At 43.9% G+C, this 60948-nt stretch overlaps 2 protein-coding genes across 3 annotated transcripts; both read right to left on the bottom strand.

Annotated features, from left to right (window-relative positions):
• Positions 1-1422: 1422 nt before the first annotated feature.
• Positions 1423-5518, bottom strand: LOC121607981 (ras association domain-containing protein 10-like). Of its 2 annotated transcripts, none has more exons than XM_041939066.1 (2): positions 5278-5518; positions 1423-5173 (listed from the first exon to the last, which is right to left on the bottom strand). In XM_041939066.1, exon 2 carries the CDS (start codon positions 5106-5108, stop codon positions 3660-3662), a length of 1449 nt encoding a protein of 482 aa, XP_041795000.1. In that variant the 5' UTR covers positions 5109-5173; positions 5278-5518; the 3' UTR covers positions 1423-3659. The 2 variants fall into 2 exon arrangements, with proteins under 2 accessions (XP_041795000.1, XP_041795001.1); XM_041939067.1 differs by having other exon boundaries at positions 5293-5518.
• Positions 5519-8779: 3261 nt separating this feature from the next.
• tead1a (TEA domain family member 1a) lies at positions 8780-51769 on the bottom strand. The gene is made up of 12 exons (XM_041938845.1): positions 51618-51769; positions 34614-35128; positions 27134-27198; positions 24735-24797; positions 22246-22377; positions 21809-21858; positions 20567-20628; positions 19773-19900; positions 17998-18171; positions 14499-14639; positions 14155-14307; positions 8780-13998 (listed from the first exon to the last, which is right to left on the bottom strand). The coding sequence occupies exons 2-12, from the start codon at positions 34816-34818 to the stop codon at positions 13885-13887; spliced, it is 1287 nt and encodes a 428-aa protein (XP_041794779.1). The 5' UTR covers positions 34819-35128; positions 51618-51769; the 3' UTR covers positions 8780-13884.
• Between the last annotated feature and the right edge of the window lie 9179 nt (positions 51770-60948).

Raw genomic sequence — 60948 nt, 5'->3', positions numbered from 1 at the left:
TTTGAATGGCATGTATTTCCTTCAGGACTTCAACTTCAGCGAACACTTCCAATTCCATGTATCATTTGCACTTTGGCAACTTCAGCTGAATGACTGAACTTCAGCGCTTCCATTTTCTTTCAGTTATTGTTTGTCACTTCAGCTTTTACCTCAGCTTCTTTTCACTGTTTTGCCTGTTTCTAATGTTCGAACTGCAGGATTTCAGCTGTGAGCAAACATTCAGACTTTTCTCGTTCTTACTGCGTCTGTCAGGAGAACACTTGCCCTCCTGTTTTCCTGCTTCCACACACACTTTTCAGGCATTCCCCTACCGATGCTCATAATGCTCCCGGCCTGTTGGGTAAACACCTTTTTCTCTGTACTCATCAGAGCATTTCCCCTGTGGATGTAGGTATAAAGCTTATTCTGTAGACACAGGCTCTGTAGATAATGCTCTACAGGCCAAACTCCGCTCAGAACACCAGGGTGTGGCACAATCATCAGAGAGGAGACGCATCACCGAACAAGGAAGACTGGCCTGAAATTATAACCTTTGTGAGGAGAAATGTCTGGAATTCACATGGTTGATCTGAGGAGACAATGGCTGTAGTAGGCTTGTCTTTTCATTGATGTAGACAGGTAGAGAAGCGATTTATCACCAGGCTTTGCAAATTTAAGTCTATCCCATGTAAATAGTTGGAATCAGCCTGACAAACAATTCAGATATGCAAGTGTCTAATTGTAAAGTGTGAACTCTTCCTAACCCCAATACAATGGAGGTAAATGGAGCATCACAATTACTCTGGATAATCCACAGGGCTCTCTGTACAACCCCTGAAAACTGTCCACAGTGAGCTCTGTGGATTATCCAGACTCACCTGGACGAAAAGGGACGCTGCTGTTATATCCCTTGAAAACTCCTTTATCATTGGCAGGAGCCAAAAACTAAAGCAGTCTGGATAGTTAGACAGCAGTATTGGTACATGTGATAATATGTTTTTAGTTATTTGGGTGAACAGAGCCTTTAAGGCACCACCTGAGGAACATGTGAAGGTATGTGTTTCTGAACGGTAACCTGAGCTGTGTAGCTTCGCTCCGTGCATTCTGGTCTCTGTTTCATCCTGCCATAATTAATGCAGGAGTTCATGCAAGAGCGATCAGGAAGCAGCGATTAAACACAGCTATGCATAACGAGGAAGACGGGATAACAGGAGCAGCAATAGGCACTGTATAAAACACTGACACACACACACACACACACACACACACACACACACACACACACAGAGGTTTGTATTGCAAATTGCAATACAAACCTGTGTGGAAAAGGTGTTCAGCTTCTTAACTGAGGTGTGAAAACCCTGAGCTGCTCACACACATCTTCTCAGACGTGTCTGTCGTGCTGAATAAAACCACACTACGAGACAGGTAAGTTTTGCCGTTTATTTCAACACTAACAGTCATGTGTAGTAATGTGCTGACTGGCGTCATGACGCAGCCACAGTGCGCCTGAGCACTCCTGCGGTGGCCTCAGAGTTGTTGATGTCGGGCCCTCTATCTAGACAAAGCAGGTTGAATGTCATGGACCGAGAAGTCCAAACTGTCCCTGATCAAGCGACATAAAGTAGCTACACATAGGTCGTTTTGGTATTTGGATACAGCTAACAGCTAACTCCACAGAAACAACGTCATCAGCTTCTTCTAGCTGTTACACGGTTATTAATTCTCACTGTTTTACAGTTACCAAGTAAGATTTTACATCACAACAGCCTGACAAACATACACAGTGATTTAATTGAAGGATGAGCTCAAAATAATGTGTTCTGGTAGAGTCGGTGTAGTTTTCTGTTGCTTATTGTCTGTGCAGTTCCTGGAAGAGCACAGCTAACGGTGCTTATTCTGCAGCAACTATTTCCAGGATGTAAAAAGTGAACAGAGGCTTAAAATAGGTCTCCTTAACGTCACAGTGTTCAGAGATGCAGGGACTGTGGGATTACTGAATGGGGTCATTTGTATCTATCCATATTCTATATCTATATATCTATATCCATATAAATCTACATATAGATATAGATACATATATAAGAACTTGTTTCTTAACTTGAGCCTTGATATAATGATAAGGCTTTTCTTGCAGCCTGCATTAGAACAGCAAAACTGCCAGAACAATAATCAAAACCGTGATTTAAAGGGACCAAGTTTACACATGAAGTTCAGGTTCCTCATCATGAGGAGTTCTACTAAGCATGAGAACAGTTGTATCATATCTGCTGTTGCTCTGGAGGGAGCGCTCAATTTTTTAATATAACCCCGGTGATGTCAGGAAATGAAAATCAGCATATCTCTGTCTGTGGTGCTTCTGTTTCAACCAGCCTTTTTAAAAATCCCTCTAGTGAATCCTGCACGTTTATGCAAGTGAAATATTAAATTTGAACAAATGCCCAAAATGTATTTTGAGCCGATCTTTCTGCAGCTACTTCACCTGGAAGATGCCACGCCGACTTGACTTTTTACCTGCTTTAAGGTCAAAATATAAATCTGAGGAATTGTGAGACGATGAACAAGTTAGGAAAGAACATCAAAAAATTGATTCCGCTCCACTAACTTCTGTTTATTTTTTAGGAGATTTATCTTTCTTCTTTTCTTTCTTCAAGCCTCTTTCATCATTTAAATCAAACAATCTGAGCTGGTAAAAAAAATCACTTTGCCTGCTTGAAATGCTCCCAGCCTGTGATGTACAGTATGTAACTACTGATGAGGGGTCGTGAGTTGACTTTGTATTGTTTTAAAGCCAAAAAGGTTGGAGTCAAATCTTTCATTTTTGAATCCGACCTATGAAAGCTGACCAGTACAGGACACAACGTGGTGGAAGACCTGGCTGTAAAATACTGTTGAATAAACAGGACTCTTGTGCTTTAGAGACACTGACAATGAGGACAACATCAAGTGATCTACTCTGCATAGCAGGCAGGATGGAGATCAGTGCTTCAACGCCAATTCACAAAGACTTTCATTTCTCCAGACACTGATAAAATTCAGAGTGGATCGTCATTTTAAATCTTATTTTGAAGAAGGATGAAGTGAACTGATCCCACCTCTGTTGTGCATTTGCTTGACTAAAAGAGCTTCCATAGCGTGGTTGCAGCTGACCTAACTGTCCTTCGCTGTGCATTAAGGTACGCTTGATGATGACCTTTTAAAGGACGCCTGCCTGCTTATGCTTACAGAGTGTCTACGAAATGTCACTCAGCCTTACCTTTCAGAGGCTTTGGCAAAAGGACCGCATCCTGGCAAAAGCAAGCTGGTATTAACTCTTTGTAAACCTGCGATCAAGTATACCTTAAAGTTAGTGTCTCCTTGAAGACTACATATTATAAGCGGCTTATCATAATACTCCTCTAGGCTATTTCACATAGTAAGTGGTACTTGTTGACTCTCCGGGAGGTCAAAGGTCAGCTATGGAGCAGCATGGCCTATCAAACCTCTCTAAGCATGCTGTCCCTCCTAGCTTATTGTGCAGCTACATATAGGAATTATTGCTATAGAATTACAGTGTCCGTACTGAGGTGCATTTTTTGGAGGGACGTACGTCCCCCAGTATTGCCAACACTGATTCCTTGCCCCTGAGTTTGTGGCTTTAAATTGCATAAAAGTCCAACATGCTTCCAGACAAAGTGAGTCTATACGAGAGACTCGCACACAGGTGGGTTGTCAGAGTCCTGGCTGTGCATGGAGCTCAGGCCCGTGTCTGAGTCCTCATCGTTTGTGTTGCAGGCCTTGGACAGACCCCTGGCCTGCTCCACCCAGCCGCTGCTCTTCTCTGATGATGCCGGCTCAGCCTCAGTGCTCACCGCACTCAGCTCTGCCTTACCATCATCGGTCACCGTCAGCTTGCTGTTCACCTGCTCTATCTCCATGCTCTCAACTTTGGCCAGTAGGTCCAGAAGTTCGCTCTCCTTGGTCTCCCAGAGTGCCAGACTCAGGTTCAAGTCCCCCCTGATGGCGTCCAGGTCTGTCTTCAGCCGCAGGCCGATGTACAGACTTGTGTCCAGCTGCGTCTTGATCCTCTCCTCCTCCAGCGCCAGCTCGTTCTCAGACAAACTTTCCACATCTGGTTCCACAGCTGGAGCGGCGGACGCGGCCAGGCAAATCTCCTCTGCGACGCAGTCTGAGTCCTTCGCAGCCTCCGCTCCTCTCTCCTCCCGCCGTCGTTTCATCCACCGCCGGTTCAGCTCCTCCTGGATCTCCCCGGTGATGCTCTCCACGAGCGCCTCGCGCTCCGTCAGCTCCTCCTGGAGCCGCACCACCTCTTCACACCGGCGCGCGTACTCCTCGAACTGCGCGAGCGCCTCCACCGTGCACCGCGCGTCCTGCCGCTCCGCTTTGCGCTTACAGTCCGAGGAAGCGGGGGGCTCCGTGGAGGAGTCCACCATGTATGTGTCCTGCACATAGTTCACCCCGTGTCTCTTGATGCGGTCGAAGTGCACTTTGGCCTCGCACCGCTCGATCTCCCGGTCCAGCTCCTTGATCCTCTGGATCTGCTGGCGGATGGTGTGGTCCTGGGAGATCACCAAGTGAACCAGCGTCTCCATCTTCTCCACGGAGCCCTTGTCCTTCGAAACAGTCTGTTCTTTCTTTTTGTTCATCTTATCCAGCTTCCTGAAAGCCTTCCTGACTATGCGCCTCTGTTTCTCCTGGGACAGGTTAGCGGCGGCAGCCGCGGCGGTCCAGCAGCTCCTGGCGGTGCCTTTGAGCCCCCCGCCGGGACCGCCACTCTCCCGGCTCTGGACCACACGGGCCTCGGCGCTGCGGGGTCCGTTGTTGGGCAGCGACGCGTCGTTCTTCACCAGGACGAAGCGGACATTCTCCTGCTCGTCCCCCCAGGCGCTCCACAGCCGGAGGATTTTGGTTTTGTTGGGTAGAATCCTCTCGAAGCCCCTCCATTTCTCCACCACGCAGTAGGACTGCGGGGAGCTGGACAGCATCGCCGCAGAGGCTCCCTGCTGCAGGTTCTGGTCCTCCAGCAGGACTTTCACCACGTCGGCGCAGGTGGTGCGCTTCGTCAGACCGGAGACCAGCTTCTCCTCCCGACAGACCCACACGGAGATCTTCCCCTCCTCCGGCTCCATCTCCGGCTCCGCTCTGACAGAGCAAAGTTTGGTCAGCGTGTCCTCTGCGTGTCACTCTTTGGCAACTCAGAGAGCAAAGAAGAAGAAAGAAGTCTTTAGATTTCTGACTACATTTGAAGCTGGTTTCAAATTTAATCAGGCATATAAGAGCGAAAATGAAGCGACACACTCATCCAAAACTAACTCTCTGCGCTCCCGTCGCTGCGTATCAGTCCCCGCTTTAAACGCGATCACAAGTCCGAACATATAACCCTTCAATGATCGCCAGGGTTGTCTTCCGAAAAATGAACGTTATATCCATTCATATTTTCCCAGTGGTCCGACCTGCCCGCCGGGACCTCATCCCTCTCTGCCCGGCTGATTGAGCTGAGCCCTGCGCGCTTTTCCGGAGCGGAGAGGAGCGTCCTGGACTCCAGACAGGCTGCTCTGCTGTGAGGGGGGTGAAACAGGAGGGTGCTGGAACGGCTGAGACACGCCTCTCTCTCTCTCTCTCTCTCTCTCTCTCTCTCTCTCTCTCTCTCTCTCCCTCGCACACACACACTCAGCTCTCCTGAAAGCTGGACTGAGACAGTGCAGCAAACATGGAGCAGTCTGATGAGTTTTACAGTGACAGTGTTCAGTCCATTCACACACTTGAACATCATTTTTCTATGCAGATATGTGTGACAGCGCCATACTGTGCCTTCAAGGTTAATGAGCAACCAAACTGTGGAAATAAACTATTTTTATTTACTGAAACATTGTACTGAAGCAGAGTTTTGAGGGTACTTGTACTTCAGTATTTACATTTTATTCACTTTTGTACTTCAACTCTACGACACTTCATGTACTCTTTACTCTGTCTAGATATAACAAGTTTTCATACTAAACTTAGAATCAACTTATAACATGATGCATGTATAGTAAGAAATCTCCACCTGTAATATGAAATGCTGCGTATACTGCTTTATTGATAACTGGTGAAAGGAGCCACTCTGTGTAGTGATATTTAAGTGCATGTTCATGATAATACTTGTGTAATTTTACTTAAAGGAAAAAATTTAATGCAGAACTTCTACTTGTAATTAGGTATTTTTACACTGATGCTTTAAGCACTTATAAACTTGATTTAACATCTTCACCATGTATCTATAACATGAAATATTAGTTAGATTTGGCCATGCAGCATGAACAAACAACCATCATCTGATCCAAATTCTGGATATTGCTGCAGGCAGCAAAAAGAGCTCAGACAACAAAGAAATGCACGTATCTCCCATGCGATTTGTAACACTGGCAGAGGATTGTGTGTTGACTTGGGACGCCATTGCTCACGCAGTAAAAAGCTGATACAGACAGCGCTGTCGGTTTTAGGGCCTGTAACTGAGCGACTGAGGAGAGCATTCTCCAATGCTTGGCTCTGTACTCTGTGGTCGTATGTGAGTGCATTTTTTATAATGTCCCACACAAACTAACAGTAATGAGTTCAGGTTTCAAGCCAAGAAGAGCCACAGACTGAAGCTGACGAAGCTTTTACTCAGCGGCGTCACACTGCAGCATGCATTGTGATACAGCTTCATCTTCATAATCCCCACACAGCTGAATGTCTCAGTATGATAAAGCTCAGCTGGAGCAGAGGGAAATCCATCTATTACACCCTGCCGGCTTCTCATATATTGTCTGACCCCATAATCTGCTCTTTCAACTCTTTCAGGCCAGAATATGGTCGATGGAACTCATAAAAGGATTTATCTGCATTAAGAGTGTTTTGGTGTGTGTGAGTATTACGTTAATGGCGAGTGTTCATCCCCCAGCAGCCACCATTAGTCCGTTTGTAGCTCGGAGTGGTGCATCAGGCCAGGTTTGTTGGTAAACTACCGGCTCAGAAAACGTGTGCACACACATTCAGAACATGCATTACAGGCACACCAGATTTGGATAAAGAGGATTGTCAGCGCTACGTCTGGGATGCGAGATAACAGAATGTTTTTCTTATCTTTGATCTCATTTCCTGTGAGGTCATCACGCCTGTCTGACCTGCAGATCTTATTATTGGTTGTAAAAGGTTTGGTGCTTCCCGTGTTACTGCGATGCATGTGACCACAAGGCAAGTGTGACTAATCCTGACACGAAAAAGAAAATCACAGGTCTGGTGCTGGTTGGAAATAAAAGTGTTGGGCGAGCTGAGGGTTAGATAGTATCTTTGATGGGTAAAACACCAAGAAACAGCAGTAGAAGTCATTCAGATGCTGGTCAAATAAAGGCAATGTGAGTAGAATCCAGAATTAAGAGGGAGGTTGGCAAAAAGCAAAAATGTTAAAAAAGAAAAAAAAAGATTAGCATTGGAGTTTTTGGGTGTTGGTGAAACCACTTAGTGTTATGCAAAATGTACTGAGAGGTGGTAATAAATGCATTATTGTAAGAGCAGGTGAATATGACTGACTGGGGCTGTTTATGCACCCACAGGGGTGAAAGTGATGTTTAAAGTTACCACGCCACAGCTGTGTGGAGCTCTGGGTTGAACTGTTTGAGAACGGCTCCCTCTGCTGTCCGTAAAGGAAATTACACAAAGTCACAGTTTCATTCATCATGAAGCGCTCAGTGAGGCTCAGTTACAGTTTCTATGTCATCATTGAACTAATCATTATCATTAAACTAAAATTGTGACTCTCATGCTGAATTTCTCAACTGAATTTCTTGTTGCTTCCACACAGATGACCAAGTGACAGATTACGCTGCATCTCTGAGAAACTGCAGGCAACAAGCCTGATTCCACAAAAGCTGGAATGCTGTGCAAAATGTGAACAGAATGCAGTCATTTTCAAATGAATTGTGTTTACTGGCAACAGTTTGACAAAGTGTTCCTGAGCCTGTAGTAACATCCTGTATACAGTCACAGGGAGTCCTGGCTGCATATATTACAAACAAACAATAACAAAATACCTTGAATGCTGCATTTTCGTGGATCTCACCTCTCCGAACTCTTTCATTGTGCAACCATCGGTGGCCAGTGTTGAAGCCCCCCTGAACAGTTCATTACAGTTGCTGTCAGTCTCTGCGTTGTCCTTCACAGTGTGGCGTGTCATGAGACGTGCATGCTGAGTCTGGTCGAACCCTGTTCTCATACACTGCAGTCAGACCGCTCCAAGTGAGTTTGTTGTACTGAGACAACTGTTGTCACTGTACTGTCACACGTGTTTTCTGTTTTACACGACTCTCGCGTAGAAGATCCATACAGCTCATAGAGAGGTGAGCAACGATAGTGAGAAACGTCTGTGCAAACTGTTGAATCTGGTGTTTGTATGACTATAGGATATTTGACTATTGATTATTATTGGATGCAATCGTCAATGGCAAATACTTTTACAATGTTCAATCATTGTTCCTTGACTGACTTGACTTAAGCAATGATAAAAGGACATTGCATTGTTGGCAGTGATGAAGTACATACACAGTTAGCACACACTGGCTTTTGAAGTGTTCTGAACTGAATGTCAGAGAATTTATCAGCAGGTTGGACTTTGCAGTGGCTCTTCGTAATGGCTCAATTATAATCAAGTGACCTAATTGTAGAACATTGGTCATGTGGTAGCCATTTTTCAGAGTGATGTTTTATATTTAATTCAGACTCTGGAAAGTCTACTTAATGTGGGCAAATGAGTAAAGACAAAACCCCAGAGCAGTTTGGAACTGACCATTTATTTAAACTGAATAGCATATGCTTACAAAGTCTCTACAAAGCTAGAAAATATCTAACATACTTTTAGCCATGAGGGGGGGGAAAAGTTACAAAGCAAAGATCAGACCCTGTGCAGTACCAATAGACACAACATCACTAGCTTTTGGATTTTCCTAAATGTACTCTCTTCTTTGCAAAATAGGATAAACATTAGAATATCAAAGATATACACAACATCTGTAATAAACGTTATTGTCACCTTTATACAAAGCACCTTATCAAAAACCCTCAGCGCACACGCAGATGTGCTGCACGTGCACCGGAGTGAGAAGATTCAAGGCCATTTTGGAACTGATTACAGACAGGATTTCTGTGCCACATGTGGTTCTGAAAAGAAGATAAATATCCAACTTGCACATACAAGACGACACTAACAACACAGACGACGATGATTCACAAACTCGCTGGCGTCGCGTATACACTGCTGTTTGTGTGACTTTGTGAGTGTGAGCACATTTCCCAGCTGATCGTAGTGAGTGGATGTTTAACAGTAGAGCTCTGCAGTCGAGCCCTCGCTAAGTTTAACTGACATTTAGGGCGTTTTAAGAGGCTTTCTCGTACAGGGCTCCTCCGGTCTGCCAGCCGAGGCCATGAGAGGTGTCAGCATTTGATCACATCAAATTAAAATGTCTTTAAAGACGCCAAGCATGTTAAAGCACGCTTTTCTAAACCAGGTTCAAAAATATGAACTTTTTTTAATCCTATTTTCCAGAACTGTTCATTGTTCTTATTTTTCCAGCGTAGCCGTGAGCTACAGATGTCTCAGGCTGATAGTGCTTTTCCTTGGAACTATTTTTTTTGGCAGAAGCTTGTAAATTACTCTAGCTTGTAATAAATCCCTTTTCCTCTGTATTTCATGTCACATGATGACTGTCTTTGGTAAGGAGGGTGTAGATGTGTCCAGACAGAGTCATTATTGCAAAATCAGCCCCTCTGAGGCTGCGAGTTAGGTTACCGTGTACATGTTACATGTTGGTGCTCTGCTGTGAAGGTCCAGCAGTTTGCCTGCAAACAAAAAAACTACTGCAGAGTGAGGCAAAACTCTGGGAAAGTGGAAGCAGGGGAGTTTTCAAAGGGGTTTTCCTGACTGAATGATTCACCGGTGAGTTGTAAAGGTTGCGTTTTGTTGGACAGGTGGCTGTAACCCCGAGACACCCACAGGAGTCTTTAGATCTGAGTCAGACATTTCTCATTACTCGTTAAGACTAAATCTTTAACAGCAGGCTGCTTCGGACTGAAGATGGCTCGTTTCAGTTGTGGTAAGATGGTAACAGCTGCCCTGAACGCAGAGTACATCTGCAGTGTTTTTTCTGCAGGTTGCTGGGTAGGCTGGACACCACAGAGCGCCCCAGCTGGTCCCACAGGAAACACATCCTGTGAGTCTCAGCACTTTTCCTTCACACGTAAGATGTGACAGATCTCAGCCTCATTCGTTAACATGCACGTCGTTTTGGTGTCTGTTTAAGTCTTGGTCAGCCTACGTGACAATCTTAGCACCACCAGCCCCCAAAAGGAGGTCTGGGGTCTCTCTGAGAAGCAGGTTATCTGGCAAACTTTGCTACTATTTGTTGAATAAAGACCAGATGTTGATGCATTTTTGTCCATACGGGTTGCTCATTGTAGGGTAGTTTTTACCTTATTTTCATGTGAGTTTTGAAGAAAGAGTTTAACATTTTGGAAAATACAATGTTTGGCTTTCCTGTCAAGAGTCTGAAGGAGCTACAGCCAGCAGCTTGTTAGCTTGAACTGGCAGTAATACTAAGAAAGACCAGCTACCAGCACCTCTATAGCTCACTTAACACAGTGACGTGTTACTTGTTTCATCCATACCAAAAGCAAAGCGTAGAAATGACATTACAGAGCAGTAAAATGCAGATAACTTTTGGTAAACCACAACTTGTCATTTTAACATTTTGGTTTTTGTGTGGATTAAAAAAAATCCATACAACATGTTAATCAGAGAGTTTGAGAGGTGCTGGTAGGTGGACTTTTTGTTAACTTTGGACAGAGTAAGAGTAGCTGTTTTCTGTTTCCAGAAACTTTCGTTTCGTTTTCGACCAATCAGGACTTCCTCCTACTGCATGAACATGCCTTCAATAATACTGGATTAATTCTACGGTCAATAATGGCCCAGATCTTCAGTTATTTAACAGCAGGGATGTAAAGATACGCGAATTTGAATTGTTTTTTTTGTTTTTTTTGTAGTTGTAACAAGTTCAGTTGCATTTTATAAAGAGACACCAGACAATACCAAGTGTGCAAGCTGTTTCAACATGAATTTGTCACACATACGTGTAATACACAAATGCACATACATGTAGATGCCACCATAAAATACCAACAAGAATGTGTCTCATTTCCATCCTGCAGGATATAAAAACAGTTTGAATTCTTCAGGATGGGTCAGTGCTGACTGTCTAGAAATTACAACAGGACACTATGAAATCTGGATGATTAGCCCTCAGACACTGAAAACCGGAGCACATGATACCAAATACTGCGTTCCTCAAATTCACTAAAATTCCTGTCTATACACCACCCACAACACCAAATTATTAGGACTGACATGAAACAGATTAGAAATGTCCACTGCTGTTCCCAACCAAAGGCACTTCATGCTGCTGAGCATGACACAGAGGGACCGCCCATCACCTGCTACAGCACACCTCGTCAGCAGTTTTTGGTTTTTGACTACAAATGACTTTAATTATGACATACTATCATTAATTGGAAGAAACCAGTCCTGGACAGACAAAGGGAACTGTATCTTCAAGAATATTAATGTCCTCTAGAGTTACAAACGAGCACTGAGCTGTCCTGACATGGTCAGCTCTCCAAATGAAAACAGCTGTCAAGGCTTCTGGTCAGGGCAGTCTTCAGTTGACACATGGACGTAATAACATTTCAGGCTTGAACACATGTCAGTGTGGACATGTTAAAGCTCAAATTAGCTGGTGAAAGAACACTGAACTGAGACAGTTTTAATTTGCAAAGTGAAACCTGAACAGAAAAATCAAAGGTTTGTTTAGTCGCTTCTTTCCCTTGTGCACCATGAATGGCGTGTTTTTAAAGATTCACAGTGCTTCCCAATGGGCTCACCACAATATATTTCATATTTGAAGTCATAATCCTTAAGATTTTCATGTAGTCAAACCCTGTGTTTTTTTTCTTTACTTGTTATGGTCTGCATTTGTGTCAACAATAGCCATTAAATACATTTAAATTCTCTGATTACCTCGATATGGTAATCTGCCATCCACATGTTTGTAGTGTCACTGTTCACTCTCCCACAGCCGCATCAGAGCTGTATTAAGTTGCTGCTAATGCCAACCCAACATTTTCTGCTGCTCCTGCTTCACATTAAAAACATTCAACTGATGAAACACTGGATGGCTTTTATTGTGACACACTCACAGGAAGCGTGAGGGTTAGCTCTGACACTGATCAGCCAGTACTGAAAATCTTAAGGATTATAGCTTTCACATGCTTACTCATTTATTTATTCAATCTTGATGAAGAGTCACTTGTTGCACAAAAAGGTACCTGAATTTTTCAATTTCACTTATACTTTCTTATTACATAAATTTTAGATAGTGTTCCTGGAATTAAAATATAGTCTATGTGCTACTATCAATAAACAATTTCCCAAAGTTTAGAAGCTATTATTTTTGAAAGAAAACATACAAAAAGGTAAAAATTTGATTTCTTTTCTTTGGGACAAACCTCTTTTTTGTGCAAGAATGCAGCTCACACAATTTGCAGTGGCTATCTGTACAAAACACCTCTATATTGTACTATATGATAATGCAGTAGTGTTATTTCCTTCTCTGCTTATTGGTGATACACAGGGTCTGACCTTCAGTGTCCATCAGTATCTTGGCAGATAACACACACACACTTCTGTCACAGGGGGGTGAAACTTGTGAGATTTTTGTTTTTCTCCCTGGGTGGACTTTCCCAATAGCACACGACATGAACACCGCTTTCATTTCCATCATCGGAGCAGCTCCATACAAATTTACTGGGAGACAAACCAGTTAGCAGGAGTCATGACCAGTGTGGGAGTCATTTTAAAACAGTGGTAATTTCACTATTTTGGGCATAGACATGAAACTAATTACTTTTTCAAACTAAATAATGCAATTACATTTACTGAAATTTAAATGGGCTCATTCTCATTATCTTTGTCTTACATGCCAATAGTGGACACTGCAGGGGACAGCAGACAAACGCAGCCTCTTCCCCTGACTGTCCAGTTTATAATCTAATGGTGGTGCAATGTGAGCTTGCTTTCATCTTAGTGATTGTAATATTTCTAATTAACCACTGTAGCAAAGCTCTGTTAACACGTACATCCAGCACTGTGTGGATCTTTAAATCCCACAGTCTAATCAAGACAGTGCCACTGTAGCTTCAAGGGAGGAAACGCTATACATTGCTGCCCTCTGGTGGTCAGGAGTATTAATAATTTATAATAAATCATTACACTGATAAAGGGTACAATGACAAAATATTATAACGCAAAGGTTACTTTACATACTTTTATTTGCAGTAACTGATGAAGTAATTCAATTACTTTTGAGAGAAGTAACTAGTAACTGTAAGTAATCAGTCATTTTCAGTAACTTGCACAACACCGGTCATGACATCTCCTGGTGATAACGGTGTCAGGAAAACTGCTGTTGGGAAAACCACCCATGTCGATTCTGATGTGTTTCTATGGTTGCAATGCCAGTGTGCTTTTGACAGCTAATGAGAATCTGATATTCGTGTTGGAGTCAGTATTACAGTCCGTGGTGAATTGCTCCTACTGGGGAGGATTTTACAGCATACTTGTCATATTTGATGTTAATTAAAAATGATCCAATTACTGCTGTGATGTTTCGTGAGCAGCAGTGAAAATGCAGCTTTTTTCATGTCGAGTTGCTTAGCTGAAAGACACTTTTGTAGAATTCAGGTTCGAGACATTTTACCTCCAATGTCAGCATTAATCACTAAGCAAAGGCCATATGTGTGTGTGTGTGTGTGTGTGTGTGTGTGTGTGTAGAAGTGTGTGCGTTATTCCTTGATGAGTCGATAGATGTGGTGCTGTGCTCCATGCTCGTTGTTGGACACCTCGAATACACACGCCATACACAGCAAGGTCTCCTGAGTGTCTCTGTTGCTCACAACCTGGGCACACACACACACACACGCACACAGTTACAGAGATGAGAGAAAGGATAAAAAGTTTAGGTGTTAAATATGTATCTATATATAAGAGATAATAGAAAGAGGAATTTCTTCATGCTATAACACTCGCTCAGACACGCTGACTGACGTCCTCACCAGCAGAATAGTGAAGTTCTCCAGCACACTGTTCATCATGTATTTCTCAGGCAGGTGCTTGAGCTTGTGGATGAAGTTGATCATGTATTCACACATGGGCGAGCGACTGATTCTGTAGACGAAGCGCCCGTTTTCAAACCTTGCGTACTCCGTCTGAGAGAGGGAGAGAAGAAGCGTTTAGAATCACTGAATGGATGCACAATACTAAACCACTGAGTTAAAGCCCATCACTTTCTGTTCAATGACGTGGAATCGGCTTATGGTTTGATTTCAGTGGTAAAAGTACAGCACAGCAGACATTATTGTCCATACAAAGATCCTGGATTACTTCTGTTAATCCTCACCTCCACCTTCTCGACCACCTGCTTGCCGAAGGAGCAGACCTTGGTGGAGCAGGTGATGGTCATGTTCTCCGAGCTCTCGTATTGGCTGGTGACGCCGTAGAAGGCGGCGGGATCATCCTGCATGTTGTGATTCAGGTCGGCCTGGCAACCGCAAAGCAATAACATTATTACTTAATGAGGGTGTGACATGAAACATGAAAAGGAGCGCTGGCCGCTTTCTGCCACTAAAGTTGGCAAACAGCGCCCCCTGGTGGTCGTTCAGTCACTGAGCCATGCCATCAAGCCGCAACATCTGTATCATCTGGATGAGACTTACTGGATCTCCTTATCACACAACTAAGACTAATATCAGAAAGCCACCTGCTAGTGACAAATACAGCTCTCCTTCATTCAGGCACATGTGAAATAAATGATGTGGAATAGCAGCTCAGTTTTCATCAAAAAAGGGACAAAAGCATCAGTAAATCTCATATTTGATTTTCAATTGTTCTATTTTAAAGGTTGGTTCACATGAATTACAAACACCCCTCGTTTACACCTTCCCGTGGTTAGACAGGCATCTATCCAGGTTTTTAAGCTCTCTTTGAGATTTCTGCCTCCAGGTGAATGCACAGTCTTCACTAGAACTACTTTCAACTGGAGAAATAGTTCCTATGAAAACTTTTCAAGAGGTCTGTGGATTATCAAAGCAGAACTCTGATCCTGGACAATGCTGTCTCTCCATATTGTGATTTTTGCTATTGTTATTTCTGTCTGCTTTGAACATCTACTGACTGCCTGTCTGTCCTGGAGGAGAAACTCTCCTCTATCGCTCTCCTACATTTCCCAAAGTAAAGGCTTTTTTTGGAAAGTTTTTCTTTATTTGAATAGAGACTTTAAGGCAGGAGGGTGTTTTATTCCGTACAGACTGTGAGACTGATTAAGGCAAATCTGTGACTTTGGACTCTAAAACTGACTGACTGGTACTGACTGACCCCCCCGGTGGGCAGCTGCTTTCAGTGCTGTGAGCACTGAAGGTTCTGTTCCCCTCCAGCTTATTGGGGAGGAGACAGACATCTCAGAGACCTGACCCTTTAAATAGCTGGATTTTTGTTGGTAGCAGATTTGCATATAATACTGTATATATACAGTACTGCATGCTAATAGTGAGATACGAATCTACTTAATAAAGTACTGAAGATGCTACAGGGCAGAAAAAAGATTCTTGTGTAACTTTGTGTCATTGAAGTCGTTTAATCAGAGTAGTGAGAACACGCTGCACCTGAATCACACGCTGAGTGCAGAAGGGTTTGTACCATTTGTAATGAGTTCTCTGAGGAGCACTGTGTGTCTCAGGGCTGAGAACGCACACACGCGCACGCACACACACGCGCACGCACACACACACGCGCACGCGCACACACACACACACACACACACACACACACACACACACACACGCACACACACGCATGCCCCTGCACACTCTTGTGTAGCTATCTTTGCTATGGGCCACTGTACTGACTTCCATTCAACCTGACCATAGTCATAACCAATTCACGCCTAACTAACCCTAACCTTAACCTAACCTCAATGCACACCTCACCACTGACCTTAACCAGGACCTCAGAAACGATGTTTCGCCTTATTATAGTCTCACATAGCCAGACTTATCTCCACAGTCTGGAGTCCCGGAGAAAGGTCTGCCTGCACCCATTATTATTCTGGTTGAGGGGGAAAAAACATGCTGGCATTGGGGGGTGAGCCCTGGCATTAAAACAGCTAAATCCCCCCAAAGGAAAAGGTTGCTGGTTTGTTGTTCGCACTAAGCATATGAGCATTTATTTATAAAACTCAATGAAGTTGATGAGGTCAAACATGAAATATGTCTTGTCTACTGTCTTCAGTGGAGTGTATGTCAAAAAGGATCAGCAACTGATCACATTGTGCTTTATTTATGTTTTACACAGCAGTTCAACTTTTCTGGTTATTCATTCAGAGGGGAAACTCCTGATATAACACACATACACACACACACACACACACACACACACACACACACACACACACACACACACACACACACACACACACACACACACACACACACTCTTTTTGCACTTCTGCTCTCCTGCATGGTCCTACTGTCGCCAACCTCACAGCTACATTCAAACTGATCCTGCGCAGGGCTTTTCATAATTACAATTAAACGTTAAACCCTGACCTCAAACAGGGATTGGCCAATCATAGCTTAGCAACTGAAACTGGGCACAGCAGGCCTGTCAGGCTTTGAGTTTCTCTACATGCTGAAGCAGTATACATGGGGGTTACTTCCAAAGCAAAGAAGCATTTCCTACATTATTTTCTGGGGTTACAGAGTACATCAAACAAAACTCTTTACAACAGCACATCTACTGGGTAGTATTTCCCCTGTGTGTGAAGGCCCTGGATGCTCAGGATGATCAGAATTCATTAGCAGCTCTGTCCTGCTCTGTATTAGATTTGGGGAAATTTACTCTTCAGCAAGCCCGGCCATCATTACCTGAGAGAGGGTTATGTTCACCAAGAACACGTCGGAGAGTCCTCATCATGGAGACCTTTGTGCTCGTCATATTTGTCTAGCTTTTCCAGGTCAACAGTGAAGCATGAGACTGATCGTACATTGTTTCACATCACACTTATCAGGACTGGACTGAGCTTTTCTACACTGACATGAAGGAACTGTTTCTTTATTTCCATGTCGGCTGGTGGATCATTTACCGGTGAGGATGCCGACTGTTTGCCTGGGACGTGTAGCATTAGCCTCAGTCTTTAGCATGACATCATGAACACAGTCATTCAGTTCTGTTTTAAGAGAAGCTGAAGTAAAGCCAGGATTGAGGTTCCAGACCAGTTTGCAAGATCAAAATAAAATCTGTCTTATCTTTGCTTTTGCAGAACTGATGAAAAAAAAAAAAAATCAGCAGTGTCAGCGTTACTCTGATGGAAACGGAATGACTAAACGTGTGATGCCTTCTGTTGTAGTTTGAAAGTCTTTTAGTATAACACAGCTCTGAGAAAGAACAGTAAAGGGACACACACACACGCACGCACGCACACACACACACAGACAGGTGGAGAGAAGCAACCTGTGAGTCAGGAGGTGAGCAGGTGTTCAAACAAAGCGACTGTGCTTTCATCAACCCACCACCTCCATATCCCAGGTGGAAAGACAGAACACACACACACACACACACACACACACACACACACACACACACACACACACACACACACACACACACACACACACACACACCTAAGTGCAGACAAAGGCATGGCACTGGGTGGAAAAATACAGGAAAGAAAGTGGGGTACGTGCTAACCCTACTCATTGATGGCCAAAAAAAATTAACAAAAAAGTTGTGAAAAAAGCTTTAAAGAAAGAGTTTTTAGACACGATCTGAGACTTTATGGATGTGAAGCTGGTACAGAGAGGAAATAAAATAAAATCAAACAGGACGTTTGTTTGTCTGCTCACCCAGAACTTGATCAGGTAGAAAGCGTTCTGCGGGCCCTTGCCGAACAGCTCCTTGAGGCCCCCCTTCTTCTCTGGGAACTTGTCGTAGATCTGCCTGATGTCCACGCACTCCAGCAGGGGGTCGCTGTAGCTCGGGCTGCTCTGGCTGATGTGCACAAACAGGTGCTTGTTGTACTGAGGGGAGGGAAACAGTTGAATTAGGCGAGGGTGGACGCAGAAAAAGAGTGCAGACACCTGGTGTAACAGTAGCAAAAGAAAGACTTTCAGCAACAACACACTGTTTTCTGTGAATTAGTATTTATTCTGATATTTAGGTTTTTTAAATGTTGTCTTAGTTCATGAGTTTTGATGATTCTAAACAGGGGGACTCCTGTCCAACAGGCAAGAAACACAGAAACTGAAGCTGTCACATGATGCTTCTGACCACTAGGGGCGCTACAGAGCAACCTCATTACAAGCACTTCTCTGTTTTGTTTGTATTGTGTGCTCTGCTAGCACATGCAAATGTACTCAAATGTACACCCACGAGCACGCTGTGTAAATTGATACATATTCCTCCCAATGGTTTCACACCAACCCACTAATCAAAACCGGAGTAGTGCATCAGCAAAGGCAGGGAAGAAGAAGACAACTGCTACCTAACATGGAATTAAGGAGCAATGTCAACTAAAAATGTAATAATAAAAACATCCTAAATGTTTTATAGTGAAGGAAACACACTAAACATGTGTTTTTTGGTCTGAAGAATACAAAATGTTTTAGTGAGAAACACTTGCAATATACTGTAGCTGTCCACAAAGTATCTTTAACTCTGGGAGTAAAATGTAACTGTCACTGATTGAAATACTGGCAAAACTACAAAAGTGAAGTTTTCTAACTGCAGAGCCACAATTTGAATTACAACTTCCATTATCAACAATGTCTGAACAAACTGTAGGTTAAAAAAGTTTTAAGGGACTGTTTAATTTCTTCACTTATTACATCAAATGAAACACAAATAAAAATGTCTTCCTGAATCTGAGCTATACTGTTTTTCTTGTTTGTTTCATTGTGAAAACCTACTACTCTTTATCCTGCCTGATTTCTTTCATGCAGAAAAAAGATTTTGTGAGTACACTTAGTATAAACGTATCATGTGTATGCACCAGTGTGGACTGACTGTAAACCACAATCACAACAGTGGTCAGAAAGATGTTTCTCTCAAATCGATCAGCTCTACCTGCTGAGGCTGGAAAACTATTTCTGAATTCCTTTTACAATTATCAGGCATGCGGCTGTAGCCACCTTTGTCTTTACCGTTTAGGCCAAATGGTACATTTTCTTTGCAGCGAAGTGATTCTACCTGCGCAGCCCTCGTTTACAGTAATGTAAAATTATGCAGGAAACGTGACACCTTTTGACGACGGGGTCCATTTCAAAGTCAACACGGAACAGTTCGAGGTTTTTAACTGTCCAAACAGAAAGCTGCAAGACGAATGCCAGCTGTCTGTGAGGCCGAGGCAGAAAAATGACAGTGTGTCCACGGTGTGGCAGGATGATAGATGGACTGAGCAGGCACAGAGATAGAGCTTTACAAAGGTTATTCATACTAGGATACACACAAGGGGCTTTAACGCTGTTCTCTGCTGTGGGGTTATCTGTCATCTCTGTTTATGGGACAATAGGGAGTGCTTATTGGAGACTGCTGCTGCTGTGTGTGTGTGTGTGTGTGTGTGTGTGTGTGTGTGTGTGTGTGTGTGTGTGTGTGTGTGTGTGTGTGTGTGTGTGGTACTCACTGCCTCTTGGTCCCTCTGTGTCTCCAGGAAAGATGAGAACTCCACCAGTCGTAGTTTGGTGGTGCCGATGGAGCGACCCTGCCACGCCGGCTCTCTGTGTGTTTGGGCTGCAGTGGGAGGCTCGTAGCCTAGACAACGCACACACAGCCCGTTTAACCTCCCGTCACCACTGTCATCACGTACAATTATGCTATTTAACGGGGTTAGCAGTAATGCTAGCATTATTCTTTGCTACGAACGTGTTCAATTTATGCCATTACCGCAGTCTCGTGGACAAAGCCTGACTGAGGCGAGGTTGCAGCAATGAAAGGCGCTTAACAAAAGTAGGTGTAAGGGTGTAACAATGATGAGGACACAGTGAAATCTCTTGGGTGCTGACTCACTCACACACTCCATTTATGCCATTGTAAGTGACAGCTGCCATCGCCCACTTTGAGTAAAATTTACAACCCAGCATGGCCCTCGGTGAGCTGTTAAAAACGCATTGTGGAATAACAACAATGCAGGAGTGGCAAGTGGCTTTCTTAAATTCCTGTAACATGGCTTTAATTGGCCCATGTTGACACTGCAGCTGATGTAAGACAAAGTTATTCAAGCGAGCGTGTGATGTAAGCAAAGTCAGACTGACACCTTTTCCTTTTTTGACCTCTTCACAAAGCTCAGGGCTCTCTGGGGACCCGGGTGCCCGGGCGGCGTGAAAAACCACCCTGTTGAGCCAGCGGCCTGAATGGCAGGGGAGAGGACTGCCTGTTTGCTTTACAGAAAGGAGATAATTGTGCTGTGGCCCCACTCACCTGAGATTGTGGTGGTCCCTGCTGTCTGCACGGAGTAGGCTTGCTGAGAGAACGGCTTGATACTGAGAAATGACAGAGACAGAGAGACGGGCAGGAGAGCATTATAAAGGCGGAATAAGAAGAGCCTCAGTCGGGCCAGTCACCTTGTACCTACATTATACAGAAAGGAATTCTCTCCTGTGTCTTGTATGAACAGTAGCAGGAGCACAGATGTCAAGAGCATCTCTGAGTTCAGTAAAAGCTATACCGGTCCCATTTACTGCCATTATCATCATCATCATCATCATCATCACATGGTCATGTAACAGCAGCTGGCAGTGAAATGAAAAGGGTTTGAACTTGAAGCACAATGATCCCTACTAGCCACGTGAACAGACGCTAATGTGAGACATGGAATCGTCTGGATGGTAGATTACAGAATCAAAATCCACCAGATGTGAAGGTCTGCATATGGGATTCATTCTAGGCAATAAAATCAGTCCGAATTTGACAAGCTGAGGAGAGACAGACTCCCTCCATCCACCGCGAGAGTCTGCAAAAATCACAGCGGCGGTTTCTTGAATGTCAGCTGGGACGATCGTGTTTGATGGGTGTGCGTGCAAACACAAGTGTGATGGAGCACGCGTTGAGGTTTATGAATGAGTGACTCGAGGAGGACTATTGTGATGTTTCTATCTGCGACAATCAAGAAAACGCATCCACATCCTGCAGAAGCCAGAGTGGGAACAGTTCCTACGCAGCACCGTCCCAACCATCGACACACTGAGGAACATTCGGCGGAAAGTGGCAGATAAACATGTCACGCTGTATGTTGGTCTCTGGCCAGTCATACTGTGTCTTATTGGCTTTTAGAGCTTGCATAGGTTGCACAGGTGATCATTCAGGTGTCAGGGGCCAACTTCATGCCTGATGCTCTGTTTTGGGCCATTATTAGGCTGATGTCATGTAGTCTGATGTTGGAATGACAGTAAGACGCTCTGGCTGTAAAAGCACACTCATCAACAGTGACTGTCTGTTTGCTTCACATGCATATGTTATCAAAAACAAGGGGAATCAAAAAAGATCAGTAGCTGGCTCAGTGGCTACCAGGAACGTTGGAATAGCTGACCCTTTAGGTACGCTACATTTTGTTTACTGGCACTCCCAGTTACATATTAACCAGTACGGGCCAGGAAGTCCCACATCAAAGCTGAAAATCAGTAATTAAGTTAGATATGAGTCTGTGAGGTGAGCGCGACTTACTCTTCTGTGGTGGAGCTGGACTGTCCTCCAGGAATCATCCCCTGCCACAGCTGAACAGATGCACACACACACACACGCACACACACACACACATTAATACACTGGACTGGTTGTTGTTGCGTGTGAACCAGGCCTTCAAACTGAGCATATGTGGCCACCAGGTTGTACAAAGAATTGCTTTATTATTATTCATGTCCTTGTGTTTCCTGTATGTATTTATGAAGAGAATAAATGTGTGTTTGTGCGTGTGTATCATGTTGTGTTTACACAGCCACATTGTGCGGACTCGCCTTCCTTATGCGGACAAAGCGCAAGTCCCCATAATGTAAATCATTACATCCGAGGTTAGGGTAAGTCTCCAGGAAATGAAGTCTATGTAATGTCCCCAAAAATGATGGAAACATGTGCGTGCATATGTGTGTGTGTGTGTGGGTTACCTGTGCGTTGCCGGGGAAGCTGGCTCGTACTATTCCAGGCAGGAGCTTGCTGTGTATGGCGGTGGCTGAGACGATCTGAGCCGAGGACATGGAGGAGATGCTCTGCAGAGCCTTCTCCTTGGCGTTCTGGTCCTGCACGGCAACAAACACACATGTTGTCATCTTCATTGTCGTCGTCATGAATACAATACAATCCAAATCCAAAGTGAAAGTAAACATCAGGGCACCACACTCAGTCATGAAAAGCAGGAAATTCCTGAAGTTCAGAGGACTGATGGGAACTACTTTGACTAATGAGATTTTAAATCTTAACAGAAGCCAAAAGCCTGAAGGGACAAATCTTAAGGCCGTAACTCAGCCGTCATCATCGGACTGGTTGTGATCCAACTGGTGTGCCCTGTTACTTTCTGATTGCACAAATTAAGTCCACCAATTTAAGTAAACTGCCCAAAGAAAAAAGCAGCAGAGGCACATAGAGGCTGTGTTTGTATATTCTAATAAAACTTCTACATACAATGAAAACACTGATTAAAAACGCTGGAGGAAATTTCAGTAAATGCAACACAGGACTTTTGAGGAATGAAACAAGAGAATAAGTTCTTACTATTTTCTATTTTTAACAGCTGTTTAAATGCTTTTGAGGATGATCTTGGCCATCAGAGCTCTCCTGGCAGAGCAGGGGACCAGGCCCTGGCAACTTCATTTTTAACCTTAATTATCAGCACACTCAAGGTGTCCAGCCACGCGTGTTCACGATTAATCCCATGTTTTACCTTAAACTGGCTCTCGCGGTGTTGCAGAGGATTTAAGGAGCACACTGTGTGCTTATCTATGCGTGTATAGTTTGGGTGTGGTGGTCTGGCTTGTGGCCCGGGGGGGAAGTCATAGCACCAACAGCGGTGAGCGGAGAGCACAAAGCATGCAGGAGAACTGTGTGCTTTACATGACACAGGCAATCACTGGCCGCGGCCGCTGCCTCGGGCCGAGATTTACAGTAAGTCTGAACTTGTGGGCTCATTTGTAACATCTGAACTCAAAGCAACATGAGACTCGGAGCAGAAAACAGCAGAATGAAATGGAATTAGAGGCACTGCAATAGCTGGAGAATCACTAATTGGCAGCTTCACTCAAGTTAATTGGCACTGAGATAAATCTCTCCTCCTAGGGGAGGTAATAACATTATAGGAGGCACTGAGATGGGAATCATGCTGGATTTTCATATTAAATACCAGGAACCATATGGGTTTGATAACATCCTTGACCTTAACTCATTTCTTTGAGACGACCAACCCGTGAGTTCTGGTTTTTACGGGAAATCCAACAGCAGGAACAGCTCTTACACTGGACTGTAATGTCATGTAATGTTTGATGTGCTATGAGCCAATCCATAATTTATAATGCAAAGATAGTCCATTAATGATTTACTTATTTATTAATATCTTGTTTGGATAATCTATTAATCATGCATCTCCAAAAGATAAAGCAAGCAATAATGTGCTACAGAAGAGTATCTGTGGCCTGATTATTTAGATGTTCTTTCGATATCTTTAATGACATTACATTGTACACTTGCTATTTCTATAACAGTATGTGTTCTCCAACAGAATTTTAAAGAAAACACCATATGCACATATACTGCATCATCATCGACACACTGGCATACTGTATGTTAGCGCTACCCTTTACTACCAATATTAGCCAGCCATCTGTCATTTATTTTATGACAGCAAACATCAATCCAGTCCTCGCTTTGTCTCCACTCAGAGTTCGGGCCGCTCTTCTCGGAAAACAAGCGCTCCTTTGTTGCTTTACATGAAGTTAATTACAATCAACAGAGAGGGAGAAAAGAAAGAGGGAGGAGGAGACACGGAGGGTACAAATGAATGACTGAATGTATGGATATAAGAGAATGACAGGAAGGAGGTTTGGGGGGGTTGAAAACCTTAACAGGCCTAATTAGTCACCTAGGATACTGGAGTCACAGCCACAGGCATCCATCCAGGCTCAGTGAAAAGTTCACTAACAAGGGACGAACACCGAATTCAGATCGCTTTTGTGCATCATGTGCTGAAGTACTGATAGTGAAATGATTCTTATTGGCTCTCCAGGCTTCAGGAGAGCCCAGCTTTCTTGATTCATTAAGGCTAATGTCTGTGTTTGAACAGTGCTGTTAAAGGTTTTCATGGTGCTAATTGCTGCAGTATTTCTACATTTCTTTTCCCAGAGATGGCTCCTTCGTCATTGCGCTAAATACTGTGACATCTTTTTCCTAGGTGTTTCACCTGAAGCAAGTTTCTGCAGGTGGCGCTTTTTCTGCCTGTTCATGCATGGTGAACGTCAGTGTTAATCCTCACTAATCAGCTGCATTTATACCAGACCAACGGGGGGGGGGGCAAAGAAAAAAACCTCACTTCCTGCACACCAGAGGTTTTTCACAGTAAAGAACCACTAAAGTCTGAGCGGAAATGTTATGGATTACCCCCCCTTACCTTTAGTTTGGATTGAAACTCCCTGGATTTTCTTCTGGCTAAGACCTGGATGTGACTGGATACCTGGAGGAGAGGAGAGGAGAGGAGAGGAGAGGAGAGGGTAAAAGGGAGGGGGTTTGGAGGGTAGAAAAGAGAGGAGGAAGGACCAAACAGTGAGTTGCCATGGTTATGAAAGGACTATTGGGTACACACACATACACACACACTACTCCCCTGACAACAGTGAATAGACTCATCTATGCCCATCTTTTGAGAGAGCAGAAAGACACCTGGGAACACAGGCCAAAAACTAAGATGCTAAGATGACACTACATACAGACGGTGCCTCTTTATGTTCTGACGAGAAATCTAAACAAATGTGTTTCAGAGGGTAAACTGCTCTCTCTTAATGTAACGCACTGCCGAAAAGCACAAAAACTTATATCTAGGAATATCTTATATTTAGGAATTACTTCTGCAGTCACACATAACAACACCAAAGTGCTTTTCAATATCACCTGTACGTGGCACCTGTCGGCCATTGAGCTGTCTGAAAAGAGTCTTTCAGTGACATCATTGTCAGTCGGTAAAAGTGGGTCTACGTGGACGCAGCAACGTAATGATATGTCATTTCCTGTGTGTGTATGCTTACTAACAATGTAGCTGCTAACAGCTAGCAGAGCTAATAGCTTCATTGCTTTCATTGCATATTTGAGCGAACCAGACATTTATGAAATACTCTTGAAATTGGTGCTACATGGCCACAGGAAACGGAGGAACATTGCTGCGGGATTCATTTTTGCTCAAAAGGTAGAAAAACCTACAACAACCAGAATGCACTGGGCCATACAGGACCACTAAACGTTTCGAGTGGTGGGTGACGTGCTACGGGTGGTGCTTGGTTTTCACTCGTCTGCTTTCAAGCTGGAAGCAATATGGCAGCCGCCTGGTCACAAACTTTCTTTTATTATTGCTAAACAATACATTAAAAAATGTTTCTAAAAACATCTGAGGTGAAAAACAAGCAATACAGTAACATAATCCTGGTAACAGATGTGTATTTCATCAGCACTGCCTAGATTTGACAGTTAGATCTGAGTTCACTAACTGTTTGTGGAGTAAAATCTGTGGCTCACACAACATCCCGGGGAGCTCTGGGCGCAGGCAACATTACAATTGTAGAAATCTGGTTAAAAATCAGCAAAGTTTCCCTCTAATGAACACTGATTTCCCACATGGTCGAGACCTTTGTGGTCGAAGGTCACAGCGTCTTTGAGGTCAGACATGGCTGTAACAGGAGAGGAAGGGCCGGACCACGTGTGACCAACTGTGGATACTCCACCGGAACAGTGGAGGGATGACATTAGAAGAGAGGCTGGATATCTTACTCAACAAAGAAACCAACACTCACGGTGCATATTTCGTGCACTGCCATACAGGTAAAACTGGTATAGCAGCAAAACAAAGTCATCATTGTTTATCTCTGCTAAATGGTTCATATTCTAATAGCAAGTGCTGCAGTGGATTCTCATTTATTTTACAATGCAGAGTTCAGTCAGTGGTGGAAAGTAACTCAGTACTTTTGCTCAAGTTCTGTACATGAGTCAAAATTTTACTTACTTTTCTACTCCACTGAGACAGAAATATTGTACTTTTTACTCCATTGCATTTATTCGATGACTTAAGTAACTTTTCAGATTCTGCTTTTGTTATTAGAAGTTAAGACAAGCTACCCAGTAATATATCAGACAGGTTAAATGTGCCTTTATCAGCTGCAACATTAAAGTGATGAATACATTAATGCATCAACAATTATAATCCAACAACAAAAATTCTCAAATGGGCCATGCCACAATGAGTACTTTTACTGTTGTTACTATTCCTATTTTGCTGCTAATACTTTTGTACTTTTACCTAAGTACGATTTTGAATGTATTTACACACCGTGGCATTACTACTAAAAAAATCTTCCATCAGTGACCCCATGAGCAAGCTTTAGACTAGACTAAGCTACTGGCACTGCAGCTAGCCTGGAGCTAACATGCAGGTCTTAGCTCTCTATTCAGAGATTAGCTTGTGAATGCAATGCTAAGCTAACAGTTAATTCTCAACTGTCAGCTTTCATAGCTTTGCTAGCCACAAATATCTTTACCAGTGAAACACGGATGTTACTATAAGCAAGTGAGTGATATTTCTTAAAACATCAAAATCAAGCACAGTAATCACATCAGTCTCCCTTTCCCTCTGAGAGGAATGTGGATGCGTGAAGTACTGCAAACTTAAAACCGCTTTTATTCTTCGCCCAAACTTCGCCAATGACCATTCCAGTTCAGTTCCCTCATTACGTCAGTGTAATGTGATATGCTGTGATGCATACTGTAGGCGGCATGATTGGATTTAATGCACACCGCCATTATTACCTGTTTCCTTGTCCGCGTCTTGCCTGTTCGGAGCTTGATGTATCGGGCTATCAGCTCATTTCGACCTGGAGGGACAAGACACAGAACATACAAATGAAACATGCATGCTGCTTTCTCTCCAACACACACACACACACGCAAATACAAATAGTTTATCTCTCAGTGTCACGATCATTCTCAGATGCACACACATTATCCCTACATGAACTATCCTTCCTTCTCCGAGACAATCACAAGCAGAATTCATATGACCCTGACAAACATCTTAGTGGCTGATTTAGTGCTGTTGACCCAGCGACCCTGTGACGTGCAGCTTCACATAGTAGCCTTGTAATCACCGATACCCCTGTTGAGCCCTCCACACACACACACTGACACGCACACACACACACACACACACACAAAATCACACACGCCATGGCCCTGAATACACATGACCCAACAATACAGGCATTCATGCAGACCGGCCGTCCCCTGATTAAAGGAACCAGCGGGCCAGCTGTACCCATGCTTACGTGTGTGCACATACACGCGCACACACACAGACACACGCTCACAATGCTGAATAATTCAACCCATTCAATGGGGAGCACAGCAGACTCAGCATGACCTGGCTGTATAGATTAGTGAGGGAGAGGGAGACAGAAAGAGAAAAGAAGCAGAAAACCACATCTAGAAAACCAGTGACAGAGAAGTGTGTGTGTGTGTGTGTGTGCGCTCACATTAGTTGATAGACGCAGCTTTGCATTACAGTGGCCTCCACGTCCGACCAGGTTACAACTTTAGATCCCTCAAAATGCAAAGATGGCTGCTAGTTTAAAATATTTTCTGACATGATGTAATTCGACTGTTATTTTATTTGCTAACAAGCATGTTTGGGGCTGCGTGGCTTAGCTTGGTTTGGTTTGTCTCCTGGCCTGCTTTCTGTTCCGACCAAGTGGAAAACCAAAGTCAGGCCAGCTGGCCAACTGATGGTCAAGATCAGCACAAAGCCAAACCTCTACACACTACCCAAATGGCTCGCAACAATAGCCCTAACTAACTAGCAGATGGTGTGTGCGTGCGTGTGTGTGTGTGTGTGTGTGTGTGTGCGTGTCTGTGTGTGTCTCTGACCAATCCCTCTCACTCTCACTGAGATAGGGAGCTTAGACTGATAAAATCTACAGCTCCCCATGCAGGTGTTTTCCTTCTAGCAGTCGAAAGCTGCGACTGACGACAGCACACACGCAAATACACACACACGCGCATGTATATACATGCGTGAGTGCCAGCACACACACACACACACACACAGACACACAGACACACGCACAAGCGCACACAGACACACACACACACAGAGTGAGTCCTGGCTGCGGAGGCTGACATCTGACTCCAGAGGGGCCAGCTGGTCTTTCTAGGAGGCTTAACGGTGAATTATCATCCTTCACTAACCCTGCGGCACACATCCCTAGCTCTGGCCCTCCCTCTTTCTCAAAAACTCTCCAGCACACACACACACACGCACACACACACACACACACACACACACACAAACACACACACCCTCCTCCCCCGCTCCGTCCATCCATCCGTCCTCTGTTCTGGCTGTTCCCTTTTCCCCCTCCTCTGTCCCTCTTGTAGTGAATGGGCTTCCCTTCTGCTCCCCCCTTTTCCTTTCTCTGTCTCTCCCTCTCTCTCCACTTGCCCAGTGAAAGACTTCAAGGCCAAAGTCAGATGGTCATTAACCGTGACGAACAGAAGCACCCCCCCCACCCCCAGTCTCCAGGCCGAAGCCACTCTGTGTGCCAGCAGATATTGAGGGAGACGACACACTGGAAAAACACAGAATACACATGCTAGTTCAGTTTTTTTGAACCACCTTATAAAGATGCAAGGACATGAAAGAGGACCCACAAAGAAGAGGAAACACCGAAACAGACTTTGGATGATATGCTAAAATCAGAAAGTGACTGTTTACAGTAAATGTGAATGTGAAGTCCAAAAGAGGTGATGAGAGAAAGAAATTCACAAATCACCAAAAAGTGATTGAAATGCAATGCTTTCCACAAGGCGGCACCCATGTAGACACCACACTCAAAACAAAACATCAACTGATTTGTCACTTGGCCCTGAGAGACTTGTGAGGATGAGTAAGCAATCTATCCCAATCTGCAGCACCCTGGACGTGTTTTGTTTTTTTTTTTTTACGTGGAAGTAATTTCCTTTTCTTTTCTTTCCATCTAAAAAAGCATCACTGCAGTAGTTTACTGTCCCCGCGCTCAGTTAGCAGTGATTAAGAGGCTCAGCTGCTTTGCAGAGTAGCTCGAAAGCCCTTTCAGAGTAAGTTCAAAGCCTTGCTGACCGTGCGCGCTAACAAGGCTGCAGTGGAGTGGTGTATATTGTCTTGTACCCTGGGAAGACCTCAGAGACCACTGGGGCCGAACTCTGACACACAGCCCGGCTTCGCTGATGCCAAGGAGGACATCCACAGGACACTTCATGTGTTTTTAAGTGGCGAGCCCGAGATCTCATCTCGTTTGTTTGGTCCATCTGGAGACCACCCGTCAATCACACAGCATTCAGCAATGAGACGTCTTTTGTGGATTTTGTCCTAACTTGAGTTTCTCTGGGCAGCGCTCTCTTGAGGTATTTTCAGGTGCAGTGGCTCAAAACATCATTGACCCCGCTAACCACACAGTTAATCTTTCATTCATTTCAGTGCCAATTCATTTAAACAGTAACTAAACCCTGGACATTTCTTTGCCGCCTGCAGAGTGCGACAGGTGGTGACATCACCTCAGAGCAACATCCAACAGCAGTTTGCAGTTATAATGGATGTGTGTGTAACTTATATTAAAGGCAGTGGGAGGAGGAAAACCTTGTGTAGTTTCTAATTCAATACTTTGGTGCATCCAGGTATGCTGACGAAAGTCTGTTCAAAGCCCCTTTCAATAATCATCTCTTAAAAAATCTATTGGGACACCACAGTGATGCAATTTGTTTTCATTATATTGATGTTTTGCTTTCATTTCTTTGTATAAATGTAAGTCATTTCTTTGTGTAATGGTTTACCACCTGTTACCCATACCAAGTCTGTCGGTCCTAAACATATATTTCATTCATAGCTGCACCTATCACTACTTTTATACTATCAATGGGTCAAATGCCTGCGTATTTTGAAAGAGGTTGCTTCAACCTTTGGGCAGTTGGTGTGTAACCTCCAGCCAATAAAAGCAGTTGAGGTTGGGACGCTACCAAAATGACGGACACAGCGGGCACTGTTTGTTTGTTAACAAACAGGAACTCATAATCCCTGTCCATTGTTTTCCTGAGTAACCAGTGGATTGTTTGGTCTGTGAAACGGAAGCCCAAGACGACGTCCTCAAACATCTCAAACAACAACCCAAAGTTATTCAGTTTACTGTCCGAGAGGAGCGAAGAAACCAGAAAATATTCACTTTTAAGAAGCTGGAATCAGAGAATTAGACTCTTTTTTCTTTCTTTTCGGTGCAGCTCTATTCACCATAGCAGCTTTATAATGTGACAAGATGTCAGTGTTTTGCTTGCAGCCTGTTGTGCTGCCCACAAATGGCTCTAAACTGCTCAACTGCTCGCTGCCTTTGTTTAAATGAAATCCAGTAAGAAAACTTTAATACAGACTCTTCTGATCAAATAAACAGAATACAACCAGATGGTTGAAGCCAACTTTAGATACTTCACACTGTTATTACTCAATTCCTCAAACACACATTAATCAGTATTGAGACTCAGTCCTAACTAAAATAATATGAATGTTGTATTGCCACCAGAGCGGCAGGTTAGACAGTAAGAGACACAAAATAATATTATGTTGAGTACTTCACTGACTGCACTCTGACAACATTGTCGGATCAAAACCGTCTTTTTTATTCCACACATTCTTCTTCCTTGCAAAGCCTTCATGCCTACAGTACCCACAATGCAACTCCAAGTGACCTGACCTGATCACTTGAGGCAAATCTTTTCTTTTGCGCAGCTCCCACTGGAGCCAAAGAGCGTTTTATACAACTTCTTACACATGCAGTAGTAACCACAAGACCTGTAAAGAGATGCCGCATAGGGAGGAACTCATCCATTTTTCATATCTACGTTCACCTCAGAGAATGTCTTACTTCTTTTTGCACCAGTTCCTTCAAAATGAGTTATACTTTGAGCTGAGTAACCACTTTAACAAGACCTTTCAGCCTCGACGAAGGATGCAGATAGAGGAAATTTAAATTAGCATTAAAGGGGAATGTAGGCATGTTTTATACAACATGACAACACTCGGTCAACTATTCTAATAAGACTGAACTGAAGATGTTTGGGAGGTATTTGTATTCTGGGTCATTGCCACAGCCTGCACTTCATTACCATTCATAGTATGTTGTAGCCTTCGATAATACATCTGTTTTGAACATGTCCCTGAACCACAGCTTAAGAGACAGAGAAGGTTCAATACCAATTAAATGACTTTCATATCCGTCCAGTAGATCCATATGATGTTTCTGTAGGGGACAAAGCCACAGGCCATTACACTGTACCTCTGCTGTACCTTAGCCAAGGATAATAGCGCTATTATTCACCTTTTCATTCTCTGTCCCTTTTATACGCATCCATTTATGATTTCATGAGTTAATCCCAGCACTTTTGCACATTTTCCCTCTTTTTTTCTATTTCAGTCCATTTCCCTGCAGCCAGTGGGGGGTATACTTAGACCCACATAGGTGCCCTACCTCAGATGTCACACATTTCTTTTCTGTAGGAATACTCACCTGACACTCATTTTACCTTTAATGTAATGCTCAAGGAAACTGTAAAACCATCATTAATGACACTGGGGGTTGGTTTGAATAGCAAACAAAATAAGACCGGGCTTGTTTGCATGTAGTATGTTGCTCATGCAGAAGAAAAAAAACATTCTGCTTTTCTCTTGGAACACAGTGCAAAAGAATGAAACTAAAAATGCGAGCATGTCCTATTCCATACGCACTATGAGCCTGAAATAAAAGACTAGATACTGTTCCATAATTCTGGTCTGCACAGATGTTCTAGTAATGATTAAACCCCCTGGTCTCTTTGCCAAACGCTGCTCATCCCTTCTTGTCATGTCGCCTTTCCTACTCTGCCTCTCAGAACAGACGCTGTCTAACTCAATTAGGTCACAGCGATAGACGTCAACAACTTGGACACAAAGTCAACAAGGTAAACAAACAGTGGTGAACATGCCACAGAGGCAGAGAGCAGAGTGAGACTGATGGCGACGGATCAATAACACCATGGAGCTTCAACAGGGCTTTCAGTATCAGTATCTTCACATCAGCATTTCAGTTGGTGTGTCGTGTCCTGACATGCATATACATAACTGCATGTGGACGCCTCTGTCCATAACACACTGTAGTTTGCCCCCTTTGTTCAAGTTGAGAGTCCCTCTGGGGGACTTGGGGCCTGTGCAACACGATGACATATTATCACCTTATAAAGTTGTTGTATATTCATATAAAGTTGACACAACATATAAGAAAACAGTTGCGTATTTAAACATCCACCAGCCTAACATTGGTATTGATTGAGAGCTGTGTCCAATATTCACTCTTTTGTCTCCACCAAATGCCTGAGGGAAAACTTTTCGGTGGTTAAATGCCCCATTATGTTCACAAACTAGTGGTCAGCTTAGTCTGTCTGCTAGTTGGTGCTGGACCGGCAGTGTGCACTAGGTTTATCAGAGCTTTTTCGCTGAGAACAGCTTCCTGCTGCAGCTGGAAACGAGGGTGATGAAGATGATAAAAAGTTCTGTTCAGCTAAAGGGAAGTGCAGTTGGGTGCTCATTCTACACTCCACATTTCCCCCAGGTTTAATATGAAAATATCCATTTGTGCAGGTTTAAATAGATGGTTTTATGAGTTTGTTGTGGAGGAAACCCAGTCAAACAACACTGGGGTGAACTGGACCTGCGAGCCAGCCCGCCCAGTATCAGCATCATCTTATCTCACTAATGCTACTGGCCTTAATAGGGCATATTCAGCAAATACAATAGGCTGAAATCTTCAGGTGTCCACATACTTTAGGACGTGTTTAAATGCATCAAGGCCCCGAAGCAGGACTTCATCAAGTGTGCATGGAAAATCAAGTGTGTACAGTATCTAATGTCTAGGATTTAATCTAATACTCAGAAGCCTAAAACTCGAGCAGCATCATAAAGAAATCACTAGAGTGCACTCTGCATACAGAGAGAGAAAAAAAGAAAAGACACCAGAGTGAAAGAGAGAGGGAGAGAGGCACAGCTGGTGGCAGCCAGAGGACCATCTGTTTATCACTCTATTAGTTCACACACACACACACACACACACACACACAAACACACACACACACACACACACACAAACACAAATATATATACTCTATCTCTCAGCCTCACGCTCCTTCTCAGACCGCACACACATACACATGATGCACCCGCAACACACCTCCATCTCTTCTCTTTTACAGATCGTCTGTCTTTGCTGCGAGGCGGCCCTCGCAAGCACGCAGCCGCCTATCCAGTAATTCTCACAGTCTGACACGCCACAGCGAGCACACAACAGCCCGGCCAATCACTGGATGTGTTCATAACGCTGTGCGGGGATGTGACATTCTACCACAACATAATGTGCGAATTAGTGTTGAACAATCAGAATTATCCACACCCTGTAAGTATGGTTCACCAACAAACAAGTGTCTGCTGCTGCTGTGCGCTGTAACTTAGCTTCATTCAACATCTTCCTCTTTCTGTACGATTCAATTCAAAATACAACCCCCATTCCAGAAAAGTTGTTGTGTACAACATAAATGAAACAGAATGTGATCATTTGCTAATCCTTTTTGACATATACTCAATTTAAAACAGTACAAAGACAATAGATTTAATGGTTTACATCATCAGCTTCATTGCTTATTCTGAATTTGATGCAGCAACATGTTTCAAACGAGTCGGGACAGGAGCAACTAAAGACTGGGAAAGATGTGGACTGCTCCAAAAACACCTGTTTGGATCATTCCACAGGTAAACAGGTTCACTGGTAACAGGTGATAGTATCATGATTGGGTATGAAAGGAGCATCCTGGACAGGGCTCAGGTGTTCACAAGCCAGGATGGAGCGAGGTTCACCACTTTGTGAACACATGATTGTAGAAAGGATGTTACTACATGAGCTCAGGAACACTTAAATAAAAATATTGTTGCTAAACACAGTTAATTTGCAACAAATGATTGCAATCTGTTTTATTCATATTTTACAGCATCCCAATGTTTTTGGAATTGGAGCTGTAAGTTATATATAGAGGACAACTACTTGCCGGTTTAAGCTTCTCCAATAAGAAAATGCACTTCCTTTGGCTGACACAGCTCGTGGCCTTGGTCATTTTCTGGCAAGTAAAGCTCCCCTTTGTCAGTGACTCACAGCAGTTTACACCCAACTTCTTTCCATCTCCCATCACTCACCGTACATCTTTCCTTCATCGGACAGTATAATCTTCCTCCTTCCACAGGGCGGGTAGATGGCCAGGGCCTCCTGGAAGCTCTGCTCGATGTCAGGGCTCCAGACCCCCTCAGGGTCCCCATCCATGGTCTTATCTCCTCCTGAGTCACTCAGTCTGTCCATGTCCTCCCCTGCACTCTCACTGCCGCTCCAGCTACTGCGCTCCATACTGGCAGCTGACGTTAATCTGCAGACGTGTGCTCAGCGCTAATTCCAATGGTTTGATGCTAAGCGGGCGAGGTGGTAAAAGGCTAACGGCAAACTCAAGCTAACGTTAACGCTAAGGGCAATAAATAACTCCCAGTGGGCAGTGGGGACAGCCAGCTGTGGACAACTAGGAACTGAATGCTAATGCTAACGGCTGCTTCGACAATTGTAATCCCAAATGCCAGCTACCAATAATGACAGTAAAAGTAGCTGGTAGGGCGTAGACCCCTCAGTAAGCTGCTCCAAAATCCAACGTCGGATAGCAGGAACCCTAAAATGTAAAGAAAAAAAAAAAGACAGAAAATGAGATGTATTAATCGCAATAAAACCTTTGCACAACCACTTTACAATGGTGGCTCCTACATTAGCTAAATGTCACAGGGTTCCTGAAGATATCACACATTTTTAAATGTTAACTCATATGTGCAAATATTTATGGGTGAAACACACTGCAAACCACAACTTCCAGTATTTAACAGTCAGATTATTATTATTATTATATAAAAAAAAACTGCCCCCATTTGTTTCAGGTTGAGCCACATTGATTCAACTCAACACTAAAAACTAGAACAGTTTTTAACTTCCAGTAACACAAGGCAAAGCTTCAACTGGGAGTCAAAGACTTTCTGCAGTTAGTTTAAGCTATTTAGTCATTTAGTCACAAGAGACAAGACAAGAGTCAATGATCTGAGGTGGATGTCCGACATCCTGAAGGAACAGATGTAATGTGTGGAAGTCCAGCCTCCTCATTACGGCATGCTGCTCACTGCTGTTCGGGAGGCGGGTCGCATTTTACACTCGTGATCGCCACAGCCGAGAATCTCATTTCAGAAAACAGGGCAAATATAATGGAAATGAGCCACTCTCCTCTGATTCATGCTGATATTAAGTCTGTATTTTTACCAAAAAAAATATTTTCTAGTGCAGCTTTAACTTCTGATCAACACATTATAGGCCTGTATCCCAGCTGCTATGAGGGAAATCATTGCTTCTTTTCATGTAGGAAATTGCCCATTTTGTTAAACCGCTGTGGTAGCCTAACATCAAATCCACATGCACATAAGTGGAGCAAGTGAATGACAGACAGGCAGACGAGCAGACATACATACACACAGACAGAGACCACTATTACACGTAGTTACTAGCACATTTAGGAAGAAAAAAGAGAAACTGAAGGGGCTTGCCAGCTGCCTACAATTCTTCTAAAATCCCCCACGGTAAACAGCAGGGTTGGCGCAGTACACACCACACTCACAGACCAACATATGCACACTCACACACAATTACAGTGCCAGCTCCTTGGGCGAACACATGTCATTTTGTCTGGTCTTCTACTGTTCACACTTCCCATGCTCTGTCCCAGCACAAGCCCGCAGTGTGAAGTGTATGTCAGAGTGTGTGTATACTGTGTGTGTGTGTTGGTCGAGCTAATTTTAACACAATCGCACTTGACAGTGCGCACGTGCACACATGTAGCTGAAGCACGTAAAGCAGCAGGCAACATTTTGTACACGTTTTAACCCCGTCCGCACACCGGAGCCCTGCTCAATGCTTTTTGACACCTGGGGGAAAACACTGCGAGGCAGCAAGAAAACATCCGCCGGCTTCGACTCCCAGCCGCGTGTAATGAATGAGATCTGCTGGTTTTACTGGAGATTGTTGTCTGCGCCTCTCTTCGTGCTTATTCTACTCACCCTCATTTCCGTTTCCTCTCCAACTTCCCACCCTTGCTTTCTTCCCTTCTACCCGCCAGCCCTCCCCCAGCAGTTTTCCATTCAAACAAGGATTCATTCATCCAGCGGGGAGTATGGTTGAGCACCAGCGGCGAGATTTGTTTCCTCTACCCCGCGTGTGAGTGTGTTTGTGAAAGTGAAGCATCCTTCTTCGCAGGTATCAGACGCTGTTATCATCTTAGATTCATGCTAAAATGACTCCACTTTTGAGAAGTTTTACTGGTGGAAATAAAGGGCCAACATCCACAGAAACCTTTCAAACCACTCCTGCAGCGCAATCCAATATTGTATCTGTCCGTATGCTCGGGTTGTTCACAACATTTCACCACAATATGAGTAAATATCCTGCCTCCATTTGGCTCAGATGGTTAAAGGAGGGCGACATCATGACTCAGCAGTAAAACTGTCAGCTGCCCTTTAAAGTATAAATGGGTGAGTCTTTGATTGTACCAATTTATCACACAGAGGTTTAAAGATGCACAGATTAATATTTTATATAAACAATGGATCAAATGTTGTTGCGTAAAGTGAAAGCTGTTGCCTATAGTGATGAACTGGTTAAAACTCATCTGGTGTCTTTTAGCTCATTGTTTTGGTGCTTGTGGCCTGAAAATCCGGTTCTCATTAAATGTAATCTGTTTTCATTCAGCTGTTTTCAGACAGGAAGCTCTGATAAAGCCACGCTACATGACCCGCCCACCAAACACCAACTAACTGAGCGACTGGCTGGAGGACATAGTGGAGCCCTCAGCTGCTAAACAACCAGATTTTTCCAAAGAAGTGGGTGGAGACCAAAACAGAGATGAAAGGAGAATGAGTGTTGGACTTCATCCATCAGGTGGAAAGAAAGACAGCTCCCCAAAAGGGCAATCAATGTAACCCTATGTCTGCTAAATGTGAGCGCAACAAGTTGATAAGTCGATGTCACTGTTTTCATCTTCAGCTGCTGCAGTGTGGCCAGAAAACAAATGAATCAAGCTTTAAGGAGCTATTGGCATGTTATGTATGAATTTGGGTTCTGCGAACCATGTCACCAACAAAGCAGATTCAGCAGAGAGAAGGTCTTGATCTACTCTCCTCTGGAGTCACTCATCCTCTGTGAATCAATAAAAAACAAACACTCTCGGTCGGCACAAAAGCAGTCCTGCACATTCAAATCATCTTTTAAGGGCTCTGACAAATAATGGAGCCACTGATCTGAAGCCACTATCTTTAAGATCTATTGTTGCAGAAATACTGAGAATTTCCTCTTCCCATGATCTGAAACTTTGTGCCTTGTACTTCAGAACCATTCACAAAACGACTGGACTCTTCGATGGCCTACGCTGAAGCAATGACAATGAACCACCTACGTTTAGACTCAATGGCCTCAAAATTCCTACAGCCATATTTTTTTGTCTCTATTGTATCTACCGCACTCAACAGTGCTATTTTTCATGGTGGTGTGACAGCCTTCAAACACCAAGCTGAGCCTGAGAAACTGCTGGTATTACACTTCACTGCTGCACAAGTGGGTGCTATGAAACTTGAACATGGTTTTGGATGTCATGGTATAATTAACTGTATGTCATTCCCAAAAAAAGGAAAATTGAACTTTAAACGTCACTTGTAATAATCCTCAACATTATATGATGGGAAGACTGATTATGGTAATAAACTACTGCAATCCAGTATAGTCTGCAGACATAGACACAACTCTACATATAAAACATGCAAATGTTATAACAAATATCACATTGTTGTGCAGGCCCTGCTCCTATATGCGATGTTTACAAATGGTTTAGTTATTAACAAGTAAGCAAAGGTGACGGCTTGCTCTACTTTCTCGACGGGAGGCAATCAAAAGTGATCAAAAAACGAAGACTAGTTATAACTGAATTTAAGTGTAGATTCTGTATTACTGAATACTTTTCATAAATATCTGTGCATAACTACCAGGTGGAACTGCTAACTGAACCAACAGCTAACGTTAGCATGCTAATAGATAAGCAGCTATAGTATATGTGTATCGGTTAGCATAATCTTTCCTGCTTTCCACCTCGAGCGGTTAGCGGTTCAACACGAGGCGCCGAACCGGACAAAAGCTGACTGAAAACTGCAAGAGGAAACGAGTGTAAGCCAGAGATGCTGAAGGACTGCTAGCTCAGTTAGCTTCTTAAGAGCCAGACATTTCCCTCAGGAGTTGATAGAGACCAAACACAGAGGTACAAGAGAGCGAGTGCTGGATTGGCTGCAGCTGTCATGTGACTCGACATGAACGCTAATGTTGCTCTGTAACAGCTCGATGTGCAAACAGGCAACTTAAAAGGTGTCGCTGTTGTGTTCAAAACTTCCACATAAATCCCCTATTTGTGTTCAATATATAAGTTTAATATATTGCTAAGACCCCTCAAACAGCCAGTGATGCTACCGTAGCTTCCTGTTCACTTGCTGATTGCTTTTGGTAATGCAACAAAACAGAACCCATTTATATATTAACTCCAGTCTTTACTACCAAGTTGTTTTGCTTAGTCCTACAGTATCTGATTTTTTAGCCATTTGGGGGCTGCAGAAAAAACTGATATATGGCAAACTCATTAGCAAACGGTTGCTTATTTACACATCCAGCAGGTATGAAGCAACGTTAGTATTCATTTACAGCTGCATTTGTGTCCATTGTAAGTCCAATATTCACGCTGTGAGAGCTAATGGTGCCACCTGACATAGTTAGTCATTACTAGCGACTAGTTACTCGGAACATAGGAAGGATTTTACTTTATTTTATGAGAGCTGGTCCAAATTCTGATTATTAATTAAACAAAAATGTCACTGCCATGACGATGTTTTGGGATTGTAATTAATTTGTAGCTGCTGATCATAATGAAAATCAGCAAGAAGAGAAGAGAAGAGAAGAGAAGAGAAGAGAAGAGAAGAGAAGAGAAGAGAAGAGGTTTCAGGGTGAACAGAAGACCCACAGTGAGGCTCAGGAGATGTGAGCATGAGAGGGGCCCAGCAGCAGATGGACGCTGGAGAGAGACATTAGTCACACAACAATCAACTCTGACTGGGCGACTCCTCTGCGCCCCCCCCCCCCCCCCCTCTCTCTCTGTGTGTCTCTCCAGGCAGGCCCGGGCCACTCCAGCCAGGACAGCAGGCTTCATGGTGTCAGCGCCAGCCCCCAGGAGAACACACACAGGGCATGCAGCCACGGTCCTGCAGCTGCCTTGGACTCTCATGCTCTCCCTCTGTGTCGCCTTTCTTCCTCTTCCACTCCTTTCTTGCAGCACTTGCTGGCTTCCCCCACGCGCCAACTACATGTACGCGTTTGTGAGCATGCAATGTGCATGGCTCTCAGCCTCCATATTCTCAAAAGCAAGCCACTGAGGTCGCAATGAAGTGCAATTCAACTGATGTGTCAGTGTATGCATTACCAGAGGGTCCTAGGTATGTGTGTACATATACACACACACACACACACACACACACACACACACACACACACACACACACAACATCAGCAGGGGGTCGTCTTAGTATACAAGTTGAATGTGTTATCACAGGCTAGTTCTCATTCTTCTATTGGACCACTCAACGGCATCTGTTTTAACAGCTTCCAACATGTGCGCGCTCACACACACACAAACACACACACAAACAAACACACACACACACACACACACAAACAGGTTTTATACAAGAGGATTTTCTCATAATCCTCAAAGCAAATATTGTTCCACTTTACAATGTTTTGCAGTGTTTTAATGGTCCCTTACGGCCCAAACAGAATTATTCAGCATCTGAAGTGATATTTCTTGTTTTCTATTTTAGTTTTTTTTTTGCATCAAGGACCATATGATACAACACTCATTTTTTACTCATGTGCAAATGTGACTAAAGCATTCGATATGTGAACAGCTTCACAGGTGCTTCATTTATCTTGCCACTTTAACAGCCTCCACAGCAGACACATCATTTGTAAGCTTAGGCCATTCGGACACACCTCATGTTATTCAAACCGTCAGAATGTGTTTAAGAGTACTGTATTATTTCAGCCAGAGCCGACGTCCTGTCCGGCCCTGAGCTCCTCACTCGTGGAAACAATGGAAACAAATCTAAAAACACATACAGTCAATTTCTTTTGGCTAAGGCACTTTGGCTTTTGACAAATACTATTTTTATGACGTATTGCAGCCAAATCCAACAGTATCGCAATAAGTGATTATTCCATATTATTAAGACAAATGAGTGTATTGGAAAACAGCACTGAATTTATTAAAACTGTAACCTTTATGTTGGACTTATCCACAAAATGCTGTCTGATTGATTTTTTAAAATTCTAATATCAATTTAATATTAAGTTACTGTTATATTTTAATTTAATTTAAAATAATGTCGACTAATGGGCTCAGAGTGATCAAGATTCAGTTTCAACATCCATGTAACTATTAGTATTTGGGTCTGAGATGGTAAGAGCATCACAAGAATGACTTAAAGCTGTTTTTTACATGTTAAATATTAAACACACTGATGAGAAACTAGACAAGACTACTGTTCTTGTCACTAGATACACTGCAGGCACAGCTGACAGAAGAAGAGGTCATATCATACACAGAAATATTAGCTGTTTCTGGGTGAATTAATTAATGTTACTTATGAAAAGGGAAGCGAACAAAGGGTAACAAGAATGCTGCAGTTTCAAATCACGCCATCAAGCACATCAAGTTCAGGAAAGTAGTTTAAAAACGTGCAGACTAAGGACAACCACTTGCTACCTGCTGCTGCTAGAAACTGATTACAATTAGCTGATAATTAGCCACCATCAGCAATCAATAAAGAAACATCATTAGACTGTAATTAGCCAAACCAATAACCAAGTCAATGAATGTCAGACAACCTCATCATACTATAGCAGGCACCTACAGTTTCTGTGGCGGTGACAAAACGTTAGAAAATGTACATACATGACTTGAATGAAACCGATGCTCCCTTTGCTCTCCGCGGAAAATATTACACCAAGCTCCCTTTAAGAAATATGACATATTAACAATTCCTCATGTCCGCAAAAACACAAGACAAAAGACGTCATATGGTGACAGTCCTCTTGTCAATTCAGCATCAAAGCTGCTGCTAAAACACACATCAGGAGAAATTTAAAAAAAACAACCCAAAGTTTAACAATGTGGAAATTATAACGGAAAACATCTACTTGTTAAGTATCTTTAAAGTTTCTGCTTTTTTTCATGTGTTAATTCAGCCACTATCTAACAGCCAATAGAAAAACTCTACTTCAGGAGCATTACCGTTGACACGCAGCACCTCAGATGTGTTTGAATGATCACTTGTGATCAGTTCTTTTTTGCTTTCTCATTCGAGATCTATGGTAAAAACCAACATTACAATAAAAAACTCACATTAGCACTCACAGCTAGAGAGGAAGACCAGCCTCAAAACGGTATGCAACTTGTTTGGCATCAGTAAATCAACTGTATACAACTGTGGTTGAGAGAGTCAATGAAGCCGTCCTGCAGCGCGGTCAGGAGGGTGACCTACACGCATGAGATCATAAGAGGCCTGCCCAGGACCACCTCCACATCGTAGCTTGAGTAATGCTTCCTCTATGCATTACTGCATCCACACCTGTTTGTAATGGGATCTATTGACGATCCACTCGCACAAGACACTGGTAAGAAGTGTGCAAGGCCACATGAAAACATCAACATGCAGAAAAAGAAGAAACTTTTCTAACAAGGCTACTCGACCATCAAACAGGTGATCTTTTTTGATCTTTACCCAGTACAATGGGTTTTTCCTCCAGCTGGATTTTGGCTGAACTGTGGATCAGTGTGGCCGAAGCTCTCCAACTCCTCAAACAACCCTGAAGCACGGTTAAGAGATGGTGCATTTCATGTTTAAGGGACGAGCTGCGTCAGATACTGATATAGACCGAACTGATCTCTTGTACCTCCATTTCTAGTGCAGACTTTCATCAGTTTTCTACTCCTTTACTAGTGATTCTTGTCTTGGCACTGCTGCACGCCTCTGCATTCACTCTCCATAGCTCACAATTTCAATGAATCCATTACTAGTAAGTTCATTTCGTACAATGCTGGGAAAAAATAATCACCTTTATGAACATCTCGAGTCGGTTTGATTAGTTCTGACCTGATTTCATGTTTAAAAAACAAAGATATCAGGCCGAATGAAAAAGCAGCATCAGTGAAACAAAACCAGAAGAGCTTCTTTTATTCTTCCTCTGTGCTAATACACACTTGAGAAAGACAGAGAAAGTGAGAGAGCGACTTGCTTTATGAGTGGTGAAGAGGCTGTGATTCACAGCATGCACTCCTCATTATTTCACCATCTCTTCTCACAGAGGCATTACCATTTATGCACATACACAGTAATTGGTCACAGATTGCACACTGATACAGTGAAGTGCTTATTTCCTCCTGGAAATGTGATGGTAAAAGGTTTAGCCAGGAGCTAGCCTCTCTGTTCCCCATCCATCTCTATTATTCTTCTTCTTCCACCAGTTTTTGCTGAGTCAGACCAAGCTATTATCTGGCCTCTTCCTGGGGGGGGGGGTTCACTGTCACATGTAGGCTGTCACACACTCACACTTGCGCGCACACACACGCACACACACGGGAGACAATATCCTCCACCAGTAGAAAGAGAGGCCTGGGGAGGTTGCAGCAATACCAACACCATTTAATAAGTGTGAGCTCGGGAGCATTGTGCCGAGACAGAAACCACGTGTGTTTAGGTGTGTGTGGGTGCGTGTGTGCGCGCGAGTCTTATTCCACACCTAGCAGAGGAACAGTGTATGGCTGCGCGAATGTGAAAAGAGTACAGTGAACTCCATCTATCCATGTTTCCGCCACAATTACATCCTCCACAGCCAACAGATACTCGACTCTCATCACCACTTCTCAAAACACACATACACACGTGGATGCACGCGCACACGCCCACCCGAACGCACGCACACACTCACTCCAGCACACACACATACAACATGAATTAGCCCCTGAACTGTTTTCCATCTGCGGTCCATTAAAACTTGGGTACTGCTTTATTTAGACCGATGCAGGTTAGGAGGCAGAGAGCGCGGCAGCTGTGCATCCCATGCCGGCGTGTAGTAAGTTATCTAAAGATAGAACTGGCTTTACTTGCACAGTCTGTTTATTTCATATCTACAAAAACTGTGTCCCTAACGAAGCTTCGTCACAGACCAGAGCAGGTTGATAACACGTACGTGTACCGAGCAAGCAGAAAAATAATCAGACTTACATGTGTTTATCATATTTTACTTTCAAAGATCTGCAGGGAGCTACAGCTGAAAGGAGGCACTGATTGAAAAATCTACCAGACCGGAGCATTACAAGATATCTCTAGTTTCCGTTCAGGATTTTGGTCATCTTTTCTGCCAGTTACTCCATTCTACTCCAAACATTAGTGAGATTATGTAAAGCTCTTTATTTCGAGGTAGAGCCAACAGTGAGCGCACCCAAAATGTTGCTGATGCTCCGACTACAGCTGCCTGTAAACTGAGGCAGAGGTTTACAATGGACAGAGAGGACAAAGACACAAAACATGATGGTGCCCTCCTGACAGCAACAAGAGGAGCTCCTTTGTTGGTTGGATTTGGTCGAACATCAAGAAAAAGCTACAAAAACTGAACGGCGTGCGTAACTGCTTAACAGGAACAGGAGCCTGCATAGACCCTTGTGGACTTGGGCAGATGGTAAGATTTACACCACATGGGACCTCGCAGCCACTCAAATGTGGAAACTATAAATTGGCCTTTCAGGCACCCGTGGATCCTTGCTGCATGTCATTACCCATTCCTTCTTTCCGCCTTGTTTCTTGTCATCTCTCCACTGTCGACTAGGTCATAAGATTCATCAAAATCATAGCCAAAGCTACGAAAATTAGACACCGTAATGAACCAAAATGATCCATTAATATGCAGTAACACAGAGGGAAAAAATGACTCTGGGGAAGCTTCCACTACAGCTAAATTTCCATGCAAGCCAAAATGGGCAAAACAACCATGACTTGACCAAAACAGGTCAAATTTAGCAGGAAATTACGAAGCGTTTTGTAAGAGTTTTGATGTGCAGCCAGCTGTCAGGAGTTGGGTGTGGGAGATTCCCAGCAGCACATGAACAATCCCCACCAGTGTGGGCTGCACACTGAAACTCAACTCTCCCACTGATAAAACAACCACAGCAGAACATTTGTTTGCACTGGAAATCTGAGCTTAAAATTAAACCATGTAGCTTCTGCTACACAGGAGCTAAACCGTAGCCACAAGTGACAATCAGAAATGAACAGTGAATGGTGAAACACAGCAATGTCTCGGTAAAGTTCGCCAGCGTTAGCTTAGCGATATGCTAACTAGCTAGCTGCTACAGGTCATACACACAGACAAAATAAGGCTGCAGCAGGACAGACGGGTTAATTGGAGCGAGGGTGTGTTTTATTACTGATGAACCATTCAAATGTTCGCTCTAATGGAAGACGCACGAAGATGTAACTTCTTTATGCCGTCACTCATAGTTACTAATAGCATGTAAAGAACAAAAAGGCAAATCAGTGTCAGCAAAAATTACCATAAAGTGTTGCAGGCTCGAGGAAAAGGAGAGGCTGTTCAATTTTTCATTCAGCGAAAACGTATTTGGTTTCAACTTGGCCATTACTTAGCTATTTCTGAATAATGCATCACTCTCCACACTGAGTGTGGAAATGTTATCAGAGGACTACAGAAGGAACAACAGTGAGTAATTACTGTCAGGCCCGCTGAAGACAAAAACTGAGGTCGCGAGCACAACAGCAGGGACACGTTTTTCCACTCAGAGTACCAGAGAGCGGAGCGAGCTCTGCAGTGTTTATCATGTCCATTCCTCCGACCGGGAAAGCAAGCAAGAAGTTGTTGAAATCTAGACTTCCAGCTCGCTTCCTGCTGAGGTCAGGAAACACGAGGCTGATTCAGACTTCCCATCAAGGGCTAGTTGCTCTCATCCATTTATCTGCTTTGCGCTGAAACCATGAAAGACTGAGACCGTGCTAATGCGGATAAACCTGAAAATGCTGTTAATGTGTTTTCTGTTCACAGTACGGGCTTGTGGGAGCTGTTTCTGAAGGCGTGGCGTCCACACTGAAATACAGAAGGGCATTCAAATCACTTATTTTTTTATTGCTGCTTGGTAAAACATGTTTCATAGCTACCACGTTGAAAACCATGAAGACGACAGTGGACTTCAGGAGGAGCTCCATAACATCACACGTGTCTGCTGTGGAAACCTTCAGGTTTCTGGGATCCACAACCTCCCAGGACCTAAAGCGGGCAGAGGATGTACTTCCTGTACCAGCTCAGGAAGTTCAACAGCCCCAGGAGCTAAAGATCCAGTTCTATACTGCAGTCACTTGGTCTGTCATTGCAGGTTGTTGATCATTGGTGCTTTTTCTATATATTTATCTATTGTTTCTAGTTTTTCCACCTTCTTGGACATACTTATTGGTTTTCTTTTCATCTTAACTGAGCTTTGTTGTCCTATGAGAAAATAGTCTGTGTGCATCATTGAGAGCAACTTCAGTCCACAGTCAGATTCCTTGTATGTGATCACATACTTGGCCAGTAAAGCTGATTCTGATGATCCCGTAAATCCAGTAAATGTGGCTGAATGGAATGATCTGGCAGCTGAAGTACTCCACTATCTTTTCACAGCGAAGCTCTGCTTCCTCCAACTCTTCCGGTCGTCTTCCTATATTTCTCTGCATTTTCTTTTCCCAGTAGATTTTCCTGCGCTCACATCAGGACTCGTTTACTGGACGGTGGTAGGTGTCAAAAAGAAAAGTCTCTCTGGCACGTCTGCTAAGCAGAGGTGTGTCGGCCATGTTTGTAAGAGGTTGCTGGTGAACAGATCAGCGTGTTCAATAAGTTCTGCCCCTGGGGCCCTGTGTATTGGTAGTCAGTATTAAATGTATTAACAGTAGTAAAATTCCACAATCTCATCCAGAGAATATGCTATGTCCCTGACAGGCTGCACGGAATAAAGCCTCGATATTCCCAAGAACAGGAACACTGATTCATAAGTTGTGGGCCTGTCCATGTCCAAATTCATATTGGACTCTATACTCAATGTGCTTAATGACATCACAGGGACAAGCATCCCAGCAGGAACTGCTCTTATCACAGCCAACAAGTGTTGTTGGCAAACACATTTTTTTTTGCATTGTTCAGCTAAAGTTATGTCACAAAACCAATAAAAAATAATCTTGAAAAAGGTGTGCTTCTCCTGTCCACACTGCTGCAGTTATGTGTCCGCCGACACTTTATGTTCAGTATTAGAAAAGTTAGCGTGGGTTGTGGAGGAGACATTTTTTTTCATGTTTGGATGTGCGGTGCTTTATTTATATAGTGGGATCAGTCATCGTAATCTGTCTCTGTGATATTGAGGCATTTCTTTCTTTTACTGCAGACATTTTCCATCTGAACTGTTATGATTTGACAGCTTTTTGCCAGTTTAACAATACACAAAGTGTATTAATGTTGCTGTGTGTGCATGTGCGCACTGTGCTACCATCCATCCTAAGATATATCCTGCTGAGTAAATATCATGTTTTTCTCTTCACTTACACACATCACAGTGCATTATATATGAATGTCTTATAATACGCCTCGTAGTAACCTGCATGGTAACACAGGTGAGTTAACTGATCCCAGTCCAGATACAAACAATGCAAACGATGCATTCGGAGATGCATTTGCATTAGTGAGGACATGAGGGAGAGACAGACCGAGAGACGGACAGACAAAGACAAGGAGAGGAGAGACGGGGAGCCCGGGCAGTCAGGCAAGCCAGCACAGGCTCCACAGCCTCCTGCAGCCAGAAACCAGCTCCCCCTGCACACCCCACCCCACCCAGGAGGATGCCTATTGTTCCCCCATCCCCTAAACAAAGCCTGGCCCCCCCACCCACCTCACCCCACACCCCCAAAACCCACCCTCCCTTTGCCCAACTACCCCCATTGCCCCCTGCCCCCCACCCACTCAGCATTGTTGCTCTAATAAACCGGCCCCGCTCCCTAAATTTCATTACATGCGAGCACAGGTTCCCTTTCATTCACACTCTAAAGTTTCATCCCCTTTAAAAACACACACACACCGAATTTATTCCAATTCATCCTGCTACTCTCTGCTGAGCACACGATGCAGAACATCACTGCATTTATGAGCAAAAACTAAATGAAATGCAGGAGCTGCTGAAGTCCAAGATGTGTAAAAAAAAAAAAAAAACAGGACATCAAAACAGGAAAATGTAGGAGCTGGTTTAAATAAGAAATTTAAAAAAATCTCCAATTTACACCTCAGCACACAACAACAAGAACACAGACTTCTTCACAACCAGAAGCATCCCATAATTTCAAGGATTCACTGTATCACCTGTTGACTGCTCCGACCTGACAATATGCACCAAGCGAAACTCTCGATTAGAACAGAAAGTGGGTCTACATCTGGACGTCGCAAGACATCATTTCATGCCAGGAAGATTACTCGTCCTAATCCCGACTCCGCAAAAATCTGCGCGCCGGATTTTGTCCTCCTGCCTCGAAACAAGACAACAGCAAGGAGGAAGGGAGCGCGCAGCCCGCCGCTCGCAACTCCACCATATTGTTCCAGCATTGGTGAAGTACATGAACACACACACAAACATGCGCACGTACACAGCGGTTGTGACTAAAGCACACAGAGGCCATATGGTGCGTCCTCATCCACCGACGCCTGTTGCTGCCGCAACAATAGGCCTGCCTGGCCTGGACAGCAAGAGGCAAACACAGACACACACACAAATGAGCGAGCACAGGCAGGCGCGCGCGCGCGCACACACACACACACACACACACACACACACACACACACACACACACACACACACACACACACACACACACACACACACCAAATGGTCGTTAGGCAGTCAGTCTGCATTGCTTAGGCCCAGAACAAACGCCTGGATTTGCATTCTGCGCCTCCCATCGTCCTCCACCCCTCTCTCTCTCTCTCTCTCACACACACACACTTCTCGGTCTCTACAGGTGCACGGAGCACTAAAAACAGATGTCAACGGACTGGAGAGGGAGAGGCACGGGGGGGGAGAGAGGGGAGGAAAGTGGAGGGACGACTGGAGGCTGTTTGCCCAGGGTGACTGACAAAGCTTTGTACACTCTAAGCAGGCCTAGACACAGCCCCACACACACACACACACACACACACACACACACACACACACACACACACACACACACACACACACACACACACACACACACACACCTCCTTCCTCTCTAACACTTCCAGGGCTGCCTGAGTTGTGATTTTTATAGACTTTAAAGGAGCAAAAAGATGGAATAAACAGTGCAATATACTCCTAAATCAAGGTTAACACTTTTTCAAAAAGCTTGACAAATTCTGAACTAATTTGTGTCATTTCTCAAAATTCAAAAGAAATGACAACATCACAGACACTGCTGCTGGTGGAGAGCATCAGCCGGCTACAGACGAACAAAAGTTTCAACAAAATATATGCACATCTAACTTCAGGAAGTCGGAAATGGACCAAACATGTAAAATGCGTTAAATACAAATTCTTTATGAGAAAACTGATATTTTTGCTTTAAAGTCATCTCCATCTCACACACTGATAGCTTTGTAAATGGTACAGGCGAGATCAGTTAGTTGATCGACTAACGGACCATATTGCTGCTATTGATGGATTGTTTCAGTCGTTTCTCTGTCTCTCACTGCTAGAATGTGAGCATTTGCTGCTTTCCTGCTTAGAATCACTGTGAACAGGATATGTGTGAGCTTTCGACTGTCGCTCGAACAAATCGAGGTCTCGGAGGACGCTGCTTTGATCCGTTTTCATCATTTACTGACATTTTAAAGAAAAATCTATTTTTCAATTAACTGAGAAAATAATCTGCAGATTAAATCAACAGTGACAATAAGCGATAGCTGCAGCCTTAACAAACGTGTATTTCACCTGAGTCATTGCCTCACTCTGTCATTATTTCAGTGGGGGTGCAGCAGATTGCCAAACCAAGACGCTTATCTCCGCTTGACTATTTCATTCAACCACATCAATTCTCTGAAAAAGCATCCTTTTATCTAACATACCCCTCCCCTCATCTGACAGATGGATTACTGTTACAGAACTAATGCAGCTACTATGTTTCATGCTACAGGCTGTAATTTTCTCCAATAATTACATTGTGGTTTGGCCTGCATTACCACAGATCTCTCGCTATAAAGGACAAGGGCCGTCCTTTAATCAATATTCAAAGGGAAATACACAGCAGAACTATAAGCTCATATAGAGATATTATAGGCTGCTGACACCGGAGGGGATTTAAAAAGATATAATCTCTTACCAAAGGACCACCAGATACCACGGACCCTTAAAACAGATGCGATGTAAGTTGGTGTGTAATGAAACGGTGGTTGAGTTGAAATAAACCAAATTCCAATCATATTTTCAGAAGAACAGAAAACCTTGCTCCTCACTCATCAGCCTAGTCTACAAACTGTGTAGGATGTGAAATATGAATTTATGCAATGACAGATGAGTCCGCCTGGAAAAGGTGGAAAAACTGTAATTAGGGTTCTAAAAATGAGCTTTAAATCTGTATAGTAGTCATTTTTCTTCAGGATGAAGAGGAGGGGCGAATGCGTAAATCCACCAGCGGCCTGCATGCAGAGATACGAGTATTCCTGTTGCTTGTATTTAAAATACATTTTCAATTACTTTTCAAAAATCCTAACGCAATTTGCAACAAGACACTCAAGAGTGGAGCAATGTTGTTCCTTCAAAATACTCAAAATACTTTCTCCGTGATTCCTAAAACATAACCCAAAAACCCCCTGAAGGTCCAGAGATCAGCCACCAAAGCACAGCTGAGCGAAAGAGCCTCCAAGTCCTGGAGGACACCAGGAGGGAGCTGCACCCACCGATCAGGCTCCTCTTTGCTCCGTTCAACACGAGCCCCCGCTCCTCAGAGACAGCTCTCCTGTGCCGGAATAATATCCCATCCACGCCGGAGGCATCTAACACCAGAAATATCTGAAAAGTTAGTCGTCCTCAAAGGCAACTAAACAGGCCACCAGCTGCAGTGGTTGGGGTTTCTGCATACTGTACCGGACAAACTATTTTTAGTAGTTTGTTGTTGTTGTTGTTTTTACAGTTTTGCTTGGATACAGAAGTATTCTGCTTCCTGGAGGGTGCAACCTGTCACCAGAGCCTTGTGCTCATCATACAAATCTGAATTGTCTGCGATTTTATACAAATTCACAATGCCCAGTGTCACCAGTGTACCCTCAAAACACAGGGATTTGATCTTGCTACATTTTCTGGCTCCGGCCTCTTGTTTTGATGCAGTCGTTGGGTCGGGGTGTTGTGTATTTTGCATGTTTCCGTGTGGCCGTGTTGTCACTGGGTCAGCCCTGGCTGCGCGCTGGTTATCAGCCTGTGGCCTGCTCCTGTGACTGGGGCCTGCCTGTGAAGGAAAGGAGAAAACCCCGCCGATGCAACAAGTCCCCCATTCACTCCCAGCTTTGTTAAGCCGCCTCCCGGCGCTGCAGCGAGAAGCTTTTCATCCCTTTCGCGTTTCACGGGGGTCAATCCACGAACCGAACTCTGATGGAGAAACAGCGTACAGTGCGTGTTCGAGCAGACGACAGGAAGAAGTGGTAGAAACAGATTTCGTGTGTGTGTGTTTGTCGGGAGAAATGGGGATAAAACTGTAGTGAAAGCGACATCCCCCGCTCCGAAGCTCACACGGCAACGCGTTAATAAGCTTGTTAGACTTGTTTAACATCTCGAAGGGGGTTGAGTTGGTCGATATCGCTCGCGATGTCGCCGAATTTGTTGTAATTTCAGCTTCGGCGACCACTTCGGGGTTTTCGAAACAAGCGAATCGTCCGGGGGCTTTCAGACGCGCAGGCTACAGGCTGAGGGGGGGTACTACTCCTTGGGAACTTACCTCGATTCATACGCCTCTCTGTGGATTAATTCCCACACTTTTCCACGGATCGCAGTCGTTACAGCATCGGGGAAGCACTCCGCCAACTCCAGAGTCTCCTCTCGGTTTTGGTTTAATGAAGGATCGGGCGCGCTGAGTGCGTAAAATGCGCAGCGTCTCTCCAAGGATGCGAAATATGCGCGGAATGGGAGCAGGAATGAAATGAACGCGGTGGACTGAGTTGAACGGGGCGGGGTGAGAGGGGCTGGCGTCACCCTGGATGGATGAAATGGAGTGAGTGAGAGATGGGAGGATGGGTGGAGAAAAAAAAGAGAGCGAGGGGGAAGGGGCCGGACTGTATGGGCTGCGTTCAACAACAAAAGAAAAGAGTGGAGCGCCTAAACTCTATTCAGCGGAGGAGGTGAATGGGTCGAGATTAAAGGACGGGCTGCTCTGCAGGGGCCAGCAGCTGACAACAAGTCCTAGAAAATACAGTGACAACATCTTTGAGCAAGTGAAAATTTAAACTTTTACGCCCTGGCAAAAAGAAAGTGCACAAAAACAAAGCTGATGAAGTGAAACAAAAAAAGTTAGATTTTAAAGGCACTGTATGTAACTAAAATATCCAAAAATATGTTTTGCTGAATTGTGTTCTTACATTATCCCAAATGTTTCCAACAATATTCAAACCCAAACCAGTGATTTTATTCAAGGTAACAGAGCCTCTCATTTGGCCTTTGTGTCAATGGCGTCATCCTCTCGCGTGTCCAGTGGTCATCTTTGGATAACTTCCCAGGAAACATGACACCAGATCACACGTCAGACTGAGGAAGGAAGTCTGTCAACTAACTAGCCATGTTTGTATCGCTCACTTGCGATTGAGCTCGATTATTCCTTTCCTTCAGCAACAGTGGTTGTTTAACAACAAACTCCCATGATCCCACGCTACTTCATGATGTCATCAAACCCCTTTTTTGTTATTGTTTTGATTGCCTTTCAGTAATTAAACAGCCTTATTAAACACTTTAGTGAGACTATGTGGTTTTTTAAAGAAGAAAAATACAGCATACTGTAACATAACTGAAGTATTTGTGTTACCGTCATACTAGCCCATGTCATTATCCTGTGATGTGTTTCCTGCCCGCTGTGCCCAGTGGCTGGCATTCATCATGTCCGAGCATAGGCAGCCTCCATGCACAAACACAAATGTAATATTTAGCTGTAGTGACTGTATAGATTTGTCAGTTGATTGTTGGTGCTGCACATTGCAGGGATGCTTGATATGTTTAACTAATAAGCATCATGTTTCAGTAACATGATGTCTTCCAGTCATGGCAATTTTTTACTGAAATAGTGTATGTGACAGATTTGTGGATTCATTCACATTTCCACTGAAAGTTAGACAAGAAGCAGCAACAAAACAACTGGAACAAACAGGCCAACATTTAAGCTAACACATCAGTGGCTAATGTTAACGTTACCTTCAGCTGGCTGTCGCTGTGAATGAGCTAAATCCTCCAGATGTTTATGAAACTGCGTCAGTGTTATCTGATGTTTTAGCTGCTCATCAAGCTGAATTCAGACTGTCCCGAATTTAAATGAACAAGCGGTGAAATAAGACTTATTTCGCTGTGGCCCACCCACCGCCAGATCAACGAGAAGGACCCCCGGGGCTGCTGGGGACCCCGCTTTTAGCAGCCCCTGCCCTAACCAGAAAATCATTGTCTTCCTCTCAGATCTCTGAATGCAGCAGGCAGCCGCCTCTGCCTCATAAAGGAGTTGTTGTTTACTACTAAGCCCTGACTATCTCAGGTTTCATCCCCTCAGGCACTGCTGGACTGTCATCTCCCCAGAGGGAGGGGCTGTGACATAAAACAAACACAGATATGCCAGGGTCACAGACTGGAACACCTACCGCAACCTGACACCGCGGCGGGGGCCAGGCGGCCGGCAGACTAGCATTCCACATGGCAGCGTGTCTGTGTTTGTGTGTGTGAGTAAAATTCTCACAGATGCACACGAGCATGCCCACACACAGCTGACTCCCATGTGGACCGTGCACACGCCTCTGTGACTTCTTTGTGGAGTCATGTGTGTCTCATTCTCAGGCCGAGAGCCGTGCAAACACAGAACGGGCCGGTGAAACGCTCAGCTCGCCGACCTTGAGGTCACCAGTCTGACCTCGAGTCTGACCTCACCTGGTTTCCTGATGTTTTATTAACGCGCTCTGTGCCTGGGAGCCTACATCTCCCTCGTGGACGGGCATGGGCGTAAATGTAAGCGGCAACTTCACATTCATCATTTAGAAACGATTCAGTTCAGCATTTATGTGCGCGTGGTGTCGGCTCGTGTTTCACGAAACGATCAAAGTCACTGCTCAGACCTTGTCAGAGGAGTGCAGCCATAAAATCTGAGCAGATCTGACTGTCACTCCCTAGAAGCCCTTTGAGGCGCTAAAAATAATTTTGTGGAGAGACAAATGTGTCCAGCAGGCTCTACTTTGGTCGACGTTGCTTGAACTGGAACCTTCTAATCTGTGCATCCATTTCAATCTGTGTATAATTTAATATTTTGGTCTCCTCTGTGCTTGAAATGACAGAGTGGAATATAAGGATGGAGCGGAGCATGTCGGCGTTGACGGACACAAAATGTGCCCTCTTGTGGTCTGTGGGGAGCAATCTAAACAATAAGGGTGTGGAGTCTCCGCATGGGTCCCACCATGGCTGACTTTTATGCAGAGGCTGGAAATGAGCGGGGTGCTCAATCCCAGCAGCATCCATGAAACCTGTCACCTGAGGGTCTGTGTCTCGCCCCCCGGAGCGAGACACAGACCCTCCCGGCTTACTCGCCGAGAGCGATTCATTATAGGCCTCAACGGAGAAAAACCCTTTCAGACAGGCGTGTTACGAGCAGCTGAAAGACATGTTTGAAGCGACATGTTACGTAAATGCTAACAGCAATTTTACATGTTGGTCTCATGTTTAAATAAGCCCTTCAGTCACCGTCTGGACCGTCTCGAGATCTGGATTTAATGCCCTCACAGTAACATAAAAGCTACAGCAGCAAAAGCTTAAAGAGAGGCAAAAAATGTGTGTGTCTTATTTTGCTTTCCAAAGTCTTGACCATACTCCAGGATGGACACACACAGGGCTGCAGGCTCACACGTGGACAGCAGATACACACACACACACACACACTATACATGCTATCTGTGCATGCAGAAAACATGATGATGCCCACCTGACAGCAAGGAGAAGAGTTTGTTTGTTTGTCGTGCTTGGCTGGACAAAAAGAAAAAGTTAAAAATACAGAAAGGTTTGCGGGACAGCTTAACAAGATCAAGACCACAGATGCGGAGCACGGTACATACGTGCTGTGCATGCAACAGTAGACATGACAGATGACAACATTCACTTCATGCGGAACCTTGCAGCCACGCAGACAATGGAAAGCACGAACTGGCCTTTAAGGCACCCGTGGATCTTCGTCGTTTGCCGTTCCCCATCTCTGCTCTTCACATGAGCACATGATAATCATTCAGCCAATGGTTTCACAGTATTCCACGGATCAGTTAGCGTACAAACACTGCAGCGCGCCAACGAAAGCAAGCAATCATGGACATAAGCACTGCGGGATTTTAAATATTTTTAAAATATAAGCTTTACGACGACGAATGAAATACACTGAATGTAAACTCTACAGGGCACTATATTAACTGTCATTCATTTCAACTGTTTAAAATTTTAGCAAATATGAAGTGAGAATTACAATTTCAGTTTCTTGTCATTTCTGACTGTGCTTTGGTGCTGTCAGATTGTTGGCTTATAGCATTAAATTCTATATTTTATCTGCTAAAACCTGGAGAGTATTTCCTTGTAGATGTGGGCTGTTCAGGCTGATGTGATGCTCACAGTGGTCACTGCTGAAGCTGCGCAGAAACACAGTCGTCCTCCTGCCAAATCAGTTTCAAAACCCAGCTCTGATGCATCAGACAACGGAGAGCACTTTCGTCCGTCCCGTCGTTATTTTCAAACTCACAGCTCCCTCTCGCACACCAGCTGCCAGTTACTGCAAACATGCGCAGCATAGGACATATGCAGCACGTACGGATTCTGACTGAAATATTCGGCAACAGCTTGAAAGCCTTTTCAGCAGAGAAACACTGACTCAAATGCTGACGCTGTCGGAGGTTGGTGGGTGCGGTCCAGAGCTAGAAAACCTCGCTATTGTTTATCTGAGGGTCAGAGGTCACTGGTGTGCTTCTGTCACGATTAAAATTCTTCAGTTATGGTCAAAAATGTGTTGTGTGTGGTCACATTGACCTTTGACTACTGACTTCTATACAGTTCATCCTTGAGTCTACGTGAACGTTTGTGCCAAATAGAAAGAAATTCCCTCAAGGCGCTCCTGAGATTATGACATTTATGGTTTATGACAACGGGGCGGATGTACGTACGTACAGGACGCACAAAGGCGTAAAGAAAAAAGGACGAGCTTCACGCTCTCCCGCCCGTGACTGCATGCGTTCAGCACGCTGGTCTGTCCTATGGGACTCTATTCCGAGGCGTACCTGTGCTACCACGCACTCAGATCAAAAGCCGTGTTTGTGCTCTTTGTATCAAATCGAGCTGGTTAGAAGATTAAACTTCAACAAGGACGCCTCTCGTCTCCGCCGCTGTTTGTGGAAGAAGAGAGCAGACATTTTGGAAACATAAGTGTGTCATAAATACAAGTAGACAAACTGATTAAAAATTCAAATTAGCTGAACTTTGGCCTTGACGCTTTGGTAATACTGCAGCGCACCACTGAATGGATCTGAAATTGAAAGAGAATGAGTAATTAAAGTAATACTTGAGCGCATAAATTAATCAAACTTTCCCTTGATGGAATTTATTCTATTGCGAGATGAACCTCGGGAAAAAAAAGAGATGTATTCTTGTACTTCACTGAAACCTTGGGCTTTGTGGCTGTCGCTCACCCCCATCCTTCCACAGATTGGTAACCATATTCTGCAGAGTTTGTGTAGGCTTCAATTAAACCTTAAGCAAAGTGTGTGTATACACGTGTGTGTATGTTTTGCTGGAGCAAGACTTCTCACACAAAGAAGAACGTGGCGAAACCAAGGCGTCTATATAGACCACTTCTGTCTGTAAATGTACTTTCAGTGGCAAAGCATTTCCATGAGTGTCTGAAACACAGCTAATTTAGTTATTAACGACTTTTTCTTCATCGGTCGCAGCCTTGAAGCCACCTGAACATCCAAGATTGCAAAGTACTCAGAAACTGTTGGACAGCTTCAGTGAATGAGAACTGTTTTCACGTGTTTAAGCAGTTTTTCCATGTTTTCCTGACTCTCTCTGCACAAACAGGCAAAAGCATTGCTCCCTTAAGAATTCAGAGTTCATTTCATGAACTACAGGTTTGAATTTGAATCCCCCCTCCGATAATATTGCTTTTTTGTTGCTGGGGTGGTGAATGTAGATGAAATAAAGAGTGCTGAGTGAACATGTCGGCTTGTTTTACCGCAGCGATACATCCTCTTACCTCAACAAGCAAAATCAGCCTCATCAGGCCAACAGCCGTGATATAATGGAGACCTTTGAAATGTATGGCCGGTCCTGCTGATTGCCTCCTTGAGCCCACTTCAGTTTGCATATCAGGTAAACATCAGACTCACAGAGACAGTGCAGACCTGAAGCCTGCTGCTCAGACCTTATTCTCTTCTGCGGCAGACAGGAAACATTGTGAAAATCACCACTTTCTCTTTCTTCAACACAATAAACCAATATTGCACCAATACTCACTTTCACTAAAAGTATTTCTGGGATTTTCTGCTCAGTGTTTTTCCAAATCCTCCAACTGCTACACTCTACTTGAAGACACACTTTAAAACTGTGTACGTCACACATTTTTCAATTTGTTCACATACATCTCTAACTCTGCACTAATCAACATCTTTATATTAACAATTATCCAAATGGCTGCGTGTAACGTGGCATGGGTCTCTGACAGTGACAAGCCCACAGCGAATGATCAGCCTGCAGCTCCCCTCTGCTCTGCGGAGCGTCTTTATTGTCTCTCACTTCATTGTGTTGGCATTGTTGCAACTCTGCGCTTTTGGCTCGCCCTCGCCGCTCTCATCATCCTGACTTCCAGCTGTAGCAGACAGCTGTGTTCAGTAAGAATAATAACATCCCTCAGGAGTCACTGAAGGATATTATTGGACTTGCATTCATCAGGTGGCCAGAAACATGACTCCAAATGAATGATAATGTTGCTCCGTGTCTGCTGGATGTGCAAATGGCCAACTAACACATGAGCTATACCAGCTTAATAAGCTGATAATGTGTCAGTGTTGTGTTTAGAGATTGTTCTGCCTATTGAGTAAGATTAACAGACCAACTGACATAGTTCATGGGTAAGGAAAAGCTCCAGAAACGTTGTTGAGATAGGACTTGTGCCTTGTGGGATATTATGCTTGAGGTCTAAGAGAACATTTCTTTTCTAATAAGCATTAGTGAAGCTGATTTGTTTTCAATATTCTAAATCCATCGTTGTTTACTACGTCTATATTTGCTACCTTACAGTCTTCCTCTGGGGTAAAGGTAGCTTTATGGCACTAACCAGTTATAATGGGACTCATTTTGAATATGCAAATTTAGAATTATTCAGTTTATTTTTTTTTTTTACTATATTCTGTGTATAGATGATAAAGCCCACGGGTGTGAGAAAATTAAATTCACACCAAGCTATTCATTTTGTTTTCTCTGCAGGGTTTAGTTTAAATCACAGCTTCTCTCTGAGGGTCATGGCGACTCAGTCTTGTTGGAGCCCGCCTGGCACATTGCTCCACTTTTTTACTGGAACACAATACGTTCACAACGCAACCTCAATAGTGTACACTCCCGTGGAAAAAAAAAAAAGAAAAAAAGCGTTGTCAGTGGAACACAGGGCTCCAGGTACACCGAGCCTCCTCTCCTTTGTGTTTTTAAATGCTCCCTTTTATAGACTGGGGGCGCAGACCAGGCTCCTTTTGAATTTTTGACATTTATTTGACGCATGGATAGAGAGTGGCACACAGACATGAAAGATAGCAGTTACAGGACTGCGGTTTAGGAGCTCAATTTCCATGATCGACACTGATCACGCTGCTCAGAGAGAGAATGGACGAACTAGTCAAAAGAGGTCACATGCTATTTCCCTCTTCTGCTGCCTCTGAGAGGAGGGAGTGCTGATCTGATCTGTGGCTCTTTTATGTGCTTCATAAGTGATCAGGGACTATGTTTGAAACAGGGAACAGACTGCACTGCCCAAAAGGACTACAACTGGAGGACATATGTTCCAGGAATGATCTACAGATCATACACCAGTATCCTACACACTTTAGTTTTTGTAGGTGGACTGTCGGGAGGTTAGGTTGCTGTTTGACTAAGTGGCTTAAACATCTTTAAAGGGATTCTGAATCTGGTGTGATCTTTGCCGACAGACAAACCAGTTTTGGCATCTCCTCCGAATGACCCCACTGATATGATCTTAATTTTAGAAATCCAGTGAACAAACACAAGCACAAGACTTGAGCCGACAATGATTTAAAAGAGTGGGCATTTTGAGCATTTTGAGAAATATGCTTCTTGGCTTTGAGGTGAGTCAGGTGAGGAGATCGATACCACTTCTGCGTCTGTGCGAATTCTCGTGTGTGAAGTTGGCTGAAATGCACAGCATTTCAGATACACCCCTGATGAAGAAGCAGTCAGTGGCAGCAAGGCATCAAACAGCAGCTGAGTGGACTCACGTATCCCAGTTATTATCAGGTGTTTGGTTATACAGTATGTTTGCACATGTAAGGTTACATCATATCACGGTTTCTGGGACCTGGGTAAGCCTTATCCTGGATTTGAGAAACACAAATATGCTAGCTGGAGTGACTAGAAACCTGGGGACTGTGGTATGCAAATAACCAGTCTGGGTTTTACCTATGCTACTAGGGAAAAGTGTTGGGCGGTAGCGGCGCTCAGAGTAGCTGTGTTGCTAGTTTAACTACATTTCCAGGTAGCGCGGTGGAAGCATCACTGTTTTCTGAAATAAAACTGCTAAGGATCATTAAGTGACGCTAATGCCATACACTGACATGTACGCATAGATGACCGAAGCGCTTCCATATGATGGTGCCATTGCTTACCAACCCTTGGGTTGATGCCTACAGCGTCTCTGCTGCAGGGGAATACAGACACACCAGCTTGACTTTACTTTATGGAACTATGGCAGAGGGTGAGGATGCAGAGGAGCTGATTCAGGGACAGTTTTACTGATCACAGAGAAGGCATTGACTTGAACTGAAGCTGGGTCAGTGTAAACAAAATTGCTTGGAAGCCATACATGGTCCCTGGAGGACAAATCCCAATGATGCTGGGGGTCCTCTAGCTCTACCACGAGGTTGATATTTGTGGTTTGTGAGTGAAAGGTCTCCACAACTTTTAGATGCATTGCCATTACATTTGTTACAGACACTCGTGTTCTCCTCAGGATGAATCAGATTCACTTTTCCCTCACTTTTTCAGGGGTGCAGCAGCTGGTGGCAAGTCAAGGATCTGATCTTGAACATTAAAACTTTCTGGTCTTAATGTGGGAGAAGGCAGATTCACAATGATTTGGCTTGGTTTGGCTAATCGGATCACAATCCGTCGTCAGTGCATCTCGGGTGCATTTTCATCTGTACTTTCACACGGTCAAACACTATCAGATTGCAATCCCAGTATCCAAAATGCATTTCAAAGCAAGCTGTAAAGGGAACACTCATCATCCAAGAACTACTACTACTACTACTACTGAGGTAACTCACCTGCACAGAAATGGCAGAGACTGACTGAGATGAGAGGCCTGCATGCGGCCAGTGATGCAATAACGTTCAGCTAAAGCACACATGGAGACGAACAACCAGGTTTCTGCGGATTCCATGTAAACCTTGTATCAATACATGATCAATATGATCATAATATACTGGCATAGATTAAGATACCCAGCTGTAGAAAGCAGCTGAAATGAGCCCCGCTATTATCAGCTGGATCAATGCAGGACTTTTACTTGCAACAGAGTATTTGTACACTGTGGAATTACTGCTTTTACTGAAGTAAAGGATCTGAATACTTCTCCCATAGCTGCTGCATGTAGAACTGCACTTTCACAAGTGCTCTGCATCTCATGGCCCTTTTGATGCTGTAGACCATTTAGTGTGACCCACTTACATTAGATCGTTCTTATAAATTTTTCATGTATAGCAACAAGCTTCTGTATGGGCCCTTATCGTCACAGTGAGCTCTCAGCGTGAGAGTACTTCACACTAGTAGCAGGGACA

The sequence above is a fragment of the Chelmon rostratus genome, chromosome 6 (genome assembly GCF_017976325.1).
Source record: "Chelmon rostratus isolate fCheRos1 chromosome 6, fCheRos1.pri, whole genome shotgun sequence".
Classification (NCBI taxonomy): domain Eukaryota; kingdom Metazoa; phylum Chordata; class Actinopteri; order Chaetodontiformes; family Chaetodontidae; genus Chelmon; species Chelmon rostratus.
This window is presented reverse-complemented; position numbering and strand designations above follow the sequence as displayed.

Bases quoted from the DNA above. Each gene is read 5' to 3' on its own strand.
- LOC121607981 (XM_041939066.1), bottom strand. From the start codon at position 5,108: ATGGAGCCGGAGGAGGGGAAGATCTCCGTGTGGGTCTGTCGGGAGGAG.
- tead1a (XM_041938845.1), bottom strand. From the start codon at position 34,818: ATGGAGCGCAGTAGCTGGAGCGGCAGTGAGAGTGCAGGGGAGGACATG. The intron at 20,629-21,808 runs GTAAGTCGCGCT...GTCATTTCTCAG, and splicing joins TCCAGCTCCACCACAGAAGA to TATCAAGCCGTTCTCTCAGC. The intron at 14,640-17,997 runs GTGAGCAGACAA...TGCGGTTGCCAG, and splicing joins TCTACCTGATCAAGTTCTGG to GCCGACCTGAATCACAACAT.